Below are 72,089 nucleotides of genomic sequence, written 5' to 3' on the forward strand. Positions count from 1 at the left end.
TCCACCATTTTCCCAATATTCTATAATTAAATTCCTTTATGGAAATAAATTCTAAAATTCCCAAAATACCTTTTGTAAATTTATTAATCCCATATATCCCCACATAAATATAAAATTGGGATTTAATTCACTTACACATTTAACTCCACATAGAAATTATTTCCAATTTATCAAAATACCCTTTTATTGGACTTCACTAACCAAATTACCAAAATACCCCTCTCATAGGGCACCCTCATTCTTAGGATCCATCACCTTCTCAAGGGTATTTTTTGAAAATTTCACACTTACTTTCTTATTCTCTTAACACCGGTTACACCGGGTGTTGCACCATAGGTGAGATTATCAAAAGATTAATTATGAGCTTAAGTATAAATTCTTACAATTATAAGTAACAAATTGACTACAGGGAATGTCTTGGAGTGTAAATGTCTATGAAAAATGATATGATCTCGATGAACGTTCCGAGGTAAAATTTATGGTATTAAAAGAAATCGGAATCGAGACATTTTTCGGTGCAGTTTCGATTTACGCTGAAAAATTGAATCATCGCAGGGGACTCCCGTGAAGTCAATGGAACCCTAGGGGGGCTTCAATTTTTTGTAAGGATAAACACTGAAGTGATTTTGGGATGAAATAAAGGTTCAGTGATGGTGCATGGATGAAATCGTCCTTATTAAGTAAGCCATGAGTTATTAATTTTGAAATTTTGGTATCGTAATGCAAATTAATTTGATATTTAAGGGTGTAATTGCAATTAGAGAATTACACAAGTGAAATAGAGACAAAATTGGGATTTAAATATGTAATTTTTCTATTATTATGAGAAATATATACATAATTATAGCTATGCATGCATGATGGCTTATAGCTATGCATGCATGATGGCAAGAGTGGGAGACAATCGGTGATAAATATGCACACGTGATGAGGGCAAACTTTGCACCATTTGCAGGCATTCTGATGAGAAATTGATAGAGCGATTTGAGGCAAAAAATCTGAAGAGTTAATACTGCGTAATATATATATATATATGTATATACATGTAGAAGAAATGAAGAAGAAATGTGGAGAAACAGAAAGAGTTGCACCGATAGAATCAGAGGGCCAAGAGTTTGCTAGAGAGATAAGGAGAGAGATCGTGAGAGAGAGGTGGAGGCTGATTGGTGGCTGGCTAGAGGAGAAAGCCACTAGTAGTAGGGCAAGAGCAAGCTGTGCAGCCATGGCCGCGGGCAGCAAGGCGAGTACAAGCAGGCGAGGTGGCCAACGATGGCGTAGTGGCGTGAGATGGTGTGGAGGAGGCTGGTAGAAGTCGGTGCGGTGGCCGAAAAGGCTGATGGCGCGGCCATAGCAGCTGCCAAGCTGCTATTGCAGCAGTTAAATGTGGTTGTGGCCCCGAACGGCAGCCGCAGCGGAGCAGGTCGCGATAGTGGTGCTGTTGATGCGTGTAGCGACGACGGGTGGAGTAGCTACGAGCTAGGCTATGCGCACATTAGCTGGTTGCAAGCAATTCACGTAGAGGAGGAAGGAGAAGGAAATAAGAAAAAAAAAAAAAAAAGAAAGAAAGAAAAGAAAAAAAAAAGGAAAATGGAAAAAATGTGAGAAAACTATGAAAAATTCTAAAAAAATAGGAAATGGAGATTTACTAATATGCAAAGATTTTGGCAAGAAAAAAACTATTCAGGCACGCGTTTTGAGGTGGTGCAAGAAAATTGAGGCGGTGCACGAAAATTGAAATAATGCAGGAGAATTAAGGTAGTGCACGAAAATTGAGATAGTGCGTGAATCGAGGTGGTGCATCAGAATCGAGGATTACACGAGTTTCGAGGTCAGGACACACATACCGAGAAAACCTGAGAGGCTAAGTTAAGGTGAGTAAATTTTTTTAGAAAATTTCGTAAATTCAGAAATATTATTTTATGAATTGTTATAGTGAAATATTTGAAAAATATTTAGTTTGGATTTATTGAGGAAAGATAGGAAGAGATAGAGAGAAAAATAAAAAAATGCAGGAAATTATTGAAAAATAGGTTTTAAAGCTTATTTAAACAAATATGATTATTAGGGTGTTTTGAGGCTTAAGTTGAAGTGACTTGTGCAAATTTTGAGATTGACACGCAAATTGAGATGATGCACGTATTTTGAGGCAATGGGCAAATATCGAGATAGCCTAATAAACTTGAGAAGGTAAGTGGTTCAACCCAAAACTCGATTTATATAAATAATTTTATCATGTTATTATGTCTTGATATGAATATGTTATGTAGATTGTATTTACATGCTATGATGAAATGTGCATACATTCACGATGATATTACGGTCATATGTTGCATGGGTTTTGAATTAGGGACTGGCGTCATTGCTTTGTCAAGTGTGCACCCATACGCCTCGGTCTAGCAAGGAGACTGTAAAAATTATGGGTAATAGTAAGGTGAGGTCGACCCAAACATAAGGGTAATAATGATATGTGCATTGCATTCATACACGTGCATTAAATAATATACCCTTACTTAGATGATTTATCATCTAACTTGGGTTTTTCGCTTGAAATATTCAAACGTTCCAGATGGAGATTATAGTAGAAACGAGGATGAATGAGACATGAAATAGCACTTAACAAAGTGCATGATGAATTGAATGTATGTTATGTAGCCCATGTATTTAAGTTCTGTTACTTTGAATTTTGAACGTTTTGAGAAATGATGATCTATAACTTTATGGTTAATAATGATGTAAGAACTGATTTATAATTAATGTTAAGATGTTAGGTTCGATTCTATCTTCCTCATTTGATGTATATAATGATTCTCTTTTGAGATAAATGTATGAAAATTTTGGAATGGATATGAGGAATGGTATGATTTAGATTAGTCTTGAAATAAAAAAAAAAATTATTATCCCAGAATTATCCTAAGTTATAACACGCCGGAGAAAGTGAGGTGTTACACTATGTAATATAGCAAATTCTTGCATAAAGGCTAAATCTTTTTTTCGAAATTGTGCAATACTTATATATATTGTTTTCATATTATACAAAACAATGGAAAGTTTTGCAAGATAATGTGGAAGGCCTGACACTTAAGCCATTATCACAGACACGTTGGGAAAGTCAAATTGAAAGTATTAAAGTAATAAGATTTCAAACTCCACAAATAAAAGTTGCTTTAACTCACTTGATGGAAACATGTGATGACCCTAAGGCATTTTGAGATGCTAAAAGTCTATTACATGACATTATGGATTTTGAGTTCTTGTTTGGCATGGTTATTTGGTATAATATATTATCTGTTATTAATAGAGTAAGCAAAGTAATGATATGGTCATTGATGTTGTTATAAGTCACTTGAAAACAGTCATTTCTTTTTTTGAAACTTATAAAGAAATCGGATTCGAATTTGACATGATTATTGCTAAAGAAATTGCTGCTCAAATAGAAATTGAACATACTTTTCAAGAAAATTGTATTATTCATAGAAAGAAACAATTTGATGAAAATTTCAATGATGAAATAGCACATTTAGCTAAAAAATCTTTTAGAGTTGATTATTTCTTATATGTAGTTGATTAAGCTCTTTCTTGGCTTAACTATAGGTTTGAACAACACCAAAAATATGAAAATGTTTTTGAATTTCTATTTGATTTAAAAAAATTATATTCTACAGATAATGATTGTTTGGAGATATCACGTGATAAGCTATAAGAATTTTTGAGGTACAAGACGGATTCACATATTGGACAAAAGTTATTCTTTGAGCTAAAAGTTGTGAAATATTTGCCAAAAGAGACCAAGAAAGTAATTGAAGTGTTAGACTACATGAAGATGATGGATTGTTATTTTCCGAATGTATGAATCTCATATAGAATATTTCTGACCATACCAATTACAGTTGCCTCTGCAGAATGAAGTTTCTCAAAGTTGAAGTTAATAAAATCTTACCTTCGATCAATAATATCACAAGAAAGGTTGAATGGATTGGTAATCTTGGGAACAAAAGCCAATTGAATTGTACTTGCAGCTTTCTTTTGTATTGTTGTTTAAGTAAGCTATTTCATTCATTTCTATCTTCTATCCTCTAAAGCAACATTAAGACCTTGTTGAATCAACACATCTTAGATAGTGCTTTGCCACAATGTGAAATTCATCTTCTTATCTGTAATATCCCATGTTCGTATAAAATTGTCACGTAATTTTGATGAGTTTAGAATACCGAAAAATTGGCTTGATAGCAGTTATAAGTACCGAATCAACTGCAGGGAATGCCTCAGAGTGAAATTCTCTAAGGAAAATGATATGGTCTCGATGAGTGTTCCGAGATAAGATTTATGGTGTCGAAATAAATTAGATCGAAAACGATTTTCGGTATAGCTAAAATACAACTACTATTTAGGTTGTAAAACCAAATCGTTGTAGGAGACTCCCAAAAAATCAACGGACCCCTAGAGGGGCTTCGATTTTGCAAAGCGAGCAACCCTTCAGTGGTTTCGGGATGAAACAACAGCCCGGTGAGGACACTAGGGCGAATCGTCCTTTTTAGCTAAGTTTTGAGTTATTAATTATGGATTTTCAGTATTATAATGCAAATTAATTTGAGGTATAAGGGCATAATTGTAATTAGGGAATTGTACTAGTATAGTAGGGATCAAATTTGAGGATTAATGTGTAATTTTTAAATTAATTATGCAATTTTCTATATATATGTAGTATATAATTATATATATAGTTGTATATATAAGTGGCATAGCAGTGCGCGTGATGGCCAGCTTCTGTGAAGCTTTAATGGCCACGATTTTGGGCTGCAAATTGGAAGATAATGGCAGCAGGATTCACGGAAGATAGTTGCAGTTGGATTTAAGGGATATGACAGCCGAATTTGAGAGATTGTGCAATTAATGTGATGTATATATATTTATATACGCCCATTGAAGAGCAAGCAATGGCTGCCTATAAATAGGTAGGGTCTTTGGCCGATTGAGAAGCACCAAGAGGAAAGCCAAGAGAGAGAGTTGCGAAAGAGAGGGAGGCCGGTCGGCTGCCCCAAAGCAGCAAGCGGCCATAGCCGCAAGCTTTAAGCGGCCATGGCTGCAAGTCCAAGTGAGGCAGGGGCAGCTGAGCAGCAACCACCGTGGCAGCAAGCTGGGCGACGCGAGCAGGGGAGGGCCGATGCGGCGAATGGCGGCTTGCTGATGGTGGCACAGTAGCCGGAGGAGGCTGCGAAAAACAGGCCAAAAACAGCTAAATCGCGACCATGGTAGCCATGGCCGCGAGCTCTAGCTTGCTGGTGCATCGCAAGGAGGATGGTCGCAGAGAAGGAGGCCGTGCAAGCAGCTGCTGCGAGGTCGGCGGAGGCGCCAGCAGCTGATGTTGGGGCGGCCACGATGGCCGGCGAAGCTAGCCGAGGCGGTGGAGGAGGTTGTGGGCATGGCTGGGAGAATGAGAAGAAGAAGAAGAAGAAGAAGAAGAAGAAGGGAGTTGCAGGAGCAAGGGAGGCGGGAGGAAGAAGAAGAAAAATGAGCAAGGGAGGCGGGAGGAAGAAGAAGAAAAATGAGGAAGATGAAGAAGGAGAGAAAAGAAAGAAAGAAAAGAAAAGAAAAGGGAAAAAGGAAAAAATGAAATGAGAAAAAATATCGAAAAATTATGAAAAATAGAAAATTATGTTTCAGTAATATCTCCGGAGATTTTAGTAAGGAAAATGGCTCGGGCACGCTTTTTGGGAATATGACACGCATACTGAGGAAGTCGAAGAGGCTAAGTCAAGGTAAGTAAAATTTTTAAAAAAATTTCAGAAATTCAAGAATATTATTTTATGAATTATCGTAGTGAAATAATTGAGAAAATATTTTAGAAATATTTAATTTAGATTTATTGAGGAAAAATAGGAAGAAATAGAGAGAAAATCATAGAAAATGCCAGAAATTATGGAAAAATAGGTTTTAATGTTTATTTAAATAATTATGGTGATTAGTATGCTTTGAGGCTTAAGTTGAAGTGATTTGTACGAATTTTGAGGTTGGCACGCAAATCGAAGCAACGCACGGATATCGAGGTAGCTCGATAAATTTGAGAAGGTAAGTGGTACTCCCCAATTAAAGTTAGTTTTATGAAAAATGGTTGGGTTGTAAGTGATTTATGTTCCTCAAAAATGTTTTCATCATATTGACATGCCTTGATATGTATCCAACACGTAGACTGCATACATGACATTACTATGAAATGCATAAATACATGTTGATATCATTGATCACTCGCATTTGAGGTCGTAGGGAGTACTAACTGGCACCGCTACTTTACCAAGGGTGCACCCATACACCTCGGATTCGAAAGAGGGGGCCGCAAAAATGGTAGGTAGCATGAGGGATGCAGTTGACACCTACGAGGTAAGACATTGCATACACACATGATATAACATTATGTACCCTTACTTAGATGATTCATTATCTAACTTGGGCTTTGTTCCTGAAATATTCAAACGTTCCAGGTGGAGATTGTAGCAGATACAAGGATAAATGAGGCATGAAATGACACTTAGCAGAGTGCATGAAGAGTGAGATGTATGTCATGTAGCCTATGTATTTAAGTTCTGCTACTTTGAATTCTGAATATTTTGAGGAATGTTGATGTATATCATTATGATTAATGAAGATGTAAGAATTGATTTATAATCAATGTTAAGATATTAGGTTTCAATTTTTGCTTCCGTATTTGATGTGTATAGTGATTCTCTTTCGAGATTAATGTATGAGAATTCTAGGACGGATTCGAAGAATGATGTGGTTTAGCTTTAGTGTTTGAAAGAAAAAAATTTATTATTTCAAAATTATCCTAATTTATAACATGCCAAGAAAAGTGGGACGTTACATTATCGAATAGTAGAATCTCAATTTTATCCGACATAGTACTTGAAAACTCCCCCATTGTTCAAAACATCACAATAAAAGGTGAATTTGAGAAAAGAAACCCTAAAATCGAAATCAACACCTCGAAAAGGGAGAAAGGTCGTTTTAACTTTTTCTGTTGATGTGGTATTTGACCAATGACGTGGTAGTTTGATCTTTGATTAGTTGACTTGATTGGTGACGTTGTTCATTGACTTGATGACATGGCATGGTCATGGCATGTTAAAGTGATGTGACAAGATGATGTGGCACATTGATTTAATCTTTCTTGATAACATTGTGCCTATATGGCACTAACTTAGCTATTGACTCACACGATGACTTTCTAAGTCTATGTTAGCAGGTTATCTCCTTTCTTTAGCAATTGAATTCAATGGCTGGGAACATTCCAAATTCAAATGGTGATATCTCAGAGTCTGGCCATCCTATTGACTTGGAATTTTGCAGACTACTAGAACCAAACCTTGAGAATCTAAATTTGACATCTAATTGGTTTGATCTTACTCTAGCGATGGCAAATGGACAAATTTGTCGAAAAACTCCTCTTTACGATATTTCTTATCTAACGATTTGATTTGCACAAAACTTAGTTTGCAAAAGTTTTTTACCCCAAGGAATTAATTTTTAAATTCCTGTGAAAAAGTGTAACATATTCTTCAAATCACAAACTCAATTCTGATACAACTTGTTGAGAAAACGAAAACACAAAAAATCAATCAAATAATAAGACAAACACAAGATTTTATGTGGTTCAACTTCTGTTATACCTTAACCTCCAAGGAAATGTGTAGTTCTCCTAAAGAAAGTCATTAACCTTTGGGGGAAAGGTGTCGTTCCCTTGAAGAGTGTTTATTTCCCATAAAAGAATCGTTCTTGCAGGCAACGTGTTCATACAACATCCAAAAATGCACAACATGTTCACTACATTGAGTCACTTTCTTAGGAGAACTCAAGGGAGATCTTTTCTTGGAGAAGCCATATACAATAAAAAAACATGTTATTGCCTTGTGCGCAATGGTAGCCCATCTCAAGGCATTTTTTCTTCTAGAGGATTCACTAGATTCATACTCTTTCAAAGATGTTCCTTTTAAGCCTAGTCCATACTTAACCTAGGACACATGACACCTCATGCATGTGTGCCACGTGTCACACTAGTAATATTTTATGAGGTATAAATACCATCTGCCCTTTATTTATGGGGAGCCTCTTCAATTTTTCTATAGAACAATCACAATTGAAACACCAACCTCACATAATTAAGCTTAAGCAAGTTATTAATCTGCTTTGGTTCAAAACTCCTTACCAAGCTTTGGTTTGAGGTATCGTCTAAAGTAATTCTAAAAACTTTGTTTATCTTTAATTTATAAGTTCTCCTTAAAGAATAGATTATAACACCTTAAAGAAAATATTATTGAAAAATATCAAATTTCTAAGATTATAACACTTTTGAAAAGTAAGGCATTACACAACATACTTGCATTATTTGATTCATATAACCCAAGCACATTAGTTCTTTGATGCTAGAGAAAGAATAAAAGATAATATAATCATCAGTGTTACTAATGCATTTACTAATGCATTGTTGAAACATGGTCAAAGAAAGAAGAGAAAATAAAAAGAAAAAGAAAAAAATTGAAAGTAAAGATATATTGTCTAATTAGGTTGCAAAGACACATAAACGAGAAACAAATACAATACAAAACGGAAATAGGAAAAAGCTATTTTTTAAAAAAGTAAGAAATTAAAACGAGGGGAAAATGCGTAAATAAAAAAGATATAGAGTTTTTTTGTAAATATAATTTTTAATATAAAAAGTTATAAAAATTATTATTCAATTTAAAAATAAATATAAATTTTATAATGTATTCAAACAAATTTTAGAAACAAATTCTAAAAAAAAATTAAAAATTTTAAGTTAGAGAAAGAAAAAAAATTATCTCTATTGTGGATCAAAATTAGCTTCCAAATTGTAAATGGTATTTTTCTAATATTACAAAATAGTTACAATTTTTTTTTAAAATTATAAAAGTAGTCCAAAAATATTTCTTGGAGTTTCGAAAATATAATTATTTCAGAAACGTCGAAACGACACTCCCAAGAAGTTTTTGTGCATTATAGTTGTCTAATACACGTTTTAAACCTTAGGGAAAATATTTATAATCTCAAACTAGAGGGGTAGTCTTTGTAATTATATCAAACCAGAGGGGTGGCTAGTGTAATTTACTCTAAATTGAAACATTAATCTCTCTCATTTTATGAAAAATATTATTTTGCCCCATATTTATGAAAGAGTTGCAATAATACATGTTGTTAGATCCTGAAAAGGCGCGCGAAAAACGGGGCTTGTTCTTTTGAAAAGGCAGAGACGTTTTCCATCCTTCAAACACCAAAGCAACTGCCATCTCTCTCTCTCTCTCTCTCTCTCTCTCTATCAAAGAACTGTTCAAATCTCAATCGACTGAACAGAGAGCTTCGAAATCAATCAATCAATCAATCATCTATCGATCTGTAGTCCTAACGTTTTCATTTTCATCAAAATGGCGTTCCCAGACTCCTCTAGTCGTCGGACTCTCGTTCCGAGCTTCCTCTACTCCTCCGCAACGTCATGGAAGAAACCTGTCGATCTCATGACTCCGAATTCGAATGCTATACTTCGTTCTTCGGCCTCGCCTCCGTCGTCGAATAAGAGTTTCGTGATCGCTTCTCCTAGCGAGCCCGCCGGTAAGATTAAGCTGTACTCGCCGACTTATTACGCGGCCTGTACAGCCGGTGGTATTTTTAGCTGTGGCCTCACTCACATGACCGTCACGCCTCTCGATCTCGTCAAGTGCAACATGCAGGTTCTCTCTGTGTCTGTTTGTGTTCATATACATATAGGTGTACATATAAGTACGAACTTATACTTGAGCTTATATTCACGTTAAAACTTGTCGTGCCTTTATGTCAGATTTTTTTTTTTTTTTTCTAAATTATGTTAAAATATTTCATTCACTAGTCACAATGTTTTATCTCAAAATTTCCACTAGATTACTTTTTCATGTATAAATCAATTTAATGAATTTCTGAATCTGATCTCACTGCCTCTGTACCGATTACCTGTGTGGTAGTTTTTGTTTCTTTGAATCACTTAAGTTGGGGCTATGCATTTTAGATTTGTGGCATTTGTGGATTTTAGGCCTTATGCGGAATTTAAGGTTTGGAAACTGAAGTTGGAAGGCTTCAGTGTTCAATCGGTAGAATTGAACATAAACTGTGTGCAATTTATTTATTATATGTATATACTAGTAGTAGAAGGATACGTAATTAATTGTGTGAAAAAATCGTATCAATCTTCTTTGGTGCTCTTCTGTCTCTACGTATGGAGATAGTCTCTCCTAATTAAATCTGATGGGGTTGTGGGAGGAACAACTGTTCATGATTTTTTGTTTTTCGAAAATGACTCAAATTAGATAAAATAAAAAAGATCAAGACTAAACCTTTTGAGTGTGTGTGTACATATATAAAAAGTTACAAAGGGCTGTGGCCGTCGAAGGAAAGAACACTGCTCTCATGGTGGGCAGAGCTCCTACCTCGACTTATTGAGGTAACAGAGGGAGAAAGCGCAGACTGCTCTTTCTCACAGATTTCTTCGACAGTGATCACTGGCATTTCATTATGTTGGATGATGCCTGAGAATTGACTTTCCTTGCCCATTTGTTTTTGAATATAAATATGACATCTTGTGAGAGGATGCCTGAGATTTTGACTTTCCTTGCCCATTCGCTTTTGAATATAAATTTGACATCTTGTGAGAAACACCATTTTAGTGTTTCTCTTCATAATATGGTGTAGATGTTTATCTTTCCATGGTAACGGCCTTTTCATAGAAAGATATCATGAAGTATTTGTTAATGCTTAGACAGTGATGTGTTTCAAATGGTATTCATACATGAAAAGATTAATAAACATCCATTAAAATGATTCATTATTATGGTAAAGTTACTGTTGTATCGTTTTATATGATTTTTTCCAGTACAAAATATATGAAAACCTTTTTTACATTATATATTTTCAAGTGGTGGAGCATTACTGCGTTCCTAAGGCTAAGCCCATTACCTTCGTCCTCGACCTACATACATTATTAATTGCTCGGCTGTTTCTAGTGACTAGTATTACATATTTGAGTCGAGAGATCAATTCACAGGAAATGGTAAAATAACTTTGTGATATATTTCTCTCTCTCTCTCTCTCTCTCTCACACACACACACACACACACACACCCCAAATGAAAACTCTACTTATAGAGTTGTTCATACCCTTCCACAAAAGTTGTGACTTTTCTAAATAGTCAAAATCGTAACTACCTTGAGTAGTTTATTCCATACCTTGATACATTTTTATGAAAAGGTGTAATTATTAGAATAGCCACCAATATAACTAACCATTCTTTGAAAAGTTGGATCCTTTCATGAAGAATTGTGATTATTGAATATATAGTCACTAAGTAATTACTTGTCGATAAAGAGTTGTAACCTTTGAGAATAACCCCAAGGCAGTTAGTATTTGGTTATTCAACCAACTTAACTACCCCTTATGAAAAGTTGTGACTATTTGAATAGTAACTTTGATAGTTAATAGTTGATGAATAACCATTCATATCTTTTTCATTAATAGATATGACTTTTCGGAAAGTGATTCATTAATTTCAAAAATGTTCCAACAGATAGCTCAGCCTTTGTGTTAATTCATTTTCTGCCGAATGTCATGGATCAGAGCAAAACTGTTCCATTGGATCTCTCCCACATTTTGTCTACCCAAATGAACCCGCTTCAAAGAAATCAGTTTCCACACAGAGTCACTGACCTTCTGCCAACCCAAATTCTCAGCCATAAGTAATGCTTTTCTAGTTCTCTTAGCACCATTGCTTCTGGCATTATGCAGCAAAAGCATCATAACCCCTGCCAATGAAAGTTCAAGCTCCTACTGGAGAACATCAGTCTCTGGCTAATATACCCCCATTAGCTTGACCATTTGAGAAGGCTGCACGAGAGTTCAATTTGACCGGGCCCTTTCGAAGGATCTCCAACCATATCTAGGAAGGCTTGATTGCAATTACTAGAAATGAATCTGGGGGGCTATTATTCAACTGGACATGTTCACTCCATGCTAATTGGCTGCCACAAAAGTAACAATTTAGCTTGTCTAAAACATCTTTGAGAATCCGGCTGTATGGACTACTTAATACAGCAGAAAGCCATCCCTGAATATCACTAAAGCACCATCTATCTGAATGCGCACCAAAAGTGGGACCAAATAGCGTGTGCTATATTACAGTGTAAGAATAAATGGATAGAAGTTTTCTGGGCACTCTCAGAGAGGAAACGTCTATCATTCTCCAAAGGAATCTCTTAATTAACTCATGTTTGGTAGGCAAAGCACCGCTCGCTATTCTCCATAACATCATTTTCAGCCTACTGTGAATGTGAAGAGATCATAAATTCTTTCATTCCTTGCTGGACATTCTTGATGAAGAGCCCGAACTCCCATTTTGAATGAAATAGGCTGCCTTTGTACTGAAGACTGACTCTGCACTATCCACACAAGACCATGAATCTGTCTTGCTGAAAATAGGGAATGGAATTTGCATTATGGCTGCTGTTGATTCAGGAGGAAAAACCCTTTTCGGATCATCTTCTTTCTTCTTGAAGCCTGACTTGGGGAGTTAAATTTGGAACTCTACTCTGGGGTTTAATGGATGCCACTGCTGGAACCCGTCGATCATGCCAAACATCGATAGTTTTTGCATTTCCTAACTGCTCGCATGCTCCTTTAAGAAGGTTTCGCTTGGCTTTGATTAAAGTTTTCCACATCTGAGAGCTGGCAGCGAAACATTGGGGGCATCAAGGAATGAACTATTCCTGCAATTCTTGTGTTTTGAGAAGCTGTTCCCATAGACACCTTGAAATTCCACTCATGCAAGAGCATCTTCTGTAGTTTTGGTGGCAGCTCTCCCAATCCCACATTGCTGATTGAGTGGGTTGGGAGGGTGCATATTATTGAATTTTGGCATAACTTAAGCATAATTAGTCTACTTAACTTAGTTAGACTAATTGTGCCTAAGTTAGGTAGTCTAATTTTGTCTTTTGAGGGGTATGTTCCATGTATAAATACCCCCTCTCTCCATTGGTTTTGGTGTTGGAGAAAAATAATATTTTTTCTTATTTTCAAGAGAGATTATTTTGTTGTTATCTTCTTGTGATATAAAGAAAAAGTTGTAACTTCTATTATTTCTCATAGTGAATTCTTCTATCTTTACCCGTGGTTTTACTTTAATTTGTTTGAGGGTTTTCCACGTAAAATCTGGTGTCTAATTTTTTTCTTAAATTGTCAGTTGCGACCCTGTTTTAATCCGGTATTATTTTACAACACATATTTTGTATAAAAAGGGGTCACCCCTCTTTTGGAAAAATCATCTCACAAATTTGTATTTCTCTATCTCTTTTTGTAATTTGTTTTTTGGATATTAGTGAAATATTTTGACAGTGTCTGAAGACGTAGACTAAATCGGTCAAACATCATTAATTTATGGTGTTCTATTTATTTTTGTATTTAATAGTTGTTATCGAGTATTATTTATGGTGATACCAATTGTTGGGAAAATCGGACTATTTTCTCAAACATCAAAAATTATCGTAAATAATATCCGACAACAACTATTGAATATAAAAATAAATAGAAGGTCAGAAATTAACGAGATTTAACCAATTTAGCTTACGTCTTCAGATACTACCAAAATATTTCACTAATATCCAAAAAAAAATTACAAAAAAAGAAAGTAATACAAATTTGTGGGATAATTTTTTCAAAAAGGGGGTGAGCCCTGTTTAAACAAAATATGCTTATGCTATATGGTTGCAACTGTAACACTCGAGAAATTTTAAAGCACTTAAGCGTAATTTGCATTAGGACTTAAATGGAAGTTTTAGAGGATTTGAGCTTATAGTGTAATTTTGCATAGTTAAGAGTAGCTGAATCAATTGCAAGGAGTGTCCTGAAACTTACATCTCAAAGAAAAATAATATAGTATTAACAAGCATCTCAAGACATGATTTTTAGCATTGAAAGAAATCGGATTAGAAACAGTTTTTAGTATAGCCTCGGTTCAGGCTGAAAAATCGAATTGTCGTAAGGGACTTCCAAAAAGTCAACAGAACCCTAAAGAGAGTTTGATTTATTAATTAGAGCAACCCTTAAGTAGTTTCGGGTTGAAACGATAGGGTTTGCAATCAAAAAGTAAATTCGAGGCTAAGTGTAATTTCTTAATTTTGCTCGATGGAGGTTGAAATGATGATTTTTTGGAATCTTTGGGGATGAAATGAAGATTTTAGAACTTGAGGGTCTCAATGGTAATTATGAAAAGTTCAGGGGCTTTAAGAAAAAGGCCAAAATAAATTTAAAAGTTTGTAGAGGGGTTAAAGTGCAATTTTTGGAATCTGCAAAGCTGTCGTGGCCGACCAGCCACTGCCAATCGCTAACCACCACTTTCCGACCACGAGGAACTCGAGAGAAGTGGTTGGGGAAGCTCAAGGACCAAGCCTTGACCGACATTGGCCACGAGGGTGGCCGAATTTTCAAGATTTCCAACTGTATCTTGGTCGGAATGTCGACGCTTTGAATCCGTGTTTTGGGGGTCAGATGTTGGTGTTTTGGGTCGATCTGGGAGAGGTTGAGACGCTAAAGGTGTTGGGTTAACCAACCATGGGCATTTCGAGGCTCGGAATTGGGAATAAATAGAGGTTTCAAAGTGGCCAAATTTTGCAAAAATTAAACTCGTCAATCCGAGTATTTGAGGAAAAATTGAGGGAAAAGGATAAAATTCTTTTGTTCCTCATACTTTTAGGATTATTTCTGAAAATTTTCGTGAATGTTTGAGCTAATTTGATTGAGTTTTAGGGAGTTCATCGGAAAGTTGGGATTCGTTGGAGCTGGATTGAAAATCGATCGATTTGGCCTTTTCTAGCGAGTGTTTCAATCATCAGAGGGCTTCATGGTGATCGCCTCAAGGAGTAATTCATGGCTGTGGAGTCGGATCATCCATCGGAGTCGCCGGCAAAGTCGCCGTGGCCAGAGAAGATGATTGGAGGTAAGAAAAAAAAAGAAAAGAAAAGAAAGTAAAAATAAGAAAATAGAAGAAAATTCTGAAAAATTCTTAACAAATTTTAGAAAATTGGGAATATTATTTTATGAATTATTATGGAGAAAATTTTGGAAAATTATTTAAGAAATATTTATTTTTGAGAAAAATGGAATTATGAAAACTAGAGAAAAATAGGAAAAAACTTAGGAAAAATCTGGAATATTATTTTAGTAATTTTGGTGTGAAAATATTTGGAAAAATATTTGAGTAGGTATTTAGTTTAGATTTTTCAAAGAGAAAAATAGAAAGAAAATAGAGACAAATGCAAAGAAATTATGAAAAAATAGATTTTAATGTTTATTTGAATAAATATAATGAATCCTTAGAGGCTTGAGGTGAAGTGATTTGTGCAAAAATCGAGCTTGTGCACTAGAATCAAGGTTGGGTGCAAAAATTGAGGCTATGCATGTTTTTTGATGTGCTTTGAATTTTGTCACAAGTGAGTGGTTTTATCCTAAAACTTGGTTTTGATTCTACCTAAAGTTGATTTGATTACATGCAAAGGTTTTTGTTGCATGTGAACGGTTTAACCTGTGATGATTGGTTTCATATGGGTTCGTCCCAAAATATTTTATGCATGTGCATTGAATTTTGTGCGATAAATTATGTACATAAAATGTTGTTTTATATAATGCATCGAATCATGGTATGCGGCATTGGCATGTTTTTGTGTTGTTCATGTAAGATGTCAACTTGGGATATTGCCTCGATAATGTAGTCGTAATTTCCCAAGGTATTTGTCGGAGCAACGTATAAGGGTATTTCGTGTCGTGTGTGTGTCGGGATGACTGCCTAGGGTTCTGTGCCAAACTGGGTGGCCAGGAAAGTTACATTAGGGTGACTGGTTGTATATATGGGATGAGATGTCAACTTATGACGTGACACCTAAGTGATAGCACTAGAGAAGCGTGCTAAGGATTAATGCCCACTTGTGACGGGGGCTGAGAGTGGACACCACCCTTGCGAGTTGACAAGTGGCGGGGTTGAGAATGGACACCATCCCGGATCGGCTTGAGTGGCGGGGCTGCAAATGGACACCACCCTGAGGCTTTTGAGCGGTAGCATTGTTTTCGAGGTGGACGTGGATTCCCAACGATAGTGTTGATCATATGTGGCCAGGGTTTGTGTTGATCTTGTAATACCCGAGAATTTCAAAAGGACTCAAGAGTAAATTTTCTTGGGGAAAAGTGAAATTTCAGATAAATGGAGGATATAAGAGTAATTTCTTACCGTATGAATGACCGAATCGACTACAAGGAGTACCCTGAAACCGAGATACCAAAGGAAAATGATATGGCAGTGATGATCATTTCGAGGCATGATTTATGGCATCGAAAGAAATTAGACCAGAAGTGACTTTCGGTATAGCTAAAAGGCAGTTGCAATTTAAGTTGCAAAACCAAATTGTTGCAAGAGACTTTCGGGAAGTCAACGAAAGCTTGAGGGGGCTTCGATTTTTCATAAGGAACAACCCTTTAGCTGTTTTAGGAAGAAACGAAAGGGTTTTTGGCTAAAACGAAGATTCAGGCCTAAGTGCAGTTTTTTGAAATTGTCAGAAGAAGGTTGAAATGATGGTTTTTCAGAATTTTCGGGGGTTAAATAGAAGTTTTAGGACTTGAGGGTCTTAAATGCAATTATGAAAAGTTAAGGGGTTATGTGAAATGGGTCAAAGTGTGAAACCCAAACTTGGAGGGGCCAAAATGCAAAATCAGCAAAGTTTGGCCAATGGGAATCCGACCAACACATGACCGGTCGCCGACCCCCGAAATGGACCACGGGGTTGCACGAGGCATGGTTGGGGGAAGCCTTTTCGTAAAGGCAGATCCAACAAAGGCCACCGGGGTGGCCGGATTTCGAAGAAAGCTGATTGGAAAAGTTAGCCACGTCGTCGAGCACCTGCAACTTGGATTTTTGGTCGGGTAAGGTCGATTTGAGGTCGATCCAGGGGAGGTTGAGGCTCTGAGGCACATGGGTTGGTCGATCTCAGCCGTTTGAAGGCCCGAAAATGCCCATAAATAAGGGTTCTTGATAGCCGATTCTGGAAGAGATTTTTGCTTCAAATTGGTCGTGTTTTCGAACAAATTGGGCAAGGGGAATAAGGGGCTTTTGTTTCTCATAGCTTGAGGAGAAAATATGGAGATTTTGAAGGATTTTTGTTAAAGTTTCAAGGTTGTTCGAGGGTCACTGGAGATGGGTGGTGGACGCCTTGGCCGAGACTCCAAGCGGCCAGTGGAGGGTCTTTCGGAGCTCATTTCAGGTCGAACCTATGCCATCGGGATCGACTTCAAGAGGAGATCAAGGAGGTGCAAAAAAACAGCGTTGCTGGTTAGCCGTTGCCGGAGAAGATGACCGGCCAGTGGCTGCAAGCGCTGGTCTTCATGCACGACCACTCGCCCTAGCGTGTGCGGGCGCATGGAGGGTCAGAAAAATTGGCAAAAAATCTCAAAAATTCTAGAAAAATGTTTCCTCGAGGGTTGTGCAAAAATTTTTGGTGTTTGCCTTCTCGATGTGTCAATTTCTGCAATGATCTGTCTCGTTTTGCGTGCAAATGAGGGTTTGAGGTATGTTCAGTAATTTTCATTTTAAGTTCTTAGGCTTTAATGATTTGTTGTGAAGAAAGATTTGAGAAAATAGTCCCAAGAGTATTTATTCGAAATTTTAGAAGGAAAACTAGAAGAAAATGAAGGAAAATAAGAAGAAATTGGAATATTGAGATATTTTGTAATAAAATATGATTTATAGGATTGTTGTGCTCAAGATAAAGTGATTGGTGTAACTTTTGAGGGTTGACACGAAAATCAAGGTCGGGCATGCAAATTGAGGTGAGTGATTTTATCCCTAGAACTTATATGTATGATATTATTGCTTATTATACATGATATTTATTAAAGTTATGATCATTTTGTCATATTGTATGGAAAGTCGTGATTTGCATGGCACAATACTATTGGCATATTGATATTTGTGCATGGGAATGGGATGTTACATTGATAGTGTAGCCGTAATTCCCCAAGGGCAATTGATGGAATAACGTTAGGATTATCTTGCTGGAGGTGCCAAGATTCTGCCTAGAATTCTGTGCCGGACTTGTGGGCCAGGGAAGTTACACTAGGGCAAATGCTTGTTCATGTTATTGCATAACACATTCATATATATGTTTTTGGACCCTCACTAGAAGTTTCATCTTTTAATAGGTTATGCCTTTTGAACATTCAACGTTCCAGTTGAGACTTGTATTTTAGGCAATGAGCTGATTGAGATATGACGGCACGGGGTAACATGTCCGATGGATTCAACAAGTTATTCCGGTATTTTATTTGTTCAGGAAGATCCGGATATGTTTTAGAAGAGATGAGAAATGGCAATGTATGATTGAGGTATCATTAGATTGCACCTGAGGTGTTTACTTAATATCTCGGGAAACGAGTCTCCATGTATTTATGTGTTAAGGCTTTTAAAGATATGATGTAATGGTACGGATTCTTATGTTATGATTAAAGTGAATATACCATATCAGGTTTCGATTATTGCTTCCGCATTTGTAAGGATATGTTAGGGGGTTTCTCTTTGAAATACGGTATTTGAGGTTTAAGGAATGTATTTAAGAAAGAGAATATGTATTTATATAATAGGCCCCAACATAGTGACGCCTTTTGGAAGGGCGGGGCGTTACAGACGTGATAAGTTATGCTTCTGAGTGGAAACGTAATGCCTGACATGATAGTGGGGTGATACCCGGGTTCATACATCGAGGTTGTCCCTTTTAAGCTAGGACTGTATTATGCTAATGTGTCAATGTGGTTGTGTTGCCTTTAGAGAGATTGTATTTTTCTCGATTAGGGTTAAGTGTTGTGTGGGATTCTCTTGGGCTGGGATTTGTCATGATATTTCAGTTGTTTCATATCTTGCTTACATTCATAAAAATATTTTGAATTCTCACTTAGATGATTCAACATCTTATTTTGGACCTTGTCCTTGAAATATTCAAACATTCCAAGTGAAAGCAGTGGTGCCAAAGGGAAAGGAATTGTCGAGGATTGACGACAACTTGTAGGTAGATAGTAGCATGTCTTTTGGATTATGATGTATTTTATTTTGAAGATGTGATGTTAAACAATGGTACGATTTTGATGTTATGAATGAAACGATTTCGGTTATGTACCATTTGAGATTTCGATCTAGCTTCCGCATTTATGATGATGTTACCTGTCTTAGCTTAATGATTCTAAGTTTGATATGCTGAGAAGGTGATATGGTATTGTCGGGGAATGATTTATATTATGTGTTTGCGAAAAAAAAAATATATCCTCGAAATCATGAGTTATCTAACTCCCGAGAAGAGCGAGGAGTTACAGTAGCTGAGTCTGATCTTCCACATCAAAAAAGATCCTTTTTGTCAAGTTTTTCTTAGTATGCTCTGTGGTTGCAGTTATATTTGATCTTCCACATCATAAAAGATTTTCTTAGATTGTTTTGTTTTGACAACTATTGAATATAGAAAATGACAAAAATGGAAGATGAAAGAAGTTCAAAACCATCCACATTGGGAGCTTCTTCTTCGTCCACTTGGACAAGAATTGCAGTGGAGGTGTTTAACGGTTCAAGCCATTTCGGCATGTGGCAATGTGAGGTTCTGGATGCTCTTTTTCAGTAAGGTCTAGATATTGGCATTGAAGAAAAGAAATCAGATGATAACAACAACAACAACATATCCAACCTTTATCCCATTATGTGGGGTCGGTTACATGAATTCTAGACTTCCATGTATTTTTGTCTTTTGTCATATCTTCATTTAGGTTCATACATTTCATATCAAACTTTAATATCTCTGCCAAAGTCTTCTTGGGTCTGTCTCTACCTCTTTTTTTTGACTAATTGTTCCATTTCATCAACTCTCCTTATAGGAGCGTCTCTTGGTCTCCTTCTCACATAACCAAACCATCTTAGTCTAGTCTCTCTCATCTTCTCCTCAATTGGCACTACTCCTACCTTATTATGAATAACCTCATTTCTAATTTTATCTTTTCTTGTATAGTCGCACATCCATCTTAACATCTTCATCTCTGCTACTCTCGTCTTTTGCTCATACTGGTATTTGACTGCCCAACATTCTAAGCCATACAACAAGACTGGTCTAATAGCTGTTCTATAAAATTTTCTTTTCAATTTTAATGGAATTTTACCATCACATAACACCTCCGATGTATTTCTCCATTTTAGCCAACTTGCCTTAATTATATGTGTGACATCCTCGTGAATTTCTCCATCTTTTTTGAATCACTGATCCCAAATATTGAAAATGGTCTTTTCTTAGGATTTGGTCTATCAATTTTATTATAACATCTTCCATTCTTGCATTCTTACTAAATTTACATTCCATATATTTTATTTTCTTTCTACTTAATTTAAATCCCTTAGGGCCTGTTCTCTTTGCTGTTTTCAACCCATTTTAAGTTTTCAGTTTTTCAAAACACTGAAAACACGTTCTCTTTTCTGTTTTTAAAAACGCATTTTCGAAAACAAAGAAAAAATTTGTAAAGAAAATCCAAAACAACATTTGTTGTTTTGGGCGTTTTCTGTGAAAACACAAACAAAAAATCAAAACACGGAAAACGCACAATCGCACACAACGCCTCACCCCAGCCTCCAATCTCGCATCTCGTCTCTCTCTCTCTCTCTCTCCTCTCTCAAGCCTCGACCTCACCCACCATCGTCGAAAGCCGCCATCTCCGTCGCTGGTAGACCCCATCTCTTCTCTCTCTTTCCTCTCTTCTCCGAGTTCTCTCCAAAACACCCAAAATCGCAAAAGCGAAAACACAACACCGCCTCTGCCATCGTCATCAACCGCATCTGCCACTGCCACCGCTACCACCGCCATCGACCGTGCCCGCCACCGGTCGTGCGAGCTCAGTCGATCGCCCACCGTCGCTCCCCTTGCATCGCGTCTAACATCACCGTCTCCTCTCTATTCGACTGCCGAACGACTAACCATCGCGCTCGCCACCGCCCACCGCCGTCGCTCGACAACCCCAGTCGTCGCTTACTGCCGTCGACCGACCACCCCAACCACTACTGTCGTTCGAATCGCGGCTCCCTTTCACCGATCTTCATCTTCCTTCTACTCCTCATATTCTATGTGTTTGTGTTTTCTATATTCATTTCTCATTTTAATACTAAATTTATTTTGATGCCTAATTTTCATTTTACTTCCTTCTTTGAATAGTAAATTTGATTTTTTATTTCTTTTTTTGGATTTATAATTTATTAATAACTGATATAAATTACTTTAAATGAATTTTTTTAAATAAAATATCATAAAATAGCATTTTACAAAATTTTAAAGTAAACACGTTTTCTAGTTTTCTGTTTTAAGAAATAATTTTTCAGAATGACAAAAAGAACGCGTTTTCAAAAATCTCAAAATAAACACTCAAAACACAAAACTCAAAATGAATTTAAAACTCAAAATTCAAAACTGAAACACAAAGAGAACACCACCTTAGATTCTAAATTGTTTCTCCATAACTCAAGCTTAGTTCTCACTCATTCTTTTGTTTCATCCACCAACACTATGTCATCTGCAAATAGCATACACCATGGCACTTCTGTCTGAATATCTTTAGTGAGTTCATCCATTACTAAAGCAAATAAGTATGGACTTAGTGCAGAACCTTGATGCAGTCCCATTGTAATTTTAAACGGTTTAATATCTCCTCCGCATGTTCTGACCCTTGTCTCCACACCGTGATACATGTCCTTAAGGGCTTGTATATAGGCTTTTCGAACTCATTTCTTTTCTAAAACTCTCCATAATACTTCTCTAGGGACCCTATCATAGGCCTTTTCTAGATTTATAAACACCATATGCAAGTCCTTCTGATGATCTCGATATATTTCCATTAAGCGCCTCAGTAGGTATATAGCTTCCATTGTTGACCTATCAGGCATGAAACCAAACTGATTTTTCGAGACCTCCATTTCTTTTCTGAGGCTCTGCTCTATTACTCTCTCCTAAAGTTTCATAGTATGGCTCATTAACTTAATTCCCTTGTAATTTTCACAGTTTTGAACATCTCCTTTGTTCTTGTATATAGGAACCAAAGTACTCTTCTTCCACTCATTTGACATCTTTTTTGATTTAAGTACTGCATTAAATAATTTCGTTAGCCAGGAGATGCCCTTTTCTCCCATGCATTTCTATGCTTCTATTAGTATATTATCCGGTCCCACCGCCTTATAATTTTTCATCCTTTTTAAGCTTGCTTTATTTCATTTGAACTTATGCGTTGATAAAATGTATAGCTCACATTCCCTTCAGAGTTACTAAGATGTCCCAACATAACTCTTGTCTCGCCACCATCATTGAATAATTTTGTGAAATACTCATTCCGTCTCTCCTTAATTGCTCCCTCATTCACTAATACATTTTGGTTTTCATCTTTTATGCATTTCACTTGATTTAGATATCTTGTTTTTCTTTCTCTTGCTTTACCTAATTTATATATATTCTTTTCTCCATCTTTTGTATCAAGTTGTTTATATAGATTCTTATATGCTTTTGACCTTGTTTCACTAATAGCTCTTTTTGCTTCCTTTTTTGCTTCTTTATAATTCTTTAGATTTTCTTCATTGTTGCATTGATATACAGCCTTATAGCAAGTTTTCTTGTTTTTAATTTTCAATTGTACCTCTTTATTCCACCACCAAGACTGCTTGAGATTAGCGGCTCTACCATTTGTCTCTCCAAGGACTACCTTTGTCGTGCTTCTCAGGGCATTAGCCATTTCTCTCCACATTTGGTTTGTCAATCCTTCTCCTTTCCATTCCCCTCTACCCCTTAATTTTTCTTTGAAGATTAGTTGTTTATCCCCTTTTAAATCCCACCACCTAATTCTTAGATTTTGTTTTATGTGATTTTTTCTCTTCCAATTTCTTACTTTGACGTCAAGTACTAAAAGTCTGTGTTGAGTAGTCAAACACTCTCCTGGTATCAGATGATATTGAAGGAAAATAATGAAAGACCATCAATCAATTGACGTGTGGTACAATCTGATTATGCCTGTCTAGAGAGTAGAAATATGCATTTTCAAAGGAAAATGCTACCAGTACACTATGAAAGGTATTGGAGGAAATGTTTTTGAAGAAAAGCAGTCAGAATAAACTCTACATGAAAAAGAGATTATTCCACTTTACTTATGTTCTTAGTACCATGATAAATGATTATATCACCAATTTTAATCAGTTGGTAACTGATTTGATAAATTTGGATGAAACGTTCAAAGATGAGGATTTGGATTTGATGTTGTTAGGATCCCTTCTTGAGGAGTTTGAATTTCTTGAAACTACTCTGCTTCACGGGAAGGTTCAGGTGTCTCTTAGTGAAGTTTGTGCTGCTTTATATAGCTATGAGTTGAGAAAAAAAGATAAAAAAAAAAAGCAACGCATGGCTCATCGAAGCATTGACTGTAAGAGGTCGTTCGCAGAATCAGAAGAAAAGAAAAAGAGGGAGATCCAGTTCGAGATCCAGACCAAACAAAGATAAGTATGTATTTTATAGAGAGAAAGGCCACTAGAAGAAGGATTGTCGAAAGTTAAAAGCTAAAGGCAGATCTGATAAAAGGAATATTGTCTCAAATGTTGCTGAATTTGGTGATGAGAGTTCAGACTTGTATTAACCCATATTTTCGTAAGGTTTCCACATATTTTAAGTGAGTTTAAAATACCAAAAAAGTGGCTCGATAGTAAAATAAATCGCTGAATCGACAGCAGGGAGCGCCCTAGAGTGTAGATACCTAAGGAAAAAGGTACGCCATTAATGAGCGTCTTGAGATGGGATTTATGGTATTAAAAGAAATCGGAACCAAGATAATTTTTTATACAACTAAAATACAACTGTAATTTGGGTTGAAAAATCGAATGATTGTAAGAGACCTTCAGGAAGTCAACGGAACCCTAAGAAGGCTCTGATTTTTCGTAAGAATCAACCTTAAGGTAGTTTCGGGATGAAACAATAGCCCGGTGAGGACACTGGGGCGAAATTATCTTTATCGAGCAATTTTAGAGTTATTAATTTTGCATTTTTAGTATAGTAATGTAAATTAATTTGATATTTGAGGAAGTAGGACATTTCAAAGGGTTATGAAGGTCTTGAGGGAGAAGTTCAATTTTTGAGCCAGGGGTAAAATCGTAATATTGAAGTTTGGGTAAAAGTGTAATTTATCTAAAAATTATGGTTATTAGCGTAATTAATCCTTTCTCCAGGGGCATAAGTGCAATTAAAAAATGGCTCATGGACCAAGTTGAAAGGGGTATAAGTGCAATTATGCAAAAAATTCGGGTCAAAGTGTAATTCTTGAAATCTTTCTCCTAGAGGCATCTGGGAGATTAAGAATAAAGCCTCATGATGACTTTAGAGATAAGGATGAAGGCTCATGATGACTTTATTGATAAGATTTGATTGGATGCGATTTGATTGTAGAAAATTTTAGAAGATTTGGAATTATTAGAGAAGATTTTAGAAGATTTGAAATGATTGAAATATCTTGAAAGATTTGGAAAAGATTTGGAATTATTAAGAAATATTATAATATAATGTGACTTACTTGGTGGCCAAGTTTCAAAACCTATAAATAGGGTGTTCATGGCCAAGGATTTTCTCATTCTAAGTTGTGATAAATTTATGCTAGACGACAGTGTTTCGAGCTTAGTGGATAGAGGGCTTTTGTTCCTACAGAAGAAGAAGCACTTAGACAGCGCGTGAGGGTGCATGAGGAGGTGGTTTGGTCAAAAGACTTGAGGATTTGCACGAATTTTGAGAAATCTTGAATTAAGTTCAAGGTAAGACTCCTATACTCCAAATTCTATTTTTTGTTCTCTTATGTGAGACTCCAGTACTCAAAATCCTATTTTGTGTAAAGCTCATATTGCATGAAACGTGTTTTGTGTAACGTTCTTGTACGCAAAATCCTATTGTTCTCTTACGTGAAATCATGTTGCATATATGAAATTTGTTTTCTTGAAAATATATGCTGTTGGTTTTCAACTATTGCATTTATAAAATTTGTGTGACCATACTGTTGTACCTATTTGTTATTGCCCGAAGGCAAAAGTCTGGAGATCCCCTGAGAGGCACTATGCGTGCGCCATCAAAAAAGTTCTAGTGGGAAAGGTCATGAGCCTAAGGGACAACAAATGTGGTGCTTGCATGAGTTCTATGAGGTCAGACCGAGATAACATGGTTAGGGATCTCCCGAGAGGCGCTATGCGTGCACCATTGAGAAAGCTCTTGTTGGAGGAGGCTGACATGTTCACGAGACACTTCAGAATAGTCCTCATTGTTTCCTCATTCGTTTTATATCTGTTCATGCATGTATATAAATTGTTTTGGAGTTCTCACTAGAAGGTTCATCTTCTAATTAGACTATGTCCTTGGAATATTCAAACATTTTAGGTTCGACAAAACGACTTTAAGGGAAAAGAGATGGCTGAAGGATAAGCTTGTTTGCTTTTTGTAGCATGTGTTTAGCATATCTTTATGTATGTATGAGAAATTCAGTTGATGCAAACCTTAGTATGTTTTCGGTCATGTTTAAGATGCTCAGTCCATGTAATATATCTTGTAGATGTCTTGAATAATTTCCTATATGATCAATAAAGTATTATGGTTGTGTACCATATCAAGGTCTATCTGGCTTCCGTATTCGTAATTATATCACATCTCTTAGCTATTTGTTTATTGGGCTTGTTAGGTTGAGAAAGTGAAATTAGGGTTTTTGAGAATTTGTGTGATGTATGTTAGTGATTGTGGTGTGAAAAAAAAATATATTCCCAAAATCCTAAGATATAACACGCCCGAAAAATTTGGGGTGTTACAGGACCTTTTCACTAGTTCTTACATATTCGACAAGCTATTCTGGTGCTTGGCTTTTGGATTCGGGTTGTAGCCATCATATGTGTCTCAATCGGGATTGGTTCTTTGACTTTCAAGTACTTGATGGAGGAGTTATTTACACAGCAAACGACACACCTTGTGAAACAATCAGAGTTGGCACAATTCACTTGAGGAATCATGATAGATCAACCAGAATACTGACAGATATGAGATATGTGCCGAGTTTGACAAAGAATCTCATTTCTGTGGGAATATTGGAATCTAAGGGATTGAAAGTAACTGTAGAAAATGGAGTTATGAAGGTGATCTCTATCGAACTTGTAATGATGAAAGCTATTTGAAAGAATAATAACTTGTATTACTATCAAGATAATGCAGTTATTGGGACAACAACACCAATAGCTTCCAATGATGACAAGGATACAGAAGCAACCAAACTGTGGCATATGCATTTGGGACATGGAGGTGAAAAATCTTTGCAAATTTTAATCAAACAAATATTATTAGAAGGCGTCAAGACCTTCAAATTAGACTTTTGTGAACACTGTGTCAAGGGGAAGCAGGCGAAAGTGAAATTTGGCACTATAATCCGTGATACCAAAGGTGTTCTGGATTATGTTCACTTAAATGTGTGGAGACCATCCAAGACAGCATCTATGGGAGGCAAACACTACTATGTTACCTTTGTTGATGATTATTCTCGAAGAGTATGAAGGTATTTTTTAAAGAAAAATGATGAAGTGTTGGGATGTTTCCTTAAATGAAAAAATATGGTGGAAATTTAGACTGACAGAAAGATCAAATGACTTAGAATAGATAATGGTGGTGAGTATAGAAATGATCCATTTGACAAAGTTTGTCAAGATGAAGGTATTGTTTGACACTTCACAGTTAGAGATACACCGCAACAGAATGGGGTGGTAGAGTGTATGAACCGAATGTTGCTGGAGAAAGTTCGGTGTAACTTGTCCAATGTTAGGTTGGGAAAATACTTTTGGGCTAAGGCTGTAACATATGCGAGTCATCTCATTAATCGGTTGTCATTAATTGTTATTTGTGAAAAAAAAAATCTTTTGAGGTATGGTCTGGAAAACCTTCTAATGATTATAATTTCTTACATGTATTTGGTTCCACTGTATACTATCATGTTAAGGAATCTAAGTTGGATCCAAGAGCAAAGAAAACATTGTTCATGGGAATCACTTCTGGAATAAAGAAATATCGGCTCTGGTATCCGGAATCGAAGAAGATAATCTGTAGTAGGGATGTTACTTTTGATGAATCTGTCATGTTGAAAAAGGTAATAAATGAAGTTGTGCAGCAGTTTGATGATGCTCCACAGCAGGTAGAGAATACTCCAAAGTAGGTGGAATTTGAAAGAAGAATTATTGACCCAGTAGTGAATAGCAAATCAGGTGGAGAGACTCCTATGGCAGAGGAATCGTTAGATGAAGAAGAGGTTTCGACCTAAGAACCTCCACAACAACAAGAATCAATAGCAATAGGAAGGCCATGACGAGAGATTCGAAAACCTGCTCGTTTTGTTAATATGGTGGCCTATGCATCTCCAATTGTAAATGATGATATTCCTACCACTTATAATGAAGCTATCCAAAGTTTAGAAAATAAAAGGTGGAGGAAATCCATGAATGAAGAAATACAGTCCCTTTAGAAGAATGAGACAAGGAGGCTAGCCAGCTTACCGAAAGGAAAGAAGGCAATTTGATGCAAATGGGTATATGCAAAGAAGGAAGGATTTCCTGACAAAAATGATGTCTGTTACAAGGCAAGGTTGGTGGTTAAAGGCTACGCTCAGATAGAGGGCATTAACTATAATGAAGTTTTTTCTCTAGTTGTGAAACATTCATCCTTTAGAATTTTGTTGGCCCTGGTAGTGCAAATTGGATTTGGAACTAGTTCAGATGGATGTGAAAATCGCGTTTCTACACGGTGACTTGGAAAAGGAAATCTATATGATTCAACCAGAAGGATTCAGAGTTGTTGGTAAAGAAAATTAGGTTTGCAAACTAAACAAATCGTTACACGGATTAAAACAATCTCAAAAACAGTGGTACAAGCGATTTGATAAGTTTATGTTGTAGAGGTACACAAGAAATAAATATGATCATTGTGTGTATTTGCGCAAGTTACAAGATGGATCTTTCATTTATCTTCTTCTGTATGTTGATGATATGCTGATAGCTTCCAAGAATAGTGAAGAAATTGAAAAATTGTAGGCTTAACTGAATAAGGAGTTCAAAATGAAAGATTTGGGTGAAGCCAAGAAGATTCTCGACATGGAGATAATCAAAGACAGGAAAAGGGAAAGGCTTTGTTTGACTCAGAAAACATATATGAAGAAAGTATTACAATGTTTTGGCAACCTGTGAGTACCCTGTTAGTTCCTCATTTCAAGCTTAGTGCATCTTTATCTCCGAATAGTGTTGCAGAACGGGAGTATATGTCAAAAGTTTCGTATGCAAAAGTTGTTGGTAGCTTGATATATGCTATGGTATGTACAAGGCCTAATATTTAACATGAAGTTGAAGTTGTGAGCAGGTATATGCATGATCCTAGAAAAGAACATTGGTAAGCTATGAAATGAATTTTGCGATATATTCTGGACACCATAGATGTTAGCTTAGTATTTAAACAGGATGAGAAAGTGGGTAAATACATAATTAGTTATTGTGATTCTGACTATGTTGGTGATATGGATAAATGCTGATCTACTACTGGTTACGTGTTCACTTTAGCAAATGCACCAATCATTTGGAAGTCTACTTTACAGTCTACAATTGCGTTGTCTACCACAGAAGCAGAGTACATGGTAGTTACAGAGGCTGTGAAAGAAGCAATTTAGCTTTATGGGTTGCTTGATGAATAAGGAATTGGTCAGAAGTACATCAAGGTACATTGTGACAGTCAGAGTGCTATTCACTTAGTAAAGAACCAAGTTTATCATGCAAACTTTTATCCTGAAAACATCATCATTTGACCCCCAAATTACGCACCGAAATTCTGGCTAAGAAATGACCGGAAAACATGAAAAATTGGCCACCTTTGCAGTCGTCTTCCTCCGACACGGTTGAATCCTTAGAGGCCTGGGTTGAGCAGCTATGAGCATTTGGAGGCTTAAGGTTGCTTATAAATAGAGTATTTGAGAGTTGGTCGAATGCTTCAAGAAAATTAAATTCGAAGATCTGAGCGTTTGAGGAAAAATTGAGGGAAATGAATAAGGGGCTTTTGCTCCCCATGTCCAAAGGATCATTTCTGAAAAAATTGAGAGATTTTCGTTAAGGTTTGAGAGAGATACGAAGCTTCGTCGGAAAATCAGGCTTCGCCGGAAAATGGGTTTGAGCAGTCAAAAAATGGCTCCAATCAAGGCGTTTGAAGCAATAATTCTGTAGAGGATGAAAAGATGAAGGTGTAGGTTTAAACGGGAGGCAAAACGGAGCTCAAACGAAGGAAAAAAGGCCAAAAAACCAGAGCTGGTCACGATCATGCCCAAGGAAGATGACCGGTGCATGCAGTGCACGCGCCAGCCAGCCCCTGCGAGTGGGGGCGCGTAGAGAAGAAAGATGGGGCCAATGGGGGCACGTGCAATGCTGAAAAAATCTGAAAAAAATTCCAAAAAATTCGAAAAAATAAAATAAGGGGGGGGTTTTTGTTCAAAGTTTTGGTGTTTGACTTTAGGGTTTCGTGGTTTTCGCGTAAGATAGCCTCGATAAGCATGCAATTGAAGCATCAGGTAAGTTTTGGAATTTTATTTCTAAAGTTCTCAGAATATTATGAATTGTTGTGCAAAAATATTAGAGAAAATGCTTAAGGAGGTATTTATTTGAAATATTAAGAGAGGAAAATGGGATAAAAATAGAAGAAATCATGGAGAAATTATGAAAAATAGATATTTATGTTTCTTTGAAATAAATATAGTGTCTAGGGATCATTATGGCTCGAGATTAAGTAATCTCTAAGTTCGACACGAAAATCGAGGTTGGACACGCAAATCAAGGCGATTCACATTTTTCGATGTATTCTAAACTTGGTGCAAAAGGTAATCGGTTCAACTCAAAACCAATTTTAAGCAAGTGATTCTATCATATTGACATGCTATGTTATGTTATGCATCATGTAGAATGCATTTACATGTATTGATGACGAGTTATGCCTATATTCACGATAATATTATTGATCAAGCATCGCATAAGGGTTTGGAATTAGGGACTAGCGCCGCTACTCTGCCAAGGATGCACCCATACACCTTATCCTGGTAAGGAGGCTGTTAAAATGGAGAGTAGTAGTTGGGTGCGGTCGACTCAAACTAAAGGAATGATGTTATGTTGCATTTTGTATCCATGCACGGAAAATATGAATTTTTAACCCTTACTTAGATGATTCATCATCTAACTTGGGCTATGCCCCTAGAACATTCAAACGTTTTAGTTGAGACTTACAGTTTAGGTAAGGAAGTGGTTAAGATATGACGACACGTGATGACGTGGCCGATGGATTCAACATGTAGATCCGATGTTCTACTTATTCATGAAGATTCGGTTGTGTTTTAGTCATGTCGAACTTATGTTCCGTTGATGATTTAGTTTTGTAGAATCAAGTATGTTATGTATTATGAATGATCATGAAATATTGTTCAATGAGGTATTGACGCGTCATTTGATTATGTCTGGGGTACTTAGTTGTTACTTTCGAGAGATGGTTCTCTATGTATTCTATTTGAAGATACCTTATATTACGATTTCCAAGTTATGAATAAAGTGAATTCGGTTAAGTAACCTGTCAGGTTTTGATTATCACTTCCGTATTTGTAGATAATATGCTGGGGGTTTTGTTTGAAATACGGTACTTGAACTGTATAGAAATGTATCGTGTTAAGAGAATGTATGTATTTATGTTGGGCCCCCGGCATAGTGACACCCTCTGGAAAGGACGGGGCGCTATATATAGATTCAGAAGATCCGAACCACTGAAAATCCTACTGATATGATGATTAAGATTGTGACAATGGTCAAGTTCCAAAATTATTTGGACTTAATTAATATCCTTAGTATTTGAAGTTAGTGCTACAAAACACATTTGAAGACACTAGTGATGATAGCTTCTTTGAAGAAATTTTTGAAAAATTTGGTTGGGATTTGGGAGATCCGCCAAAGTGGAGATTTGTAGTCTTGGTGTTAGTCCTTCTAATCCCACGTCGCGGATTGTGTGGGTTGAGAAGGTGCACATTTTGTATAAAAATGGCTCACCCACCCTCTTTTCGAAAAAATCATCCCACAAATTTGTATTCCTTTTTTTCTCTCTTTGTAATTTTTTTTTTTTTGGATATTAGTAAAATATTTTGGTGGTGTTCGAGGACATAGGCCAAATTGATCGAAACTCGTTAATTTTTGGTATTCTATTTATTTTTATATTCAATAATTATTGTTGGGTATTATTCGTAGTGATTTTGATTTTTGAGAAAAATAACCCGATTTTCTCAACATTTTCCATTCTAGTTTAGCAAGAAAAGCCATGTTCATTTGATGGAAATTTCTTAACCCCGGACCTCCTAATTCCTTTGGCCTACGGATCTCTTTCCAGCTCTTAAGGTGCAAATATTTAGATCCCTGCTGTTTGCCCCACCAAAATCTGCTTGAAACTTGCTCCATATGATTGGATATTGACTTCGTAATGTTGTTAACAGACATGGCACAGTTTGGGGTGGCTGAGAGACCTCCCTTGATCAATGTTGTCCTGCCAGTATATGAGAGAGCCTTGGCTTTCTATCCATTAAGCTTCAGCTCATTTTGTGTAACAAGTAGTTGAAAGTTTCTTGCTTGGATTTTTCCTGATGTCGGGGATCCCCAAATAAACAACTTTCAGACTTGCATTTTTTTATCTGTTGGTTTTTTATGGAGAGAAGAAGAAAAGAGAATATATTCTATGAAAAGATATGCAGAGAATAGAGAAAACACGCAAGACTATTTTATTTAGTAATAAAAATACATATATAAACATAAAAAATGTAAATAAAATTTGCTGAAATTTAACTAAAGATCAGCTAACAAACAACCTGAAATATATCAGATAGTTGCTAATTTATTGATTATGGATAATCTTTAACAGTTATTTTGATTCCTTAAAACCACATCAGCAGCTTCTAAGTCATGTTTTCAACACTCCTCCTTGACTTTGAGGTTGCAAATGCAAATTTTTAATTTTGACATGTCTTAGATATAGACATATGGGCATTTTATGGTTTATGGTTATGAGACATAGATATGGTTATGGGGCATATGCATGAATATGATTTTAAGTAGGGTTAAAATAACTTATCCTCTTCCGGTGTGCATGCATAGTCAACATATATTGATCGGGCGTCCACTTCTTCCTTCTCAGCCTGTGTAGCAGACCCATTAGAAGAATCTTGAACAGCGCCCATTTCCTTTCAACTTTGGCCTGCATTTCGCAAAGGGCATTACCTTTCTCTTCTATCTCCCTAAGTCTCTTCTTCATCTCCCGCAAGTCCTTAGCATTAAGGTCTTCTTCTTCCTCAGCCCTAGACATGTCGACACCTGTATCCATCTCTGCTTCGTCTAGAATCTCTCCTCTGTACACTTCATACTCTTGCTCATGGTCTTGCTCTCGATGATTTTCCATACTCATAGGTCCCTCAAGAAAATATGCTTTGATACCATTTGTTGGTTTTTTATGGAGAGAAGAAGAAATGGGAATATATTCTATGGAAAGATATGTAGAGAATAAAAAGAACACACAAGACTATTTTATTCAGTAGTAAAAGCACATATTTATACATAAAAAATATAAACAGAATTTGCTGAAATTTAGCTAAAGATCAGCTACAAACAACCTAAAGTATATCAGATAGTTGTTAATTTATTGGTTATGAATAATCTTTAACAGTTATTTTCACTCCTTCAAACCACATCAATAGCTTCTAAGTCATGTTTTCTAACATTATCTTCAAACAGTTCTCGACCTCTTGCTTCCTGTATCTAGGCGTAACCAATGAAAATGACTGCAGACTTGAAGTCATTTGCCTCTTGCCTCTTTCCAACATGATACTACAATCACTTCTTATGGAAAATGAATCACAGAGATACTTCTATATGAAAATCATAGCCACAATATTGCGCTAGCGGTAACACCAGAATCATAACATATAATGGTGGATGGTGTTACTGGAAAAGAAGGAGCATGAAGACCTGACACAGTGACACTATGTTGTACCCCCTTTTTGTACAATTCTTTCCCACCAAAATCTGGAAATAACAATTTGGCACCAAAACGTGACACTGAAACAAAAACAATGAGCTCATTTAGTTTCCATTTTATATAGTGGGTGGTTTACTCATTAGTAGAGAAATTATATAATACTGACATTGGCATTGGGATTTTCATTTTCAGATTAATCCTGCAAAATACAAGAACATTTCTTCTGGATTTGGAGTTCTACTTAAGGAGCAAGGAATGAAAGGCTTCTTCAGGGGTTGGGTACCAACTTTGCTTGGTTACAGTGGGCAGGGCGCTTGCAAATTTGGATTCTATGAGTTCTTTAAGAAGTATTATTCTGACATTGCCGGTCCAGAGTATGCAGCAAAATATAAGACTTTAATTTACCTTGCTGGCTCTGCATCTGCTGAAGTAATTGCTGATGTTGCCCTCTGCCCTTTTGAGGCAGTGAAGGTTCGTGTCCAAACTCAGCCTGGGTTTGCCAGAGGTTTGTCAGACGGCCTTCCGAAATTTGTCAAGTCTGAAGGTGTTCTTGGGTAGGCCTCTCACTTAAAACTACTTGGTATTCAGTAAACAGTAATACTCTATTCATTTATCATATTATTTGTTATTTTTGTAGGCTCTACAAGGGCATTGTTCCTCTTTGGGGACGGCAGATTCCATGTAAGTTGATGTTCCTTACAACAATTTAAACTTAAGCCCTAAATTGTAGGGGGATATAGTTTCTTCACTACGACCTTGACTTTATGGAATTGTTCTAAGCATGTGTCTCTTTGTTTCCTGGAAGTAAGATGATATGAAATTTCTCTTTACATTAGTAACTGTTAACTAATAGTGGTGTGCGATACGTTTTCCTCTGGTATCTAACTAATATTACAGATGTACTAATTTTTGGGCAACTTTGACGCATAAGATAAGAGGAATAATTGCTAACAGGATTGAAGAAAGAGTGTATAAGATCTTACCTACTCCACTAATCAACTTCAAGATTAACTGCATCCCCTAGGGGGACTGCTGACAAACAAAATGGGTAATTTGCAGATACAATGATGAAGTTTGCATCCTTTGAGACTATTGTGGAGATGCTATACAAGTATGCCATCCCAACACCAAAGGATCAGTGCAGCAAAACTCTGCAGCTTGGAGTGAGCTTTGCTGGTGGATATGTAGCTGGTGTATTATGTGCCATTGTATCACATCCTGCTGATAACTTGGTCTCTTTTCTGAACAATGCCAAGGGGGCAACAGTTGGTGATGTGAGTGTGACTACAATACCCACATATTAGTTCTGGATTTTTCTTCTTCCATTTATATATGTTGTTGTCATTTGCTTGCATATGGCAGGCTGTGAAGCAGCTAGGCCTGTGGGGTCTCTTCACACGTGGCCTTCCGCTCCGTATAGTCATGATTGGAACCCTTACTGGAGCACAGTGGGGTATTTATGATGCTTTCAAAGTCTTCGTTGGACTGTAAGTCTTGCTATCCTCGGGTTTTTCTAGCTTGTTTATTTTTTAATATATATAAAACGATGTCTATAGTGCACGAAACTCTCATGTCACAGGAATTTAAATTTTTTTTTTACTTAGTTTAATTTTTATTTTTGCAAAGACACCGTTTTCATAATTTAAATAATATCTGAACTTGTAACCTTTCATTAAAAAAACAATATTTATAGTTACTAACAAGACTTGTTAATAATACATACATATATATATATTCTTGTTTAGAAAAAAGGTACATACCAAACTTTTATACACAATTCCTCAGCTAGAAATAGTATTTTTGAAAATACAAGGCAACACGATGTGACATAGTATCTTTTAGAATAAAATTCTCTTTGACGGTTATTTATTTTACACAAATGTGATCTAAACCCAACCCATTACCTCTTCTTTCTGAAAATATTGTATGGTTTTCCTATACTATACATTACCCTTGTTTCAAATTGATAAAAAGCAAAATCTCCAATATGTTACAAATTCGGATAAATCACACCAAAGATTACTAAACTTTAGTGTGTTTTTCATTTTGGTCACTAAACTTTAATTTTTTTCAATGTGATCATAAAAATTTAAAAAATTTTACAATGTGGTCACATATAAAATTTTTCGACAAAAATAAAAATATTGTGCAATAATATTTTAATATAATATTATTATTATATATTAACACGTGGCACAATTTGATTGGTTGTAATTGTACAATAATTTTTTTTATTTGCCACATCAGTTGAAAATTCTTATATGTGATCATATTGCAAAACTTTTTAAATTTTTGTGATCACATTGAAAAGAATTAAAATTTAATGACCAAAATAAAAAACACACCAAAAATTAGTTATTTTTGTTGTGATTTACCCTTAGAAATTCTTTGCAAGTTTTCTGCTTATTTATAAACTTCTTTGTTTTTGCTCTTCTGGCTATGGTAACGGGGCTCGTTGATCTTACCAGGCCAACCACTGGTGGCGGCGCTCCTCAGCCTTCCGCCGTGCCTGCAAAGGTGAAAGTTAACTGATAATCGACAAACACCACCAAACAGTTCTCTTGCGAGGATGAGTCGTCGCTTTGTTACGGCGGATAAATGATATTAACGAGTTGCTGGTGCCTCCTACTTGAAACTTGATCCGGTGGGAATTCTTTATTCTCTCTGTTCACACCCAGTTTTGATTTTTGTATTTGATTTTCTGATTCAACAAAAGATTATTGGACGAGATTATCATATAGGTGTTGTGATGGCAAATGTGACGAGTATTTAGATAGAAAAACAAATGGCATTCATTCGTATATTATAGTCACACAGTCGACGCACCATGTGATAGTCAATGTTAAATTTTGATTCATGTAATTCCATGAACCTGTTAATTTGTTGTTGTTTGATATGTTAATGATGTCAGAATCATGGCTGCTGCTGCTCCAACCGTCAGATCTCTATCGCAAGATAAGATGTCGTATTGTTTGTTGCTAATTAATGCACTCATTTAACATGTTTACAAAAGTTGCAATAGTAATAGTTATATAGATGCAATTTTACTATTACATTTGATTAGTCTCTTTCTATAATGATTGATAAAAATGTGGAAGAAATAACTTTATGCACCATTTAAAATGATAATTAAGTAATAAGTGTGAACATTATTAATAAAAAAGGTCTCAAGTTCGAGTTTATTAGAGAAACAATTAGAGTCTATTTTTACAATTTTAGTTATTGGTCCATAAGTGCGAGGCATTATTAGCAAATCCAAAAAGGTGATCCCATATTCTAAGTTTCCAAACATAGTTTTTCTTTTGATTAGAGAGAGTTTATTCTTTATGAGTTTCACCTTTGACAGAAAATACCTATCTTTCAATGCAAACACCCATTTCCATAGACCTCATTATTTGACCATGTGATTTCCGTACTACTTGTTGCAATTGGCCAAAGCTCATTTAACACATTCTAAAGGGTCAGGTCAACCTCTCCTGCAATCAATCAGCAGGTGGTAGTAGACTGGGTTTTAAGGACTGATGCCTCACCGGAACTTCAACTTGAAATTAGCTACCTGTCAATTAATGGAGAAAACATAGGGCAAGAGAACTGTAGAACAAAATTGAGGCTCACAAACTAAATTGTGAGCTTTTCTCATCCATCAAAAAAAATAGTTTTGTATTTTCGTAATTCATAGGCACTTCAAATATCCCTCAAATTTTAAAAACTTATATTAGTAATTTAACAATTTATATATGATGACGTTCGGGAGTCACCAAGATATCGGATCGGGTCAAACCAGAGCTACCCATAAATGTCTCTGGTAGGGGTAGGTGTGGTAGGAAATTAAAAGGATTTATTTGTGACTTCCCAAAAAGGGCTTAGATGGTTAAAATTAGTTATAATCTTGGGTAGAAAGCGTTTTGAGAGCATGGAAAAATGAAGAAAAAGTAAACAGCTGATCGTGCTTGTCATAAGAGTTATAACTGAATATTTAAGTAGATTAGCGGGGCGTTGCAAATTGAGCGCCCAAATGCTTGGTAATGAAGAATTTAAGTTGATCCCATGCCTGTGTCTGTACCAAATCTTGTGGCATTTGTCCTTGACGGGGTGACCTGTTTGGCCAAATTTTCGGGATGGCCTGTTTATTTGGGCATCTGAGAATCGCGTGATTGCCGGTGCCAGGGGTCAGTTTGCCAAAATTGTAAACAAAAGACTTGCATCTGCTGCACATTCAAGTACTAAAGAATAAGAATGATCAATATATATTTCTTGTCATTTCAATTTATGTTTGGCACAGCGCTATTTTTTCTTTTTTTTATTTCTCTGTACCATGAAACTTAAACTTCTCTAGCTATCATCACGTCCTGAGTTTATAGGGAATACAGTATCAAAAACAACCCGTGCAAACACATGTCGAACTTCCTTCAAGTTACCTTCAGCGAGCAACTCATAATCGATCTCTCTTCCTTGTTTAGGAACAAAACCCTTTTCTTTACCACCCTCCATTGCACACTCAAAAATCCTACACGCTCTTGAGTACAGTCCTAGCGGTATAAAAACCTGCAAAAAACGAACAGAAAAATAAGTACAGCCTATCTTACCAGAGCACTTCCTAGTAAAGTCGATGTCAATAGACCAAGCAGTGGAGAAACTCACGGAAGATGATTGGCGTATTAGAATTCATGTAGCCAACCCAACAAGGTAGGATTACTGTTTGATATGTTATTTTTCTCATTTTTGAATATTCTAAACATGCAGCATGCTAAGGATGGATGAGTTTGATCTTTCTCTTGAATGGAATCAGCTAATCATAAATACATTCCATGAAATATAGAGCAGTTCCCAGGGATTGCAGAAAGATGGTAAAAAACAACCGAGTCTGTTTTCAAACTTGCATCAAGAAATGAGGTTCTCATATCATGTGCCTCTTGGTTTAAAATAATAGCAAATGATTCTTCGTGCCGGAATGTTCTTTTGATAATGGCATCCAACTGCTTCTTCTAATAGCAAATGATTCTCCATGCCAGGATGCTTGTTTGACAATGGCAAACAAGTGTTAATTCTATTTTGCATGCCAGATTCCTATATCTGAATAGCTACAGATATACACCTAATCTAGGGGGACAAGATACAGAAAATGCAGGCTGATTAATGAAAATTTTTTTAGTAGTGTCAACTTGTCAAGGAATAGCTTCGGAAAGAAAAAAAAACAAAAAACTATAGCATTTTCAATAGAAAAAATCATGTATAGTGTGCTCTGTTCAATCTTAGCAGCATTGAGTAATAGTTTGTGCTCAAGTAAAAAATAAAAAGGGTAAGAGTTCCATAGCACCCTGACTTGGTATTCAGCAAGTTATTCGATGCAAACTGTAACCTAACATGTAGTGTACTAGAAGAAAGGAGGACGAGGGAGAGAGAGAAGATCAAAATATCATTTTCATGTGTTGTGTTGGTATTGCTTGAAAACAGAAATGTTCAAGGACATGAGGAAAACAGTAAATGTAAATAAGAATGAAACTAAATGAAAGCTAACAATAACATGACAATTTGTAAACTACTACAAAATTCAATGATTGGAGGTATCTAGTGAAACACGGTTGATTTTCCCCTATTTTTTTGTTTGTTTTTTCCTCAATAACATTAAGAATAAAATTCAATGGAGGATAATGAATACTAAGAACTTGGAAACAAAAGTTGTTGATAGTTCTAGAATAGAACTCATAAAAGACCTAGATTGTGAATACCAGTCTGATTGAGGGGGAAAAAAAAAATTGAACACAACATTCCTATAAAGAAGGTATTTGCTTGTAAGAATAAATAATGCCCAAAATCTTTTCTATTTTATATCTCTCCACTACTTTATACCTTGTCAAACTTCCTCATATATATCTTAAGATTTTTATATTTTTATTCTCAAACTATTCTTATAATGAACTTTTATATTAATCCTCTTACAATGTAAAGACATCATTATTTCAGAGTATTTTATATAATGTTTCAATGAGTTTTGGTATACTTCAGAATGCTTCATTCAGAAACACTGGAGTGTTGGTTGCCCACTAAAGTTTTATGTCGTCCTCCAAGGAAATCAAAATATTTTGGTCACTTGGATGGAAGTGAACTGATTTTTTCTGAGAGAGCGAACACTTACCAAATTTGAGAATGGTGCTTTGTCATACATGGACATTGCTTGCGAGACAAAATATTCATCAGTCATGTTAGTCAGAAAACATTTAACTGATGAAGCCAGATCCATAACCTCATCTTTTAACACCTTGAAGCCCATCTTCTGGGGTTGCAACAATTCATAAAAGCTCATTTCACATGGTATAGAGATCTTCCTAGCTATGTTTATAGCTTCTGACACATCTCCACCATTGTAAACCGCAAGGCTAAATGCAGCAACCACCAAAGGATCTCTAGGATGGTCTGAGAGCGCTTTATGAAATGCTAAGATAACAACCCTGTAGTCACAAGTTTAGCTTGATTTAAAAGAGTAACCCTTAATCAGGCAGGTTATAAATATTTGATCATGATTATGTAATAAAGGTACAAAAATGCAGCCTGTTTTGATATTAATCGAGCAAACTTCTAAAAGTAAATGCAAAAGGATCAAACGGGAGACATTATTTTCAAGCATCAAGTAGATTTCAGATCTCATATTCACTCATGTAACTATAAAATCCCAAACAAGCGTCTAATTACAAATAATCAAATAGAAGCAACCACTGTTAGCAGCAATCTTACCACAAGCTACTGTGACAAGGTGTGTCAGGTGCCAAAAGTTTGTCCATGTTAGAAAGCAAAGACTGCAGATAAAATCACAGGATAGATTAATCCAACAAAATTAAACCCAAGTATTAAATTATATCAATTCCCTCAGGCCCTTGATTTTGGTAATATCACTGTAGGGAATGAGGGAAAAAATGTGGTTTGGAATGCATGATGACACTGATAGCCAGGTGTCAATAACAATCATAATAAGACAATCCCAGGAAGTTTTAAAGCATTATATTCATCACACAATAAAGTTTATCGTCTCAATCGAAACTCAATGCTAGAAACAAGAATAGGGCATCCACATCAGCTGACAACCAGAAGCTGGTCATGTTAGTGGAACAGAGTGAAGGCTGTACTCTTTTGGTGGATAAGATTTTAGCTAAAACATAATTTGCCTTGTATGGTCACATGACATTTTTATTTTACATTATTTTCTAACAGCCAGGACTCCATTTTTATTTGTTGATTCTCTAAAATAATTTTTTGTCACATGTCTTTAAATATGTTTTGTGTCTTTATGCAGTAAAACAAAAAACATCTTGGTGAGGTCAGCCCGTAAAACAACTGGGATGCCTCCCTCCCTAAACTCACAGTATCATTTATATGATATGGTTTCTACATCTCGTAACACTAAGCAGACATCTTCACACGCCAACAGAAGAAGAGTTTGTAAATTCCAGATAACTCAAAACAAACAGTTGTCCGGATGATGGCAGATATTTACAGTTAAATCAATATTACTGAGTATATTTATGAAGTCAACTCACAGTATAGTTTCTGTGATTATAGTTGCTAGATCTGGTAGCAGTAACTAACATCTTCATACACTAACAGAAGAAAAGCTTGTACTCCTGAATATAGTTTAAACTATACCACCGAATATATATTTTGAGAACCCACACAGTTACATGGTCAGCCCACAAATGAGTTTTATGCCGAGCAGAACCCAGATTTGTATTTGAGCACAAATACCTTGACTTCCAATTTAATCTTATCTAAGTTGTGGAATCTTGGAAAAAAGCAAGGGGAAGGCTACGTGCAAATACAACCCTCTCCAGACCCCTCTCCAATCCACATTGCAACTCAGCAAAAAGAAATAAAGAAAAGTAGAAAAACAAAAACAAAAAGGGTAAATTACAGAAAAAATGCTAAATTTTTTGCTTTGTTTAAATTTTATAACGAACTTTCAATTTTTTTCAATAGCATACTGAATTTTACATTCGGTTTCAATTTTATAATGAATTTTCAATAATATACCAAACATTTTGCTTAGTTTCAATTTTGTAATACTATAACCTCCATTTAGTTGTGCAGTTAAACATTGCTGTGGACAGGATCATAGTTGTTGAATTGAAAATCAAAATCCTTATTTTATAAATCGTGAGTCGAATCAAATTGTAAAATTCAATACACATTCTCAATTTCAACTATAAATAATATATATTTATAGAAAATAAATAAAATATATTTGCTAAGTTTAAAATGATACGAAAAATATATTCATGTTGCCTTTAAATTCAAATTACACCAAACCACTTTCAAAATAACAAGCTAGGAAAAAAAAAAACCTACAAGTATTAGGCTACTAATAAACTCCATTGTCCATAATCTTCACTAGTTATCAATCATCTTTATCTTCAAGTTCAAGAGCATCATCATCTTCTTTGTCTTCAAACATAGCCAAATCCACTTGCTCTCCATCCTCTAAATATTCCTCACCATCAATCATTTCTAAATTCAATTTTTCTTCCACTTTGTCTTCAACAACTTTTCCTTTTCTATCTAGCTTCAAGTTCGTTGGCCCGATATTATATAATATAACATATTAGAATTCAACTCAAACTTACACAAACACATTAAATTAGTTTTAGAAAGTAGGAAACTATAAAGTATAGATATATACCTCTTCTATTATTACTTGATTGAATACCTCCATCATCTTCAAAGCATTCATTAGCATCCATCCAAGAATTATCCTAGGGTAAACAAGGGTTTTCTTGTTTAGTCATCTCCATTCATCATCGGACTCCATATCACTCAAACAAATAGGATCATAATTTTCACCTCTTTTCTCCCTCTTGGCTTGCCTCAATTCAAGTTGAATGTTATACTTCACAAAGACAAGAGCATTTAATCTTTGTTGTTCCAAATGATTTCTCTTTTTAGAATGGACGTGCTCAAATGTGCTCCAATTTCTTTCACATCCCATAGCACTACATGTGAGACTTAAGACTCGTATGGCAAGGTCTTGTAACTTTTTGCATTCTTCCCCACCATAAAGCTAAGATAGAAAAATAGAAAACGAATTAGTCTAATTAGTTTGAAGGAGCTAGCAACTGAAATTTGAAAATGCAAACTTTAAATTAAAATAATACCCCATTGCTTCTTGTCTCTTGTTAAAGTAGCCATGCTCATGGCAAACAATCCTTCTCCTTTCGTAAACTTTTATAATTGCTCATCAATTTTGAGCTTCTCCTTTTGTAAACTTTTCTAATTGCTCATCAATTTTGAGTCTTGTTTGGGATGAGCACGGCTACTTTAACAAGAGACAAGAAGCAGCGGAGTATTACTTTAATTTAAAGTTTGCATTTTCAAATTTCAATTGCTAGCTCCTTCAAACTAATTAGATTAATTCGTTTTCTATTTTTCTATCTTAGCTTTATGGTGGGGAAGAATGCAAAGAGTTACGAGACCTTGCCATACGAGTCTTAAGTCTCACATGTAGTGCTATGGGATGTAAAAGAAATTGGAGCACATTTGAGCATGTCCATTCTAAAAAGAGAAATCGTTTGGAACAACAAAGATTAAATGCTCTTGTCTTTGTGAAGTATAACATTCAACTTGAATTGAGGCAAGCCAAGAGGGAGAAAAGAGGTGAAAATTATGATCCTATTTGTTTGAGTGATATGGAGTCCGATGATGAATGGAGATGACTAAACAAGAAAACCCTTGTTTACCCCAGGATAATTCTTGGATGGATGCTAATGAATGCTTTGAAGATGATGGAGGTATTCAACCAAGTAATAATAAAAGAGGTATATATCTATACTTTATAGTTTCCTACTTTCTAAAACTAAGTTAATGTGTTTGTGTAAGTTTGAGTTGAATTATAATATGTTATAGTATATAATATGGGGCCAACGAACTTGAAGCTAGATAGAAAAGGAAAAGTTGTTGAAGACAAAGTGGAAGAAGAATTGAATTTAGAAATGATTGATGGTGTGGAATATGTAGAGGATGGAGAGCAAGTGGATTTGATTATGTTTGAAGACAAAGAAGATGATGAAGATGATGATGCTCTTGAACTTGAAAATGATTGATAACTAGTGAAGATTATGGACAATGGAGTTTATTAGTAGCCTAATACTTGTAGGGTTTTTTTTTTTTTTCTAGCTTGTTATTTTCTGTTGTGTTTCCATATTGTACTTGTTGGTTTCATCATGTCAACTAAGTAATGGAACACAACTATATCAATTATCTTCATTCACCACCATCTCATGAAACTTCTATGAAGATGGTGTTGAAACTTCATTTCATCATTACTCCGCCAGTGGATGTTATCCATTGCCGGTTCTAAGTCCGAATAAAGGAGGAGGGTTGCGTTAGGTAGCTAACAGCCAACATAAAACCTAGTTGGATCCAAATAGGAATTCTAGACAAACCATCTGTTGGGGCGTAACCCACATAGAAATCTGGAATTCATGTAGCCGACCCCACATAGTGGGATAAAGGCTGGATATATTGTTGTTGTTGTTGTTCTAGCTTGTTATTTTGAAAGTGGTTTCATGCAATTTGAATTTAAAGGCAACAAATATACTTTTGGTATCATTTTAAACTTAGCAAATATATTTTATTTATTTTTTATAGATATATATTATTTATTGTTATAATTGAGAATGTGTATCAAATTTTACGATTCGATTCAATTCTCAATTCACAATTCATAAAATAAGGATTTCAATTCTCGATTTAAATCTCGATTCAACAACTACGATGTGGACAGGATTAATGTCTAACATGGACAAGATTAATATATTTGTTTTGTTTATATATGTTTATATGCATGCATGCATGCATAAAATAGTTACAGTATTACAAATTGAAACTAAACACAAAGTTTAATATACTATTGAAAAAATTAAAAATTCATTATAAAATTGAAATTTGAAACTAAGTCAAAAGTTCAGCATTTTTTTGGTAATTTACCCAAATAAAAAACTATAAAACACTGAATTTCACTAGAACTAACATTTCAGAAAACACATTTCATATCTTCTAATTAGCACAGCCTACACCACAGTGATAAGAATTTTTCAAGTTGTTCACTTATTAGTTATTACTTTCAGAAGAAACACAGGAAATATGAAAAAAAGCTGGGTGTTTTCAAAATAAATTGGGCTACAGGGTTTTGATTAACTTGTGGCCAAAAATGACCTACTTGGTATGTTATTAAAATCTTCTTCAATAAGAATGCAATTTTAGAAACTCCTTCATTTATAACTACAACATGAAAAAAATACAAAAGGCCTGATATCTTTTTCTAAATAAGATGACGCCTAAATTTAGCTAATGACATTGAATTTTCAGAGATTTACATATTTAAGTAAGCATTTTAATTTATTTCCACAAGCCAAGCTCAGTGTTGAGTGTTTCAGTCTACTCCCAATCGATCCTGGTTGTCTGTCTGGATGTTGGGCTTAGTCCTAGAACACATAGAGATGATACACAAGGATACCATTCTGTGTTTGTACTGATAGAAGATTCAGTCCACAAGCAAAACAAACTAACTAAATACAATAAAATTGAACCTTGTTGAAAATCAAAAACCCTTCCATAACAATTCAATTTTTTTAAAGTCAAAATGCACTCCCTAAGATGGCATTTTTATATATGAAGTGGATGCAGAGGCATGGTATTCTGGCTAGATGGTTCATTTGACAAATCAAAATAAAACCTGAAAAATTTTCGATCCTCCAGTTGTAGCATTTTAAGTAATTATATAGAAGTCGTCAGGCCTATAACCTTAAATATGTGCCAAACAACTTCCAATTCTTTTCTGAGCAGGAAAGGGTTCATTAAGTGAAAAAAGTTAGGTTGTCTGGTATCCATAATTGTCACAAATTTTGAAATACCTCCATTTGAACTTACTAAAAGCATGTTTGATCTTTTGTCACGTCTCCTAAAACCTTGCTGAACAAAATATGCTGCCTGCAAGATAAAGCAACATAAAACATGTAGTTTTCTTTGCTGCTGGTTGGATAAATACATACGAGAGGGATTAACCAACATCCAAAAAGGCAAGGCTTACAAAGAAAGCGACAAAATAGAACAGATACAACTTTTAGAAAGATTACATCTCAAAGAGACAGAGGAGGAAGCGGCATCTTCAAGCAGAAGCAAGGCCAGGCTGAGAGCAACAAATGTAGAGCAAGAACCAGACTCCAAACTTAAAAGTCAAATTCCATACCTGGATTGGTAGAAGTATTTCAAGAAGACCATATTTCCATAATAACCTCAATGAAGCTTCAGCAGAACCATATGCTAACAAGTAATTCATTTCCATGAGAATCCTTCCCTGGCACATTTGGGGGAGAGGAAAACATCACCAGGGACATTTTCCTTTTACAACAAAGCAGAAAGGATAAAAGTATAAATGAGTACGAGGAGTTTTTAACATACCTTGTCAAGCTTTAGAACTGAACATGATAAACTTTTTATACTTTGGGCTGTCTCCCTTGTAAAGCGGAATCCTAAACGGGCAGCAATCCTCATAGCACGTAGAATTCGAGCTGCAAAATAGAATACACTGTGTTCTCAAATAAAAAAATATTTAGGACTGAAACAATGATATTTATAACAATATTTTCCAAGAAGAGGATGGATAATGAGGGTGGCAACCATGTTGATTTTGATTATGACACAAATACATTTGGGTTATATCTCCAAAAAAAGTGAACAGATAGAGTTAGTGGTTTCAGTTGTCTACATTATAAAAAGAGAAGACCGGAGCTGGTATTCCTCCTTTTCAATCCATTTCACAATTTCAGGATTAAAAATGTCAGAAAATTTATATATGGGAAAAATGCATTTGATACCCTTGAGGTTTAAAACAATATCCTTGATGTTTGAACAAAGAAATGTTGATTGGGCCGGGTTTGTTTGTTCAATCTCTTCTTTGATCTCTTCCTAGTTTCAATTTTAGGTTTAGAAGGTTTGTTTACAAAGGAGGGTTAGAGGCAAAGTGTTAAACAGTGTTTTTAATGGGTGGCTCAAGTTTGGATGGATCGGGTGATGAGGTGGAATAAAAACCAAGTTTTGTTGATTGGGCTTCTGACGTGGCAGAATATTCTAGGATATTTTGCTATGTCAGCATTCTGTTAGTGTGTGTGATTGAAAATATAACAAAATCAAAATACAGTGATTGATTTGCAACAAATTAAAAGTCAATAACCTTTTTGTGCCCTGACCTTAAGTTCAGTGACCATTTATGTAATTTACCCAAAATTATGCAAACAAAATCTTCAAATCGCTGCACCTCTTCATGACTGCTACTCCTTTTTACTTCTATTTTCAATTTTCTTTAAGCCCTCATGTCTAGAGAGAAAATGGGAAAATATGAGAATATCTTTCAACAATCCCTGGCACATTCATTTTTGGCAGTCCCATGCCCTCCATTTCTAGTTGGTACTTGAGGAGAGGAGCTTCCAACAATCTCTGCTCTCTGGCATATACATTTTTTGTGGCCCCCTGCCCTCCACTTTTAGTTGGTACTTGAGGCACTGATGTTTTAGGTTTCAACAAAAGTAACAGAAAACATACTTTTTTAAAATATTTGCAGGGACAACTTGCCAAAAAGAGCTCACCACAATCCTCTAGAAAGGAAAGACTTGCACGAATTATAGTTCGCACCTAAGACAAAAAGGAAATGTTGTAAGAATATGAAATGTTGGGCACAAGTGCAATGCAAGCTAATAGGTTAAAATACACTACAAATATTTCATACTTTAGCTTTTCTAATATCTTCCACTCCTCCCATGTAGTCATACACTAAATTTGCATATGGATCAAACATCAACCTTAAGAATTGGAGAAAAAAAAAAAAAGAATATGTAAGAATTAAAAAGAACAAGAAAGAAAGAAATCCACATATCTTTACACCATGGAAATCAACAAAAAAAAATTAAAGCAAAATAGTCTGAACTTTGAAGTAGGAGGGTCAGATTCGCAACCCATTTATTGTAAAATCGCGCTGCAAGCAATTTCTCCAGCGGATGTAATCCTTATCATCACAATCCATAGGACTTTCGAAGGAAAAACTGGACGAGGCACGGGTGCTAAAACTTGATACCTAATCAACCAAGAAGATCCAACTCATACATCACAAAACATTTTCAAATTTCAATAGAAATCTTAAGATGATTCACTAAAGGAGAGCATTAAGACGATTCACGGCCAAGTTAACTTGTACAAATGATAAAGAAACATGAAATAAGGATAGAAAATTGCAAACCTCCACAATCATGTTCTTAATGTGGACATGGCAGATGGGAAACCGTCGTCCAACTATTTCACATCGAGAAAATGTTCTCACTACCTGCACATTATAGTAATCATTATATCATGTTTTAAAAGCCCAAATAAAGGTAATAGGTATGGCATTCTATAGATACATGATATAAGAATTAGTTCAGCCAACTTCAAATTAATTTGACTCCGGAAGATTGATGCTGATAAAGACCAAGGCTCTTTCTAGTTATGTTGCAGAAGAATCTGATCATGAAAAGATGTTCAGAACATTCTCCACATTTAGAGAAGTGATTTACGGGCATCATGCATAGGGTGCCTTTTAAACTCAGCAGCATAAATTGCTTTGTCAAATCATTTTGCATAATTTGATGCTGACTGGTTAACAATGTGATAATAGCATGTCAAATTTATTATTCAATCATGCAAATTACAGTCAACCTGTTACTGCACAAGGATATACAAAAACATTCTCCTCCTTCTGTATGTTTTGTGCTTTTTTTGGATAACTTATTCCAACATTCTCCTTTGGCAAAATGAATATGCTTAGATTCGAAAATCATGAGATGAATCAAGAACTTACAGATTGCATAATCAATTTTCTTCTGCAACTACATTCCAAAGCTTAAAATACAACAATCACCCATAAGATTTTTAAAAATCAAAACTGATAGAGAGTAAAATCATCCAAGGACTAAGTGGAGCATGAGTAAGACATATATGAGGATTACCAAAAGATGATTGGGCAGAAGGAAAAGAGGCCTGGGCAACAGAAGATGTAGGAGAAGAAGCTTAACAAGCCGCCTACAACTGACGATACTCTACTAACTCCTTAGCAGAGATTGAGTATGTAGGAGTCAATCTCTTAGTATGAGAAGTATCAGGTCCCATTGATTGCACTTCCGAACTGTCAGGAACTACAACATTAGCCGTACGAGGCCGACCATGGAGTGCATAATAAGTATCCTTATAATGACCAGGGTGATAATAATAGTTACAATAGGGCGGCTTACCAATCCGACAATGCCCAACACCCTTACCACGACCACTTGTAGATCCAATCTCGGAAGAAGATCCATGAGTCTTAGAGGCAAGCATGGATCACTCTCTAAGTGAAACATCAAAAAAAAGTGTGTGTGCTATGTAGAATTCAAGCAAACACCTCTTCCATAGTAGGTATAGCTGGACAACCTAAATTCTGGGTACAAACAGCCTCCACATCAACCACAAGACTTGCGAGGGTAAGCACCATAAACAATTTGTCCCTTGTTTCTTTTGCTCTGTAAGATTAGTAGTAACAAGGAGCATTGCATTAAAATATGCCAAAGCAAACTGAATACGACCCAAGTATGTAGCCATATTTGAATCTCCTTTCTGAAGATAAAACACATTACTAATTATATAGTATAAGTGTACAATATTATTAGTATATAACTGTTGAGCATGGGATAAAATGTCAAAACAATTCTCATAGACATGAAATAATGGGATTAACTCGACATCTATTGATGCTACAACAATGTAACCAACTGTACATCCATGTGATCCCATACAATCCTACCAGACTTAACGATGTCAGAGAGCTTCATACTTAGACGGTCACTCACATTGTATCCTTAAAACCACATCTGAACAGAGGTTGACTATGATAAATAGTTCTTGACCATCAAATTTTCAACAGAAATGGCAGAAATACCAGAAAATGAAAACACAATCACAAGAACATTCATAGGTGAAGATAAACTCACTACTCCAGGAGTTGATGCATCAGGATTGGACAATGCCATATCTCACAAACTAAAGCAAATGAATAAGCAACCAAGAACAACCCCAAACCAGATCTAAAGGAAAATTGACCAAAGACCACAACTGACTGAGTGAAATCTGAAGGTCACACATGAAGAAGAAGGGACAAAACGAAGGACACAAGTTGCAGATTTAGAAGTCACAAATCTGAAGGTCAATGGGTCGTTAAGTAACAAAGAACAAATGGTCGTCAAACAGGTCGTTAATCAGATGGGTGTTGCAAGTCTGATAGCAACTGATAGCAGTAGAGAGAGCATAAGGCACAACAGAGGCATGACTTGTTGGAGAGAGATGGACGACTGGCAGTGGATAGTAACAGCAGCGCAGAGGCAACTGGCTAAGGATTAAGGTTTGGTTGCCAGCGACAAATGGTGGTGGTGACGATGGTTGGTTAAGAATTAGGGTTAGGGTTACAATTGTTGTAGCTTTAGCGGCACTAATACCACGTTCTGAAGAAGAGACAAAAAGTGATAAATATTTTATTCATGTGTTAGGTATACATACAGCCCTACAAGGTGCAACTCAAGAAAGCTAATACCTGTGTACAAGGCTATGCAAGTACAACACTATAAAGCTAAAAAAGTGTTCATCGATACTTTCACAACCAAGAAAGAAGGTAAGTTAATAGTCAAGTTTTATGGGTGGATAACATTTTCTAAAATCATAGTACGAAGAAACAAGATATCAATTTGCCTAAAAGAAACATGAAGGGATAATACTAGCCTCCTTAAGCTCAGCAGAGGTGATTATGTCGAAGTCCTTTGGAGTTCGCTTTAGAATAAGATCGCGTACACAACCTCCCACAAGGTAAACATCAAATCCTACATGTCCACAACAAAAAGGGGGGAGGCAAAGCAATCATTATTGGATAGTGGAAATCAACAACATCATCAATGAGAGGAGAAATGGTAAAATTAAGGCGAATACAGCATCCAATTCAGTTCTGCGGTAGGCATAGGAGTTAGGAATGTAAAATATTGACAAAGCGCCAAATCCAACAAGCACTAGTTTTGCATAGGAAAAACTTGTACATGATTTGAAGCTTAAAATCTTGATGATGCAAAATCACTGGCCTAGAAATTTGAGGTTGATACAAATATGGCCTGTATTACCTAGAGGAGACTATTTCTTAGTTAATTAAAGAAGTTCTAAATTTTGTATGCATGTTGCACCAAAATTGTTGATTGCCAAATTGTGAGATAAAGTTACAGCAAGACTATTGAAATATTTGCAGTATAGATGATAAGAGATAATCAGTAGTGTACATCATACCTTATATCAATGAATTATAATAGTCAAAGTATAAGGCAGATGAGAAGGCCAGTTCAAGGTTCTCAAAGTAGACATGTGTCGATTTACTCATTACTAATTATGTTGCCTAAGGAGAGACGATAGATAGTGAAAAGTGTTGGAAGAAACCGAGATATAAGTCACGAACTAAACTCCTAGATGAAGAAGGAGTTTAGATAAGGTTGCAGTCCTAGATGAGGAAGGAGTTTAAAGAAGATCAACAACAACTAATATCAGCAGTTTTATAGATATATCTAATGTGTATTTATAAAATTAAATAAAGGTTATCTACAGCTGTAAAGTAGGAGTATTTTTAGGAGATTTTTTAGGTTTCTCTTTGTATAAATATCCTCCTAAAGCTAATGAATAATCCACGGGTGAATGATTGATTTCCCCTAGATATTCTTTCATGGTATCAGAGCCAAGTTCTTGTTGGCCTGATTTTTCTTAAAACCATCCCAAGTAGACAGATTGAGTCTCCAAGATGGTCGATGATTCCAGCTGTGAGGTAACAACCTCTAATCCTCCTCCGGCAAGGACTCTTCCTACAGCTTCATCTTTCACGACAGCCTTGGAGAATCCTTCTCTTCAAATTACACAACATAAACAGAATGGAACCAATTTTTGAGAGTGGTTCCAATCAGTCCTGTTGGTGGTTAGAGGCAAGGGCAAGGAAGGCTACTTAACTAGTGATGTGGCGAGACCAAGTACACAGTCTGCTGGTTCAAGTATATGGGAAGCCGAGAATGCCATTGTTATGGCTTGGTTAGTAAATTCAATGGAGCCTAAAATTGGTAGGACATATCTCTTCTACAAGACAACTTGTGAGATATGGAAGACTGTCCAAGAAATATATTCTGATCTAGAGAATTCTACCCAATGTTTTCAAGTTAGATCTCTTATTCGAACCACAAAACAAGGTACAAACTCGGTTATTGAATATTTCAATACTTTAACAGCTTTGTGGTAAGAGATGGATCTCTTTTATGAGATCAAATGGGAGTGCACAGCAGATAGTAGAAAATATGGTAAGATGATGGAGAAGGAGAGAGTTTTTGATTTCCTTCATGGCTTAAATTCAGAGTTAGATGAAGTTAGGGGTCTGTTGCTAGGGATGAAACCCTTCCCAACCATCAGGGAAGTGTTTGCTAAAGTTAGGAGGGAATAAAGTAAGAAGAAAGTTATGCTCCTAGAGTTCGGACATCCCATCAATGAAATCTATTCCCCTGCATCAACCTTAAACACTTTTAAGGGCAAGACTCCTTTATCCTCTAAAGGAGAGACTGCAAGAGAAAAACAATGGTGCAATCATTGCAATCGACCTTATCATACTCGAGAGACTTGCTAGAAAATCCATGGAAAACCAACAAATTGGAAACCTAAAAATCAAAGAAAATGAGGACATACAGCAGGCCAATCATCCTATATGGTAGAAGTCGAGAAGGGAAATTCAACATCTTTTACTCTTACTGTAAATCAGCTGGAGGTTTTGCAACAATTAATCAGTCAATCCCAAGTGTTCAAAACTGAGAATGCAGATAATCCTACTTCTGTGGCTTCCTTAGTCACAAAAGGTAATATTGCACACTCTCTTGTATCTCAAAGAATTCCTACTAGCAGTTGGATCATAGATACGGGTGCCTCAGACCATATGACAAGTTCTCTATATTTGTTGTCCAATTTTGAATTATGTGATAAACCTATGAATGTTTCTATGGTTGATGGTACTATATCCTTGGCAAAGGGAAAAAGAACAGCTGTGATAGGAGGCCTAATGCTTAAATCAGTTCTCTATGTCCCAAACTTGCAGTGTAACTTAATTTCAGTAAGCAAATTGACTAATGACAGGGATTGTTGTGTAATATTCTCCAAATCTTCTTGTGTTGTCCAAGATCTATCTTCGGGGAAGATGATTGGCAATGCTGAGATGAGAGGAGGGCTTTATCAAACATCAAGGCATGATCATTCTACTGCATCTAGGTCTCAATTTTTATATTCTTTAGCTCTTGTTTCAGATTCAAACATTATGTTATGGCATCAGCGATTAGGATATCCAAGTTTTGAATATCTTAAATTCTTGTATCCCTCTTTATATAGCAATAAAACTCACAATTTGTCTTGTGAGCAGTGTATTCTTGCAAAACAGACCAGAAAATCTCACCCTAATCATGTTTATACTCCTTCCACCTTTTCACCTAGTCCATAGTGATATTTGGGGGCCATCTCGCACCTCAAATCTCACTAATACACAATGGTTCATCACTTTTATTGATGACCATACAAGGGTGTACTGGGTATTTTTAATGAAAGAAAAATCTGAAGAATTTTCGATATTCAAAAAGTTTCATCACATGGTCAAGAATGTGTTTCAAACCTCAATCCATGTCTTGAGAACCGATAATGGAAGAGAATACTTCTCCAATGAGTTTAATTCATATTTAATTGAGCATGGTATCATTCACCAAACCTGATATCCCTATAACCCCCAACAAAATGGAATTGCTAAAAGAAAAAATCGTCACCTACTTGAAACAGCAAGGGACATGATGTTTACTACTTCTGTTCCAAGTTCATATTGGGGGGAAGCCATATTAACTTCAGCTTATCTCATCAATCGCCTACCCTCCAAAGTCTTAAAGTTTAGGACTCCTTTGGCTGTCCTTATTAACGTTTTCCCTCACCATGATAGAGTGCTAAACTGCCTTACCCCTCGAGTGTTTGCATGTATTGTTTTTGTTCACCAAAGTCCAATCTCTTCATCCAAACTAGACCCTAAGGCCATCAAGTGCATTTTTGTGGGATATTCTCCAACACAACAAGGATACAAATGCTACAATCCTAATACCCACAAATTTGTTATCTCATATGATGTATCTTTTCTTGAAACTCAAGCCATTTTTTCAGCCATCTCCTCACCCAGAAAAAGTTACCAATTGGACTCCTCCGATTCTGAACTCTCCTTCTTTGATTCCTCCCGCTAGTTCTAATCCGATAATTCCATCACATGTGTCTGAATTTGATCAAGGGGGAGAGAATGAAAGAGACCAAATCCAGAAGAGTGATCAAATTCAAACTGAACCACCACTATTGGTGTATTCAAGGAAGCCTCGTGACACTCAGTTTCAGCAGCAATCCATATCATCTGAACTGAGGGTAAGTCCAGAAAAATTACAGAAATAGGAGGTTGAAAGGGAGGCTGATATTCAGGGAAATAGAGAAGAAGGGTAGCAGCAACATGAGCAAGAGTATGATCTAGATGTTCCCATTGCTTGGAGGAAAGGAATCAGAACCTACACTAAGTATCCGATTTCTAAATTTCTGGGATATTCAAAATTGTCTTCTAAATTCAAGGCATTTACAAAAGGCATAGATGATAAGGCTGCCCCTAAGGATATTTACTGTGCACTACAAGAGGAAAAATGGAGGAAAGCGGTTATGGAAGAAATGCTAGCCCTCAAAAAGAATGGCACCTGGGAAATATCTTCCATATGGAAAGCACACAGTTGGCAGCAAATGGGTTTTTACCATAAAGTATAACTCAGATGGGAGAGTGGATAGATACAAAGCAAGGCTTGTAGCTCAAGATTTTACTCAAAACACAAGGCCTTAACTATGAGGAAACATTTGCACCGGTGGCCAAACTTAACTCTATCCGGGTGTTATTGTCATTAGCAATGAATTTGGATTGGAAACTCTATCAACTAGACATAAAAAAAGCTTTCTTGAATGGTGAGCTGAAAGAAGAGATCTACATGAGAATTCTCCCTGGTTTTGAAAGGAAAGACACAAGAGGAAAGGTATGTAAATTGAAAAAATCCTTGTATGGTCTAAAGCAATCTCCTAGGGCATGGTTCAAAAGGTTTAGTGACACACTAAATCACCTAGGATATAAGCAAGGACAAGCAAATCACACTCTCTTTACAAAAGTTGATTGCGAAGGTAAGAAAACTATCCTAATAGTCTATGTAGATGATATAATCATCACAAGAGAGAATTCTCAAGAGATAGAAAGGTTAAAGCAGCAACTGAAGGAAGTTTTTGAAGTAAAAGACTTGGGAGAGATGAGATATTTTTTGGGAATTGAAGTAGCAAGAAGCAACGAATGTATTTTTCTGTCTCAAAGAAAATACACTTTAAATCTTCTAAAAGAGACGGGAAAGCTTGGTTGTAAGCCTGTAAGCACTCCATTAGAGCCTAACTAGAAAAATAAAAGGGAGAAAAATGAGGAACAATTGGTAGATGTTGGAAGATTTCAACGTTTGGTAGGAAAATTAATTTATCTATCTCATACACAACCAAATATTACGTATGCAATGAGCATCATCAGTCAATTCATGCATTCCCCAACCAAAAGACACCTAGAAGCTGCATATCATATTCTTAGATATTTGAAAGGGACTCCCGGGAAAGGAATGCTATTCAAGAAAAGCGATGATAGAGGAATAAGGAGTTATGCGGATGCAGATTGGGCCGAATCCATTGAAGACAGTAAGTCTACATCAGGGTATTGTACTAAGCTTTGGGGAAATTTGATCACATGGAAGAGTAAGAAACAACATGTTGTGTCAAGAAGCAGTGCTGAGGTTGAGTATAGAGCTATTGCACAGAGTATTTGTGAGGTAATTTGGGTGGAAAGACTCATGGAGGATTTATCTATTCCTATAGTTGAACCTAAAGTTCTCTATAGTGATAGCAAATCAGCTATAAGCATAGTAAATAATCCAGTTCAACATGACTGGATGAAACATGTTCGAATTGACAAGCATTTTGTTAAGGGGGAGCTGGAAAGTGGAGATATAAACTGACTTATATTCCAACAAAAGATCAAGAGGCAGACATCTTGACTAAAGCAATGCAAAAGCTAGGTTTCAAAGAAATAAGAAGCAAGCTAGGAATGATTGGCATCTATTCACCAGCTTGAGGGGGAGTGTTGAAAGAAACCGAGATATAAGTCACGAACTAAACTCCTAGATGAAAAAGGAGTTTAGATAAGGTTGCAGTCCTAGATGAAGAAGGAGTTTAAAGAAGATCAACAACAACTAATATCAGTAGTTTTATAGATATATCTAATGTGTATTTATAAAATTAAATAAAGGTTATCTACAACTATAAAGTAGGAGTATTTTTAGGAGATTTTTTAGGTTTCTTTTTGTATAAATATCCTCCTAAAGCTAATGAATAATTCACGGGTGAATGATTGATTTCCCCTAGATATTCTTTCAAAAAGGTTTTCTTTTCAACCTATGAATAGCTGTAATTAGCATCACATGGAACTGCCAAGTTATTCCAAATTCCAAATAATAATTTCCATTCATACTAGGACATGCACCCTTGTAATACGTAGTATTACACAATACCAACCTGTTCATTATTAAATTTAGCAGTAAAAACATGGACTTTTGACATGAGGAGCACAATTTTACTCAGTTACATGAATAACCATGGAATTTTATGACTCCTAAAAGTGTGAGTGAGATCCTAAATCTTGAGACATTTAAGCTTTGAGATCAGTTCAGTAAGTGAATGCTATATACCACATTCCACTAAAACTAAGTCACGAGGCACATGTATAATGGGTACTTCATACCATATTCTAGAAAATAAGAGGCATAATATTTAAGTTAACTGGAAAAGGCAAAGTTAGGTTCTCAAAGTAGGCATGATTGTCCAAAACAATACGGATTGTGCTGCTCGGCCAAGAGCTGGTGGAAAGGGTTGTTTGACAAACTACGGGAAGCTGTAACTATATTTTCTAGAATTGGAGCCTGACCACATCAATTTAGATTTCAAGCAAGTTCAATATTACAAAATCAGCCAGACCCAGCCATGCATAGGATTAAGCCATATTCAACCTAATTATTATTCTCTTCTCAGATTTTGTATCAACGGAATAAGGGTGGACAACATTCAATTGCAATTCAAAGCATGTGACCAATTCACTAATTCTTTCCGAGAAGAGTCGCTGAATAAGTACCTTTTCTTTTCAGCCCATTCAAAACGACTCTTGTAGGCTTTGTAATCATAGAGTTACTAATTCCAAGGTCTTTCGAACTCAATTTCTTCCATTCCACCGACTTAGAACCGCCTTCAACCCCAAAAATTCAAAAGTTTTAACAGCAGAACGAAACAATAAACAACTCCGCAACAATCAAATCAACATTTCCTACTACAAACATTTCTTCAAGTACGAAAATCACGTGCCTCTTCTACTGGAATTAACCGAATTCTGATCGTTATTGTCTTTAACGAAGCTCTCCGGCTCGTCTACTGGTTCAACTGCGGCAACATGGTTGAGCCGAACCTAAATCCAACAGAAAGTAAAGTGGATTTTAGCGACGAATCTGTGGGTATACATGTATATACACATAAATGTTGACTAAATATACATTTAGGTTTCGAACGCGGTGGAGAAGAGAAGTTCGGCGAGGAAAATGGGGTCGGAATGAGAATCCAAACCCTCTGGCAATAGCCATGGACGGACGACTCGAGCTTTCAACGTCCCGCCAGAAAATCAGGGTTTTGATAGGGTTTCTGAATAAACGGAGAGAGCGAGTTGCAATATTCTGGGCTTAGAATTGGGCTTCATGGGCCTTTAAGGAAAACTTGTCTGAACAAGCCCAAAATGATATAATTCTTTTCTTAAATTGGGCCTATGGGCCCTGGTTTAAATAAGAATTTGTAAGATTAAACAATAAATTTAATAATCTAGCAAAAAAATAATAAATTTAATAAAAAGTGAATATTACAGTCAATTTCGATTATCCCCTTTTTATCCTTTTATGTTTTTTTACAATCAATTGACTCTATTCTATTTCATCCACTCGGGTTAAAGATCAATGTTGACGTTGAAAAATAGCTAGCAGTGATTCGTAGACCCGCAATGAGAAAATGAGTTCAAATTCAATGAGGAATGATTAAGTAGAAGCAAAGACAAGGGAATTTTACACTATTCGGGCAGAATGATGCTTACTCCATAACTATTTTCTGATTATTTCAACATAGTAACAGTATCTTATTCTTTATTGTTTTGTCCCTTTTACAATGGTATTTTTAACTTCTATTTATAGTGAGAGGTGTTTACAATTGCATTAAAATACAAAAGTAAAAGAATGACATCATAAAAACAAGATGTCTTTATCAATTTTATAAAATCGAAAGTGGGGTTTATATTACTAGGGATCCAGTTTATATCAGATAAAGTAAGTGGGTCTATGCCTTGGATTATTCAGCAACAATGTTGTTATACGAGCTGAATAGTTTGACCAACGAACTGACCAGTTAGGCCAGTGAACTTGAAGCATTACTAAGAGGTCATTGAATATATCGTTAAAAACTTGCTGGAAGTCTTGCTGAAAGCTCGTTGAATATATCGCTAAAAGTTTGCTGAGAGCTTGCTTGATTCAGCGATCTGAGCTCAAATTTTAGCGATGTATGAGCTTGCCAACGAGCTTAGCTGGGTCTACTAGCGATTGAATCGGGCTTTTAAACTGAATCTAACCCATAAGAAATGGTGTAGGAAATATGTATAACAATCATCAAATACCATTCTTATCATATAATTAAACTATTTTAATTTTATTTATTATTTTATTATTAACAAGAGTCCTTTAAAATTTATTTTATCAAAAAATAAAAAATAATTTTATATTTTACGCCAAATGATATAAAATAATTTATCAATTTAAAATTCATAAATTATTTTAACGAAGAGAATAAACTGTTTTTTCTTTTGTCAATATATCTTTATATATTTATTTATTTATTTATATATACATAATATCTATACATATATAAATACATACATATGCATATACATATACATGTACGAGCACATGCACACACATACATGCATACATAAATACGTGTATATACACATTCACGATTCATACACACCCATGTATATGGGTGTGTGTTTATATATATATATATATGTAACTAATTTCAAAATATAATTAATACATTCAAAATTGAATGAAAAATGTAATGGGCTCATCAAAAGCCCATCATGGTTTCTGGGCTTGCAAAGCCCACTTCAGAAAGCCACAAATCCATGGCAATTATTGGTAAAATTTCTCTATCAATTTAATTTCAAATACCTTTATAAATTGAACTTTTTGTGGGCTAAAATTTGGAGATCTAAAACCTTTTTTAAGAAAATGGTCAAAAACTGGAAACAACTGCCAAAAATAAATTTTTTTTTTCCTAATTAAAGAGATGTGAAAGATGCTAATGAAAGCTTATTAGTTTGATGGTAAGGTAAAGGTATTGAAAAATTTTAGGTTTTAGATTCGAGTTCCCTTTATATGCATAGTAACTATGGTACATCTTATTCTTCTTTTTGTTTAAGAAAAAAGAAATTTCGAGTGACCACATATACAACACAACAAGATAAACCTATGTTAACCTTTTTGCACTTATTTAACACCTTATCACGAATCATTTGACACTAACTTAAACTACCTTTGACTACCCTTGTTTATATGTAATGCTATATTAATATTTTAACTTTTTTTTTAACGTAAATTTTATAGATCATTCATGAGAATTGACACTAGCCGTCTTTATATTTTCAAAAGTGTCAATAACTTCATTTGAGATTAACAAAGCAAAAGAAATGCCATTAAAAGATATTTTTATATCTCTGTCTCCTCTCTTCTTCCTCTCCTCTTTCTCCCTTTATTTCTCTCCATACTCTCTCGTGACATCCATGGCTAGAGAAGGGTTACCCATTGTTGGCCTTTGACAACTAGTCTTCCCAATTGTTAGTTGTTGGTGATAGAAAAGAAACCCCATTGTGCATTTTTCCTTTTACATACACACATATTTGGCTTACCTTATCAATAAGATATTTGTCTTTTCTATATTTGTCAATGTTCGAAATTGATCGATCGTAATTCGTTGGTCCGCATTGGTATAATGAATCTAAGAGAGAGAAAGGGGTTATCTAGTTTGGTTTGTTAATCCACAGGGCGGTTGGCCCCTGCAAAATACCCTGATGCTCAAGTTAGTAAGCGAGTAAGGAGATGCGGAGTATCAGCAAGTTAGCAGAAAAAAAAAAATATCATGGCCATGGGGAAAGTTGACTGATATATATGAGAAGAAAATGTCCTCTTGCAGGTGTTGTACGTCTGCAAGTGACGGGATAGAATATCCGCCACCGGCGGAAGCGCCCATGCAGTGGCAAGGTGCCGACGAGGCCCTCATTAATGCGGATGAGATCCGTCATTAATGAGGATGGGATTTAAGGTAGGCGTGCGAAAATCCAGAAGTTGTTGTAATGATGTTGTTGCAAGAAGTCAGGATGGCACTGACATGGGCCGATCAAATCGGCCGAGAGGATGAGGCCAGGTTGGATCTGAATGGCCCAATTGAGACGACCCCTAACCCATTAATATTCTCTACCGTATGAGCTTCTCGTTATGTGAGCTGATCGATTAGGCTGACGAACTACAAGAGTCGCTGGCAACTCACTCGAAGTGTAATTAGGAGCTCATTCGTATAAAGCCCATTTGGTCCTGCAATCTGAGCTTAGGTTCTAGCAATGTGCGGGCTCGTTTCGATGAACTTAGTTCCGGGTCTACCGAGCTTTATATTATTGGGCCGGCCTATTAGATTGAGCTCAACCCATAAGGAGTAGAGTGAAAAATACCCATAACAATATCAATCTAGGGTCATTGATCTCTCTTCATGTCCCCCAACTACTTTATATATCACATGAATCAAGATGCAATGTGTGTTCATTGCAACCCAAATCATGTATAGGTTCTATATTTGGTTAGTTTTTTCTTAATATTTTTTATTTTATTAATTTGTGAATAGTGAGAGAGGGATGACATTTTAAAAGTTTTTCTTGAAATTAATAACCACTATTACTTAAGTGTATGTGTTGCGTGATAATTAATATCAAGGAAGATCAATGTTATTTTTGAAAATGCATAACCAATCAGAGCAATTTAAACAGAACTCAAACATAGTTAGAAAAGTTTAAAAAGATACTCCTACTCTAATGAAAGGAAGAGGCTGCCTGGCTTACCCTTTTTTAAGATGGCTTGTAAGCCTTTTAACTTAAAAATTGTGTAAAGTTTTAAAATTGATTATATTTTTAATTAATAATGTGTTTGAATAAATGTGTTTTAAGCTATCATTTATATAATTATGTGTTTGATTTAAAAAAAATGATAAATTATCAAAAATTAACAAAAAGACTAAAAGAGATATATTATTGAATAATATAAATAAATTAATAAAAATATTAATTTTTTAATAAAAATAAATTATAAATTAATATAACGACCATGGAGGAGATGAAAGCGATGACGAAGGGCACGGACGGAGGTGGCAATAAAGAAAAGGGCAAAATAATAAATCGCTTGGTGAATGAAATAAGCTGATAACAACATTTTTAAAAAAATGTGGAGGAAGGAAACTTTTCTAAACGCTGTTAAAACATTGTTTAAGTTTGACAATATTTAATCCCTTTAATTTTTAATAAACGTGTAATTAAATAAAAGTTGGGTAAGCTGAGTGTCAAACAGCTTTCAAGAAACCCCGTATTAAGAGTTACTGGATCAGCCTAACCGACATACTCGCCTTTAAACCCGTAAATCATATAACCCGACAACTAAAATTGAGACCTCTGCCCGCAAGATATTTTCCTCTCTCGACTGGGAAAGCTACAGCCGGAACAATGGAGACGCGTAGATTCTCATTCAGGCATCCATTCAAACAGTAGCTGCATTGCATTGCGGCAGTACTGCGTACGTACAGCCGCTGCGCTACGGCAACAGCTACGGCTGATCTACCAAGCACGACGCACGTACGGATACATGTCCGATCGATCCATCGAATTGCTTTAATTTGTTGTTTTCCCGATCATGCAACTTTCATCAGATTCCTCTGAGATAATCAGCCAAGAAAATGAAGTCGTCGTGATCTTATCGGCAACGCGTCGAAAGTTATTGTTGATATTGTCGTCGCTACGTCCGGAGAGCGCCTTCAACTTTATCTTTGGAAGCTTTCGCATGCAGTTTCGCAGAAGAACCGTTCTGCGTTTATCCTCTTTCTTTCTTTTTCTTGTCTTTTCTTTGCTATTTGTGCATGAAATTTCGTATCAACACTTACTAAGTGAAGGCTTTTCTACTCTTATGCCTTTGATCAGATGGGGGAAAGTGGGATGAATTTTCAATTCCATGAAATTTTAATTCTCATCCCACCCCCTAAGAATTTTTATTCCTTGATTTCGAGAAAAAAATTTATTTTTTGAACTAAAATAGAATTTGAAAAAAAAAACTGTTTGATATAATTTCCTAAAATTTGGACGGAAAATAAATTCTACCCTCATTTTTCACCCTTATCAAACGCAGCCTAAGTTCAATTAAGTATATGACACAATTGAGAATATTATGTTGCTCGTGTCGGGCAACATAACGTTTGTCCGACGTGAGTAGAATGAGAAAGGGGGTAGGCTCCACCCCCGCTTGCATGCGTCTGACGCGGATAAGAGAACAAATCTAATGAAACAATAGAGTTGTACAATGCAATCTTATGCTAATAAATAGTATTCTCATTTTATATTATGATATAATAATAAATTTAATTATTTAACGTGTGCTATTGATTATCTAAGAGTAATGCTATTAATCTCCCGTAAAGATGAACACCGATGGTGTGATAGTTCATGTAAAAGTGTTTAGTTGACATTACACATCTATTTAAAGAATATAAAAAATAAAATCTTTTACATAAGCCATCAATCACTAGTGTTTATCTCTAACTGAATAACATTACTCATTATCTAAACCCCTCTTAATTTCCTCCACCATTATGAACCCACCTGTCATTTGAACTTAAGACACCCTATGCATCTTTAAAGATTTGAAAATTACACTGAGCCCTCAATTAAATAAACATTAAGAAATTCACTCAAGTATATAAAATGCTAGAAACATTCTTCTTAACACAATTCTAATACCCACAACGTAGGATTAGTCATTCTAATTTCTAAACCTTAGCAAAACTCTTTAGTATTTTTTTTTTTTTAACATAGGAAACATGAGTGGTCCCCTAATCAATTTCGACAAAGACCTCCCACACTCCTAAAAACTTATGGCCCGTCATATCTTGAGTTGAACGGGTTGAACAAGTGAATCGCGAATTGAAATCCGATGTTTGACCCTTTGAATAGATGTAAATTATTTATTTATAGAAATAAATTCAAACACACAATCATATGGTAATTCAAGCTTTCGAACCTGTGTGATGGATCATCTGCACAAGATTAAACACTGTAGTATTTATATTGAATTTTTATAAATGCATCATGTATTTTAATCAAATCATAATATAAAAGATAAAATTAACTTTTGCAAAATCACATCTAGAGATCATATGCGAAACCCTTTGTCAACCGGACGGTACCAAACTTGTCTATTAAAGAGAAATACGCGTGAAGAGAGCTTTCAGTATCAAGCAATCACAAATTGCAGCCATTGCTACACAGATAATGCCAGGGTTTGTGATATTCGTAGGATTTGCAGTCGCCTTCTTTGTCTGTCTTCTGGTGGCTCTGTGGCTGTGTGTGTGTGCGCGCTGCAACTCAAATATAATTTCTCTTACTGTTTGGCATCTTTTAAAAGCGATTTGTACGTTCAACATTAACCTCGAAATGCTATCTCAACGTACAAGTTTTGATATTTTTGTCCTTATTTCCCCTTTTTGTTGTATATTAATTTAATTTTTTTTACTTTAATTATACTCATAAATTTATATTTTTGAATCAATTTAATTTCTATGCTTTGATATTTTTTCATGTGATAAATCAAATTTTTTATTATTTTGATTATACCCCTCAATTTACATTTTCAAGTTAATTTAATCCTTACGTGAACAGAGTGTGATTGTACTTTGTTATCTCATTTTATCAATTCTTTTTACATATAAAAGTACAGGAGTTAAAAATTGATTTGAAAATACAGATTCAGATCTGTGATCGAAAAAATAAAAAATTTGACTTATCACATAAAAAAAAAGATAAAAATACAAGCTTTAAATTAACTCGAAAATTAGAATCAAGAATGTAATCAGAATAACAAAAAGTTCGAGTAGCCACACGGAAAAAACGTGAAAGTACAGGAACAATAATATGAATTTGGCTAGTTTTGATATTTTTTATGATGCTCAAATTTATAATGGTCAGTTACTCATAGGTAATTTATTTACTAATAATATTAATAGTTAGCTATTGATTGGTAATCGTTCACTGTATAATAAATAAGTGACTATTAATACTAAATGTCATAAAAAATCAAAATTTGGCATTGAAGTAGCATTTTCAAGGGCTTTCCCTTAAAGTGATTCGATGCTTATCATCATTATCTACTTAACTTTATCCAAAGCTTTAGTGCAAATCAGCTTATCTAATTAGCACTGCAAATCTGCAGATGTTTTTGCTGTCTCTTTCATATGGTTTCTGAATGCTTCTAAGTGTGGATGAAGCAATGACGTGTTTCTAAAGTTTAGTAGAAGATATTGTTGATTTTAAAGCAATGATGTGTCACAAAAGTTTAGTAGAAGATGTTGTTGATTTTAAAGCAATGATGTGTTACAAAGGTTTAGTAGAAGATATTGTTGCTTTTATGGATAAAATTGGATGTAACGAGATAACATTGATATGATATGGTGGAGTCTAATCAAGTGGGTGGGGGCAGGGGTATTTTATCCCTTATGGTTCTTTAATTTGTTAGACCAATTAGAAGACGATTAATATCACTTGACATCATAATACTATGTTCGGTATTAAAAAATGTGGGATTAATTAAAACTCAAACTAAATTATCTTCGGTGAAGACATAGTAATACTCCTTGTACTTTATAAAAATGACATCTTAAATTTTTAAAATATCCTATTAAAGACTTATACTCTTAAAAAAGTGAAACTATTAAATAGCACGTCCAATGATTAGGGACAAAGCAAAATGCATGCCCAATAATTAGGATTTTTACTTTAACATTTTTCTATTCTTTTTCTATTTTTCTATTCTTTCTCTGTACTAGAACTTTGGAACTTGTCGAGCCATTTCATTCACCTTATCGAGCCATTCCATTCCTGCCATTGAGTTGTTCTCGTTAAGCCATTTGGTTCTCGTCATCATTCCATTCTTGACGTTCAAGAAAACCACAACCTAGTTAAGCCATTCAGTTCCCATCGTCATTCCCAATGTTCGAGATAACCAAAATATCATTGAGTTGTTCCATCTTGCTCCGATCTCTTTTTCAACGTCATCGTCTAACCCAATCTTCGATCTTCGACTTTCCTATTGCTCAAATTAGATTGTTAAATACAATGATCTATGAGCCTTATTTTAGATTTTTAATTAGACTTTTATAAGAGATTGCCTTTAATAGATTTTGTTGACGATGATTTATTAGAATGTAATGAGTTATTTGACTTGTTATTAATATACTTATTAGACACTTCTATTTCTATTTCAAAAAAGTGAAATTATTAAACACTTATTAAACACTAATTAAGGATAATTTGAAAGCGTGAAATACATGCGCAATGACGTGGCATAAAACCCTCATTAGCATCCATGCAGTCTAATAAACGAGAAAAATTTATTTTTAAAATTTTTTGAAAATGAATACTATTACTTTTTCAAACATAAAATGTTAGTACATCTTTAGTTATAAAATTAGAGTAAAAAAAAAAGAAAATATTTTCTAAAACTAAATGTAATATTGGTTTTCTATTTTTTATTACAATTTAATTATTAAATAAAAAATTAAAAAGTGTTTAATAATTTTACTTTTTTGAAGTCAAGGTATCTAATAGTACGTTTTAAAAGTTCGGAATGCCACACGATTTTTTGGTAAATTATAGGACTATTTTTATGCCTTTACCGAATTATCTGGTGGAATAATTTAATATCACACCTCCCCTCCATATTTAATTATCCAAGTAAGGTGAAATTACAAATTTATCCTTACTACTAAATCATTTTGCCTCCTCAAAGATGCACCATCTTCATCTTTTCTTTTTCCCTTTACAGTACTTTTCTCCACCACCATAACAACTTGTCTTTTTCAGAATTTAGAGGTTAGCCATCTAAACTCTATACTTTAAATCGCCCCAACGACCATTGGGTTCATCAATTAACTAAAAGTTAAAGAGCAAACCAAAGGGTCCTTGGGTTAGCCATTGATGAACCAACAATGTCGATGGTTCATACCCAAGTGTTGGCTTTTTATCAAGTTAAATAATTTTATTTTTTAAATTTTGATATAATATAAATATTTATATATAGTTTATAATTTTTTAATTGAAAATATATTTAGATATATATTTATAAATATATTCTTTATAATTATAATACATTTGGACAAATGGGCAAAGTAGTCATTTGACAATTAATTCAAAAGAGTACCGTATTCACAATTTAACGTACAAATAAAAAATAGTTTATAATTTCAAATTAAACCTTCTTTACCAAATATGAGACAATATTATTTAATTCTATCATTATTTTATTATATTTTTAATTTTATTCAATCACTATTTAATCCAAATAACAAATGTGTTAGTGTCGTTAAAATTCAGACATATCCATTTCTTTTTTCTTATTGTGAAACATCGCTATAGAAACACTAAAATGACATTTGAGACTTTAGGTCACTTTTTCTTTTTGGTTTATGTCCTCTTCTTATATGAGACAAAACAATTCTAAAACTTCCACACACGATTGATCTTTTAAAATCTTTCAAATAAATAACTTGCAACTAGGATGTCTATGGGTTGTGTTGATTCGGGTTTCATACTAACTTGGACTTAAACTGATCTTGGTCAGATCCATAAAATTAGATTTAGAACCGAACTAACCCAACCCAATACAAGTCTCATTAGTTTTGTTTAGTTCTCGATTCCAATTACATATAATAACTATTAATCTAAAAATTTTATTATATAAACTCTTAAAAAATATATTAACAATCAATACTTGACAAATAATTTAATGTTTGCATTTAACAATAAAACATGAAAAAAATTACCATATACTTAAATTGCATGATGAAAGGGGGAAAGACTAGCAATTGACAAAGCAGTATGAGTGTTTAGATGGTGGCTGCAAGCAACATTTAGTGCGAGCAAGAAGGGGAAAGGTGCCCCCACAAACATGGTGCAATGGAAAAGCACAAGGAGGATAATAAGAGTATCAGAGGTTCAAATCCTTGTGGCGTCTTGGAAGGTAGAAGTATTACTGAAAGGCAGCATTAGCTAGAAGGCAATAGTAAAGTTGGAAGACAGGTCACCCACGTGGAGGCATGGTCATGGTGCTTTCTGTCGCCCCTTCGGGGGTCTCGTTCGCATGACGAAAATGTGAGGTCCACGGGAAGGGTAATTGCTTCCCAAAAGTCCACTTCGAGTGTGTATAGACTGTGATCGCATCTAGATTTATTTGGATGATGAACTAGAGGGGAAAACCACTCTCTTCAAGATTAGTTGGATGAAATTTGAACACCTGAATCATAAAAAAAAAAAAAAAAGACTAAGGAAATAAGGGTTTGTGCCTTTGCTGTTTATTTCTTTGTGCTTTAGTGCTTCTGTTGTGCATATGTAATACATATATAATATATATTTTTATTTATATTTAAAATTATATATTATTTACTTATTTATATATGTTGATCGGTTTGAGTCGAGTCTATGGATCTGAAGGTTGGACCCAGAACCAAACCAATCTTAAATTGTCCAATTGTTTAGACCCAAGATCGAACTAATATATTAAAAAAACCACAACTTTACTTAGTTCTCAAGTTTTTGTAAAATAATAATAAGTTTAACAATAAACGAATATTACATCAAACTTTAGGTAATTTGGACCGTGCTACATGTACCAATGAAATGATAGGCCTGGTGACCGAATAAGACGATGATGAAGTTTGATCGGATTTCATCATAGATCATCAAGGCGCCACAGATGAGAGAAGCTCGAGCTTTATTAAGCCGGACTGGGCTTCTTCATCTTTTTCAAATCGGGCTTGCTCGATGAAGCCCAAGTGGGCTTCATGCATAAATGAAGCCCAAATATCAAGCCTGCTCAAGCTTTAGCGGTGGTAGTGCGAGGAATTGCAACAGAGCGACAAGGGGAAGGATGGTGAATCTACAAATTAGGTGAGGGCCTATTTGTCATTTGGCACATTCGATCATCCTCTTAGTAACCCAATTATTTATACAAATAACATTTTCCTTTTTATAATTATCCCAACAATCGCGAGGGTTCGCTGATATGTCTTTAACTGGGAGTCACCAATTACTCTTGAAGTTAGGTTACTAGCATCTAGGAAAATATGGAAAAGGAGGGTTGTTTTTAGTGTTAATATATATATATTTATTTTAAATTTAAAAATATATAAAAAATAGAAATATTATTACATTTATAAGAGTGACACTTGGTGTACCACTCTTACATTAGTGTATTATATACTTACATTAATTGAACGCATAATACAATATATTAATACATGAATGTTACATAAAATGTGACTCCAGAATGTCTAAGTAACATTTTTTATTCTAAAATTTAGAGGCAAGAAACGTTGACACCTTACTTCGATGAGATTTCTTATTATCTTTTTTTTTTTAATAAAAAATGAGATTACATTAAATTAAAAAATACAACAAATTGTGTCGAAAATCACATATATATTAACCTCCTCAAAACCCAACAACCTGCCTCCTAAAGAGTGCAACACAACTCTTCAAACTTGGTACTTTTGTTTAAGAATTGCCATTAGTGAATGTAAGTGCATATTTTATTGCTCATTTGTTGAATGTTATAATTTTTGCTAGATTTGAGATTTTTGAAGGTTGTTGTTATTAGCAATGTAGCCAACACCTCCTCATAACAACAATATACTTAAACCAATCCAACTTGCCCTATCCACAAACATAGCTTATCATCTTCAAAATGACCTTGAAAAAGATCATGTTATAAGAATTATCTTGTGGCTCACATGATAATTAATGTATATATCTCAACAAATATTATAGTATTTATCTGATGAGATAATTAAGTTTATTATCAGATATAATTGTATTAATCTTATAAGATAAATATAAGTATTTAATAAGATAATGATTAATTCTAATTCTTTTTAGTTTAGAAGATGATGATGATAGCTCCTAAGAGTCTTGATGAGAGACTACTTCTATTATTATAAATAAGGGGTTTGGTCATCTCCCTACCCAACACAATCAAAAGCAATTATAGTTATATTATTCCATTATTACGGTTGAGGTCAAAGGAGAGAAACCAGATTCTGACATTTCGTTTTCAGTTGATATTTCTCATTACGGTATTATTTGTTATGGATTCAGGTACGCATTTAATTACAACATTATGTCATTTACATGAGTTTTACGATTATAGGCATAATGATTAATTGTATATCATGTTTATCATACAATATTATGATTTTAACTTACACATGGACCCACCAAATAACTTGTTCCCCAACTGCCAATGCAAAGCAAAGTAACGGGGCTCTGACATGCAAAGACAAGTAAAATTACCCCCACAAAAGAAAAGAGCCCTGCCTAATGAGACTTCAATTCTCAACTCAATATAAACCCCTCTCCCCCCTTCAAAAAAAAAAAAAAAAATAAATAAAAATTAACTCCTAAACTCTTAAAGTATAATATCAAATTTTAGGCTTTAAGATTTAGAGTTTAGGATCTATCTTTAAATCCATCCAGGACCTCTTTTGTCGAACTCTACCTACAACCAACCTTTATCCTTATCAGAAGTTAATTTCCTCTTTTATTTTTTGATACATACAACAAAATTTATACTACTTAAAAGAAACTATAACCCTCAAAGGCCCAATTAGGACCCAAGAATAAGGTCCTAATTAAGAAGACTAGAGAGTTGTCTTTTGCTTCCTTATTTCTTAATGCAATGGATCAATTTTTTTGGCATATCTGATGTCTACATGAAGACTTTATCTTGATCTAAAAGACATGTCTTAGTGGTAATAACCTTGAGTTTGCTTCTTCCATTTTAATTGGCAAGTTATAAGTTCAAATTATGAGGACAATTTTTTTTTTTTTTTTGTAACGTGAAAATCTAAGGGGTCCTTGATGCACAACAGTCTTTGGCTTAGACCATCACATTCTCCCTATAAATCACAGGCAACCAATCTAACCAGGCAATTAGCTAGGCCAGGTAAGTTCCGGTCGAAGACACTTGCCCGTGACCCCTTGTGTAGCAAAGGCAATACCTACCGCGTTGCCCAAGATTACTCACAAAATCATAAGTTCAAATTATGAGGACAATTTATTTTCACTATAAGGGTAAGATTACGCACAAAATCATATATCCTTTTTTATGCTCTCAAAGTAGAAAAACTTAAAAAATAATGAATTAGATCACCATCATAACAAGTCTTAATTTTTTTTCTTACATAAATTGGAAAATGACTAGTACAAAAAAAGTTACCCTATTAAAAGGCACGCATTGAATACTAAACTCAAGCTAAGGACTCCACTAATTAGGACCATGAGATTAGGTGGTGTGGAGATGGTTTGAGAGGAATATACCATTTGAAATTTTCATTTAATGGGCTTATATTAATTGTGAGTTTTATTATTTAAATTAAATCAAATTAAGGTAAATTGATCTATCATAAGACATTCGGTAGTCCAAAAATAATTGATCCAAATAAAGTGAATAATTACTTAAAAGTTTTGTGTCGTGAGTCGAATTATTATTGTAAACCCATAGAGCTAACCAGGTTAGTGATGGGGAGACCTAAGAAAACTCTATATAAAGGTAAGGCTAGGTCTTGTCTTTTATCTAACAGAAAATGAGTTGTCATTATCTCATTCATTCAGAATAACTCATAGAGAGAAAAGAATGAGAAATTCCTAGTGTGAAATTAATCATTTGTAGATTTCGTTGCTTATGCGAAGATGAATGCAAAATTAGGTTTGTCTACAAATCCAAATTTATTCAGTGTTCTTAGTATTCATGTATATGATCCGATTTGTATGTCATGTTAAATATTTATTAACACGTAATATCAAAGCTAGTTGCATGATTTTAAAGTCCATAAAGTGTAATGACCCGTTAGTGGGTCTAAGGTGGTTATTAATATTTTATTATACGTGTTGCATCTCAAGTATCGTTCGAATTAACCATGTAAAAAATATCTTGTGTGTTGATAAAAAGGCTAGAATTAAGGAAAATATTATTTTGAAAAAAAAATAATAAATTGTAAGTGAATTAACATATGCGAATATCCAAAGTTGTGTATGTTGATGAGTTGGTGAGATAAACCCCTTGGGCTAATGTATTTGGGCTTGGGCCATGTGCAATATAAGTGGAGATTTAAACAAAGGAAATGACCAAAATGGGCTTGGGCTTATGTGTGTGTGTGTGTGTGTGTGTAATCGATGGGCAAATGTGGAATGGGAAAAAGGGGTGATGGGAGTAGTTGAGGGCAGACGTGAATGCCATACCCCTTTCCTCTTCTTGTCTTGTTTCTTCTTCTTCACTCATCTCCATCCCTCTCCCGACATCTTATTTTTCTCTTCCATTTTCTTCTTTTTCTTCCATTGTTCTTTATATTGGAGCTTCAAGAGGGTGGACTTTTAGCTCTAGCAGGGTGCTTCTTCTTCTTTTTGGTTCAAGCTTCAAAGGCAAGTTCTTACCCTCCTTCTTCTTTCAAGCAAGCCTCCAATATCTATCTCTTCTAAATGAATGACTGAAACGTCTTTTTTGTGGTAATGATCATGGGTTTGTTCTTGTTGTAACCTTGAAAACTATTTTTGTAGTTAATGGGTTATTCTTCCAACTTCTTGAATTTTTATGGATTTTTTCTTAAGATGTCATTGAGTCTCATTAAAAGTGTCCATGGGGTTTATTTCATCTCATTTTCATTCAAGGAATGGCACATTGGGGGTTAGGAAACCTTAGGAAACTTATCTTGGGAGTTTTAGTGTGTTTGTTATTTTTTAGCTCTGTTGTAACTTCGATCGACTGAAGTTGTAACTTCGGTCGACTTAAGTTGTCGCTTCGGTCGACTTAAGTCGTCCAGCAACTTGTGGGCATCACTCCATGCAACTAATGCTTTCTTCTTTGCTTTTCTTTCCTTCTTCTTCAACAAATGACATTTGGTCCTTACATGACCTGGCTTTTTTTTTCCAAGTTCATCACGCACGGTGATTTCAAGAACAATCTTCACATGCATATAACGAATCCCGAGAACCCCAGTTTTGCCCATTTAACTAACAAGATCAATAATCTTAACAACTAAACGAGACATATCATAACGCAGCAGATACATTAACATTAAAATATCGTGGCCTACCACGAGTTCCATATAAGGTGTTCCTACACCGAACTACGTATTACAAACTATCAAATGATAACATCATTATCTTACAACTGTTCATACATAAACCGAATTTCATACTAAAGTCTCCAGAAAGATTCAGTGACTATCAAACT

At 35.2% G+C, this 72,089-nt stretch overlaps 2 protein-coding genes across 4 annotated transcripts; one reads left to right on the forward strand and one right to left on the reverse strand.

The window, feature by feature from the left end:
- The first annotated feature begins 9,343 nt into the window (after nucleotides 1-9,343).
- LOC127791004 (mitochondrial phosphate carrier protein 3, mitochondrial-like) lies at nucleotides 9,344-35,727 on the forward strand. Its single transcript, XM_052320741.1, has 6 exons — nucleotides 9,344-9,734; nucleotides 33,388-33,749; nucleotides 33,833-33,876; nucleotides 34,255-34,469; nucleotides 34,558-34,682; nucleotides 35,664-35,727. Exons 1-6 carry the CDS (start codon nucleotides 9,432-9,434, stop codon nucleotides 35,725-35,727), a joined length of 1,113 nt encoding a protein of 370 aa, XP_052176701.1. The 5' UTR covers nucleotides 9,344-9,431.
- A 1,689-nt stretch (nucleotides 35,728-37,416) lies between these two features.
- On the reverse strand, nucleotides 37,417-57,096 carry LOC127790412 (uncharacterized). 3 transcript variants are annotated; one of them, XM_052319927.1, is made up of 14 exons: nucleotides 56,967-57,096; nucleotides 56,782-56,881; nucleotides 56,555-56,665; nucleotides 50,014-50,111; nucleotides 47,471-47,554; nucleotides 47,190-47,308; nucleotides 46,964-47,036; nucleotides 46,824-46,869; nucleotides 45,640-45,749; nucleotides 45,428-45,535; nucleotides 45,109-45,168; nucleotides 39,928-39,989; nucleotides 39,332-39,644; nucleotides 37,417-37,740 (listed from the first exon to the last, which is right to left on the reverse strand). In XM_052319927.1, the coding sequence occupies exons 1-14, from the start codon at nucleotides 57,051-57,053 to the stop codon at nucleotides 37,528-37,530; spliced, it is 1,584 nt and encodes a 527-aa protein (XP_052175887.1). In that variant the 5' UTR covers nucleotides 57,054-57,096; the 3' UTR covers nucleotides 37,417-37,527. The 3 variants fall into 3 exon arrangements, with proteins under 3 accessions (XP_052175887.1, XP_052175889.1, XP_052175888.1); XM_052319929.1 differs by lacking the exon at nucleotides 56,555-56,665; XM_052319928.1 differs by lacking the exon at nucleotides 45,109-45,168.
- Between the last annotated feature and the right edge of the window lie 14,993 nt (nucleotides 57,097-72,089).

The sequence above is a fragment of the Diospyros lotus genome, chromosome 14 (genome assembly GCF_014633365.1).
Source record: "Diospyros lotus cultivar Yz01 chromosome 14, ASM1463336v1, whole genome shotgun sequence".
Taxonomy (NCBI): Eukaryota; Viridiplantae; Streptophyta; class Magnoliopsida; order Ericales; family Ebenaceae; genus Diospyros; species Diospyros lotus.

What these genes read in the sequence shown, in the direction of transcription:
- LOC127791004 (XM_052320741.1), top strand. Translation starts at nt 9,432, where the DNA reads ATGGCGTTCCCAGACTCCTCTAGTCGTCGGACTCTCGTTCCGAGCTTC. An exon ending in TCGTCAAGTGCAACATGCAG is followed by an intron (nt 9,735 to 33,387) that starts GTTCTCTCTGTG and finishes TTTCATTTTCAG; the next exon opens with ATTAATCCTGCAAAATACAA. An exon ending in AGGGGGCAACAGTTGGTGAT is followed by an intron (nt 34,470 to 34,557) that starts GTGAGTGTGACT and finishes TGCATATGGCAG; the next exon opens with GCTGTGAAGCAGCTAGGCCT.
- LOC127790412 (XM_052319927.1), bottom strand. Translation starts at nt 57,053, where the DNA reads ATGGCTATTGCCAGAGGGTTTGGATTCTCATTCCGACCCCATTTTCCT. An exon ending in ACCGCGTTCGAAACCTAAAT is followed by an intron (nt 56,882 to 56,966) that starts GTATATTTAGTC and finishes TGTTGGATTTAG; the next exon opens with GTTCGGCTCAACCATGTTGC. An exon ending in GGTTAATTCCAGTAGAAGAG is followed by an intron (nt 56,666 to 56,781) that starts GCACGTGATTTT and finishes TTGGGGTTGAAG; the next exon opens with GCGGTTCTAAGTCGGTGGAA.